General features: G+C 47.7%; 1 protein-coding gene and 1 long non-coding RNA gene across 4 annotated transcripts; one reads left to right on the top strand and one right to left on the bottom strand.

Annotated features, from left to right (window-relative positions):
• Window positions 1-223: 223 nt before the first annotated feature.
• Window positions 224-9,553, bottom strand: COMMD9 (COMM domain containing 9). Of its 3 annotated transcripts, XM_045825370.1 has the most exons (6): window positions 9,398-9,553; window positions 7,363-7,488; window positions 5,398-5,537; window positions 3,372-3,406; window positions 2,420-2,523; window positions 224-967 (listed from the first exon to the last, which is right to left on the bottom strand). In XM_045825370.1, the coding sequence occupies exons 1-6, from the start codon at window positions 9,446-9,448 to the stop codon at window positions 827-829; spliced, it is 597 nt and encodes a 198-aa protein (XP_045681326.1). In that variant the 5' UTR covers window positions 9,449-9,553; the 3' UTR covers window positions 224-826. The 3 variants fall into 3 exon arrangements, with proteins under 3 accessions (XP_045681326.1, XP_045681329.1, XP_045681328.1); XM_045825373.1 differs by lacking the exon at window positions 9,398-9,553 and having other exon boundaries at window positions 5,398-5,714; XM_045825372.1 differs by lacking the exon at window positions 9,398-9,553 and having other exon boundaries at window positions 5,398-5,719.
• Window positions 9,554-9,577: 24 nt separating this feature from the next.
• Window positions 9,578-12,121, top strand: LOC123810020. The gene is made up of 3 exons (XR_006784169.1): window positions 9,578-9,914; window positions 11,035-11,199; window positions 11,286-12,121. It is a non-coding gene; the product is annotated as an uncharacterized LOC123810020 (long non-coding RNA).
• The last annotated feature ends 47,148 nt before the right edge of the window (window positions 12,122-59,269 follow it).

Genomic DNA, 59,269 nt, shown 5'->3' on the forward strand with positions numbered 1-59,269 from the left:
TGTCCCAGCTCTTGTGACAAGCACAAACTGTCAACCTTGCTTTTGCTCTTCACAAGACGCACAGAAGGTGGCGAGGGCCGCGCGCCTGGTTTCAGGTCACACTGGGGTCACGAGCTCAGCTGGGAATTAGGAAGCAGGGATCACCCTTACCAAGGATGGGCAGCACTGGCCTGAGGCAACAGTCTCAGGCGGAGGGTGAAGCTGCAAGGAGCGTGACCAGACGTTTTCAGAACTGCTGTTTATTCCCAGTCCCTTCCACGTCTTCACCCAGGCGTGGCTACATTTATCAGTGGCCCCCCCTTCAGACTTCCTGTGCTGACAGGTCCAGCCGGGCCGAGGGAGCAGGGAAGGCTCTGGACTCAGGGCGGGGGGCCCACTGCGGTGACGCTGCTCCGTGGGGTATGCCCAGTTTCTTGGACAGAGAAGCACGAGCCGCTGGCGTCGCCCAGCTGCTCCCCCCACGAGCTCCAGTGCTGGAAAGGAACTTATTAGACCAGCTCTCTCAGCAGACGCGCTGAGGCAGCAGCCGCAGCAAAGGCTCCCTCACCCGCCACTGCGGTAATCACTGCACGCAGAGCAGGGGCATTCCACAGAAGGAGGCTCCTGAGCACCGGCGTCAGAAAGAGGACGGAGAAGAGGAGGACGGCGAAGAGGAGGACGGCGTGGGGGCGTGGCTGCTACTTCCCGGTGCAGGTGTGCCTTCCAGACGGCAGCCCCCCTGCACCCCCACCGTCCCGTAGCTGCGGCCACCACAGGCTGGGCCGCCCACCCTGGGTCTCGAGGTGCTCCACCGCAGACAGCAGCTGGGGCCGGCAGCTGGCCGGGGTCATTTGTTGGCCATGGCAGAAAGCTGGTCTCGGATGCGGCCCAGCCCGTCCAACATAGTGTCCAGCGTTTCCTTACTCAGCTCCACGGTGACGGCTGAGACGAAGGGTTTGTCCCCACACAGGCTTGGGTCTTCTTGGACCTGAAAAGAGAACATGGCCCCCAAGTCAAAGTCACCTCACTTCCAAATGCCCAGAGAGGCTCTTTGCTTAGAGCTACAGACAGTCCTGGCCCTGGTGTCACTCAGCAACCGGAGAAGGAGGGAGATGCCTCAGAGGCTGGGGGTCAGCTTCCACTTGCAACAAGCACTCAGGGCGGGTACCCAAGAAACCGGGCTCGCTCCCACCCCGAGCGGCGCAGCAGTCAATGAGGAAACACCACGTGTTCATATTGGCAGTTTACGCAGGGGCCCTCGGGGTGCAGAAGAAGCCAGTGGGATGCAGGCAGGACACAGGGGTGGGCTAAAGTAGGTTTATAAAGCACTCTGTGCCGCCTGTGCTGGAGTATAGCAAGTAGACTGTGAAATGCGTAAATAATGGGGGCCGGCAATTTGAGCACTGCTTACTAGATTCTGCCTGAGTGCACTGTGATGTCCTCTTGCGTTAATGAAGCTTTGCAATAATCATAACCACACGAGCCACTGTAAACCTACTTTTGCCCACCCCTGTCTTATAACTTCCACTTATATTTATATCTCTTCTAAAAGGTGAGCTTTACTAATATTTAATAACGTAGAGGCAACCTTACATTTTCATTTCCTTACAAGTTTTGAGTTTCTGAGTGTCTGGTTAGTCAACACGGCCAGCCTCCCATTATGGAGTGTTAACTAGACAAACCCTCCGAATGGAAAATGCAGCTTAAACTGATTTCTGGAGAGAACTGTAAAGTGAAGCCCTGGCCGCCGTGGCTCAGATGGTTGGGTGTCATCCCACAAAGCGAAAGGTCACTGGTTCGATTCCCGGTCAGGGCACACGAGAGGCAACCGATTGATGTTTTTCTCTCACATCAATGTTTCTTTCCTTCTCTTTCTCCCTCCCTTCTCTTCTCTCTAAAAATAAATAAAATCTTATTTGAAAAAAAAAAAAAGAAGAACTGTAAAGTGAAGGTGACACCCAAGAGGCAGGAGCCTGGGAACAAGAAAATGAAGAAGTGACAGGTCTCCATCTGCTAACGGGGACGAGCCACGTGACCCCCAGTGACAACCGCATTGCGCTGCAGGAGAAGCTGGCTGATGCACAGCAAACCGTCCAGAAGGCCATTCGGAATCTGAAAGCGCTCTTCTTATTAAAGCTCAACTTCCCCAAAGGCCATAAGGTAACCTCTAGGTATTGGCAAATGTCTTTAAAATTTATGTTTTGTGTTTGTCTTATTATTTTAAAATTTCTACTCTCAGCGTATGCTTTATCATATCTAGGTTAATACAGCAACACACACATACTTTGTAAATAAATACTGTACTTGGGGGGGCTTGCTTTTTTTATTTATGGGGTCAGAGATGCCCATGCTTCAGAGACCGGTATTTTCCATGGTGTGCAGGGGCACCGAGTCAGTGCGGCCCCTTCCCCCCTCCCAGCGCGGGTGGCAGTGCACGCACCTTCATCTGCAGCAGGCAGGTGGGGACGGCCATGCGGCTGATGCTGTCGGAGGCGGTTTTGATGTCCACCCTCCAGTCCAGATCGACCAGGCGCGGCAGAGAGACTGTGGAGGGGACAGCTCGGCTCAGAGCTCACGCCGCCCGTGTTCGCCGAGCCTCTGCTCTGTGACCGGCGGCTCTGAGGGCTGTCCGTGGGCGACGCATGCGAGCCACACAGTGAGTCCCTGAGGGGGACGGGCCGGCGGGGCCCACTGCTCCGTGCCACCTGCACGTAGCACTGATTCCTGGCAGCAGCGTCCCCAGGCCTGTGCCTGGACACCCGAGGCCCCCGATGTCAGGGCAGAAGGGGAAACGACACAGGGCAGAGAAGGTGAGGTTGTGGCTGGAGCCTTCGGAGATGTGCAGCTTCCACAGCAGTGGAAAGAGCTTTAGTTCGAGGGACAAATGGACTTGGCTTGCAGGTGGGTTCTACCACCTGTCTGACCTCTGGGCCGCCACTTCCTCGCCTGTAAAGTGGGGATGATCTCGGCCGAGCTCCCAGGGTTGCTGGGAGGACTCACTCAGTTAGTGCAGGGAGAATTCTTCAGCACAATGACTGCCTCTGCGTGAGCTGAGTGATCATGTATTAAATACCCACTTCCACTCAAACTTTCAAACTGATTTCAATTATGGTTTTTGCCTAATAGAAATGTCATTATTTTAAGTATTTCACTTACTGCTTTGGATATTTCTGTTTTTGTTTTTTTTTAACAACGTGCTTATGTTGTATTAAGTTTATAATCAGAAAAAAGCTAATTATTTAAAAAGTGGAATCAAAAGGCAAACAACACGCACTGTTCAGCGGGATCAGGCTCATTCTGATTTTCGGTTAAAAGCTCAGCCACCTGGCAGACTCGGAGCTGGGGCTGGCAAGGAGGGGTGAGGAGGAAAAGGCCGACTTCTTGATACTCACTCAGACTTGCTTGGGCTTCAGTCCTCCACGTGGATCTGTTTGAGAGAGAAAGAGGAGGTAAAAATGGTGGGAAGGGGACGCGGACGGCGTCTTCTGATGATGAGAGGGGCCGTGGGCCCCGGCCCTGCCCCCCGACCCTGGGAGCTGCTAGCCTCCGACAGGCCAGGACCACAGAGATAGCCACGTTCCAACAAACAGTTGTTCGTTGTCTGTTTTGTAAAGCTCAGCGACTTCAAGGACACAAGTGCTGCTCTCACAACATAAGAAAAAGAGGAAAAGGCTTAATGCACTGTGACCTTGTTGTGCCCGTCACTCTCAGAGACAAAACAAAGGGCAACCGCGTCTCTTGTTACTGAGCACCTACTACACAATGCACTGCATCTTATTTTACTTTTTAAACTGTCTTTATTTTTAGAGAGGGGGGGAGGGAGGGAGAAAGAGAGGGAGAGAAACATCAATCGGTCATCTCTTGTACGCGCCCCAACCAGGTCGGACCCTGCAACCCAGGCCTGTGCCCCAACCGGGAATCAAACAACCTGTAACCTTTCACTTGGCCGCACACGACGCCCAACCAACCGAGCCACACAGGGAGGGGCCAGTGCACTACAGCATATGCCAAACACACCCAAACAGGCCTGTCTAACGCTACAGCGAACAGTGCGGCCGTGAGACTGGTGCCAAGCAGAGTCAGACTACAATGTGGTCACGTAGGAGGAAGTTTCTCAACAGACAACAAAACCCTCTGTCAACAGGCATTCTCTGTTATTCCTATTCGGGAGGTCTGTCCAAACCTGCTGCTGGCCAGTTCATGGAATCTGATTAAATTGTGTGTGTGTAAAAGGATTTCCCCAGCCAAGAAAATATGCAGAAAATTCACACAAAAAAATGAAACTGACCAAAAAACATGGCCAAAAAAGATGTTCAACATCACCAGTAGCAAAGACAGACAACTTGACATGAGGTACTATTTGCCATGTGTGAAACAGAAAAAATGTAAGAAAAATAAAAATTCTACCCTGGCTGGTGTGGCTCAGTGGATTGAGCACTGGCCTATGAACCAAAACATCACAGGTTTGATCCCCAGTCAGGGCACCTGCCCAGGTGGCAGGCCAGGTCCCCAATGGGGGGCGTTTGAGAGGCAACCGGTCAATGTATCTCTAGCACATTGAAGTTTCTCTCCCCCCCGCCTTTCTCCCTTCTCTTCTCTCAAAAATAAATAAAGTCTTTAAAAAGAGAAAACATACTCCCTCAGCACTGGTGGAGGTCTGGGGAGAAAGGCATATTGTGTCTTACTGGTGTAACAGTAGTTGGGTGACCTCTCTGATGGCATAAAGCCGAAGCCTCCACCGCCCACCGCCTGCGACAAATGTTCACTGAAGTGAAAATGGCCAACAGCATAAATGCCTAGCACCTGGGAATTTCTTAATTACATTACACATTGTTTCTTTATATAATGGCATATAGTTAGCCATTAAAAATGTTGCTGAAGGTGAATATTTATTGACCTGAAGTACCATGAACATTAATACTGTTAACTGCAAACACGCATGTTATAAAATGGCATCGTCCCATTGTGTTAAAAACCATGCCAACCTCTCTCTACACATGTAAGTGAAAAAACCAAACAGGTCCAGAAAGGCTCTCCATTCAGGAGGCGATACTGCTCAGCCCCTGAGCAGGGCTGAGGCTCGGGTGGCAGGGCTCGGGTTTTTTCTTGCTTACTCGTGTTTGCTTTTTAAGGACGAACCTGCTGCCCTGACCGGTGTGGCTCAGGAGGTTCGACATCGTCCCACAAAGCAAAAAGTCCCCAGTTCGATTCCAGGTCAGGGCACATGCCCGGGTTGCAGGCTTGGTTCCTGGCTGGGGCATGTACAAGAGGCAACTGATTTCATGTTCCTCTCCCTCCCTTCCCTCTCCCTTAAAAAAAAAAAAAGTAAATAAAAAAAAAAAGAGTGAACCTTCTACTTCTAGAACAGGAACAAACAGCATAAGCCTTACAAGGAACTCCCACGGAACGAGCACTCACATGTGTTCCAGGATGATTCTCGTCAGGAGGTTTTTGAGGTTCTGGTGGAAGTTTTCCGGGAAGAGAGCCAGAACCGCCTCGGCGGAGCCCAGGTCACGGAACACCGCCAGCCTGGTGAGGCGGTGCAGAGCCTGGAGCAGCTGCAGGAGGGAGATGGGCGTCCTGGGCGCTGAGGGAAAGCAGGCAGGGGCCGGGGCCAGGCTCTCCCCCCACCAGCCACACACTGTGACAGCCATTCACCGTGGCCTCGTGAGTCCTGAGGCCTCTTTCGCAGGAGCCGATGGCCACGTGCCTCGGTCTGTCCCTGAGCTCACCTGCTGCTCTAGAAAACAGACGCGGCCACCTGGCATGAGAAGCTGTCACCCTGCCGGAAACCCTGCTTTCGAGCAAAGAGTTACTGAGTACCCTTTTCCACTGCACAGACTCTGACCTCCAGTTAACTTTCTAGCCCAGCAATTTTCAAACAGTGCACCACAAGAAGTTTCAAAATATGCAGTACCTATTTAGTCAGGGGGCTGACCTCTCTTTCCCTTAGACTGTCAAATAAAAAGAGTGACAACAGTGAACACAACCATAGCCATCTGGTGTGCATAAATCAAAATTATACCTTTTTTGGGGTCAAATCTGCAAAAAAACATATGTTTAGTGTGCTGCAGAATTCTAGTAATCAGTTTCCGCACGCACCTGGCCAGAGCCTGAGGCTGTGCTGACCGAACTGTCTGCTCCCAGAGGTACTGGCCCCTGCGGGTTTGGGCGTTGAATCCTGAGTGGTGGGAGTGTCGTGGCCCTGTCCCTGGGCTGTCACCTGGGAGGACAGAGAACCACCGGCTCCAGGCTGGCTGTGCGGCCCGCCCTGCGGAAGAGGAGTGCTAGGACACTGTGTCCCACCCTTCCACCTTCCAGGCGTGGCTGTGGTCGCTCTGTGGACATAATGACGCTTAGCTGAACCTGAGGGGATTCTCTGGAGGTCACCTGCTGCTTTAGGGCATTCCCTGATGCCTCGGGAGGCTGTTCAGCAACAGACGGGCACGACCAGAGGACAGGAGACAGTAACCCCGCACTGAGAAGGAGAGGGAGTTAGTAGAGACCTCCCTAGCCTCTCTGCCCCCCAGGGCACCAACGTTCTGGGGTGTGTTCCCCACGGCTTCTAACAGGCCCCTAAGGTTGGGCCCCAGCTGCCCACAGAAGTGACCGCTCACTAACACACACACTGTTACTGGTCTGCCTCTCTTCCCTGTTTGATTTTCCCCACCTTCTCCTTTGTGGTTCCCAGAACCACCTCTCAAGTGATACCTGCACCCAAGTCTTTGCTTCAGGGTTATAGCTGTAGAACCCAAAGGAAGTCTCCAACTCAGCTTGATAATCGTACTTCTGCCTTTTACCCTTCCACAGCTAACTTCAACGAACAAAGCTCCGGGTTTAGAAACAGCAGCAGCAGCAGCAGCAGCACAGGCCAGTCTGGATGCACTCCCGTGTCGGAGTGCAACATCCCGTGAGTCCCTCTACTCTTCCTCTTGGCCACCAGCTGAGATCGCCCTCCCAGCCCGCACATCCTCCCTCACAGCACTCAGGCCGTGGAGCTCCTGCCACTGACCCCTGAGGAGTCTGCTTGAGCTATCCAACCAACGATTAGTGAGCAGCAGTGAGTGACAGGCTAGGAAAGAAAAGCACGAAACGGCTGGCTTCAGCCACACTGGTGGGTAACACATCTGAAAAGGAAAAGGTTGGGAACCCTGATTCTGGGTCAGTTCTCCCACCCACACCTCATTGACAATAAGGAAATAAAGGTTCAAAACCAAGGCTTTTAAGTTCACTAACATTAAAAAAACTACTTTAAATTGCTTTAATATCAATAGACATTTAAGGGGAAAAAACTTCCGTGGACACAGCAATGGCTGGGAGGACAAGAAAGAGACTAAGGAGTCGAGAGCCCAGCGGCCGAAGGTCATTTCTGACCACACTGACCTGCTCCGCCTCCTCCTGGGTCACAGACAAGCTGGAACACGTGGTATCCAAGAGTGTTTTTGAGCCGAGGGCTGACCTGGAAAAGCTCTCTTGGCATAGCTGTCTGACAACGTCTTTTGAGGAGGCCTAGAAATTAATTCACAGATGGAAAAGCAAATAAACAGTTGATGAAAACAGATGTTTTAGAACAGTTTTGTCCCTATATGTATGTGATGGTATGACACCGTGTTGACACTCCAGATTTAACAGTGCGTAGGACACTCTCATGTCTGGGATGATGGATTCGGAGTACTTTTCCTTATTCTTCCTGTTAAGCACAACAAATGTCCCTGGGCATCAGGTGGAGAACAAACCCAAGGTGACTCTGAAAGGGGGAGAGGAGGAGACAGCCCTGCTGTGGACCTCACGGCCAGGGAATGGCATGGAGGTGAGTCCCCTGGGCTTTCTTTTTGTTCACTTATCTCAGACTCAGAGCTGAAGACGAGGGCAACGGAACACGCCAATGGGTGCAGAAAGAAGAAAGCTCCAACAAATACCTGCTCTCTAGCCAAGGGACCAAGAAAAGGGCAGCCCAGCAACACAGAAAACCTTAGACAGCAACAGCTCTCTACTCCCATCAGACACCACAGAGAGAACGGCGGCCCTGCCCTCACCCGGCGGCCTCACTTCCCTCATGAACACGTCCAACAGCTGTTTGTTAAGTACGTGCTGTATGTCAGGTGTTGGGGTAAACTTGTCGGCGATACATTTGTGAATAACATTAGATGCCTTTAGGGATGAAGATACAGAAGAACACGGGGGAAGTGGTTAAAACAACAGAGGGACCACGGCATGGACCAATGAGGAATGTTGTGCCGTGAATGATGAACTTGTGCCCCACATGACTGCTGAGTGTAATTAACTCTACCCTCTTCGTCTGGTGTGTTTGAAAAAAAAAAAAGTCTCTCATGGATCTCGCAGTCTTGTGAGAAAGACGGACAAATCGATGCATAATGTCCGCTAGTGACAAGAACTGTAAACTGCAGAGGAAGATAAAGCCGCCCCTTCCTACAGGAGGAGCCTGAAGTTAAGCAAATAATTCCAATCGATCATTTCATTCCATCCTTACAAAGACCTGTGAAGTACGTCCCTTCCGGCCTTACAATCTTTCAAATGATGATCAGGAGAACTTCCGGCCCTTATATAGGTCAAAGTGATGGGAGACTCAAATGTTGGGAAATTTTTAGTCTCAGGTAATAGTTAATAAGCTTAGTAAGCAACGTATGTAAAAAGCCATTGTTTCAGGAACTGAAGATACAGCCCACCCTGACTCCAGGAGACCTTAAGCAGTTCAAGATGGTATCTGAATCACTGTGCTCCAGGGAGAGCAGTCCACCACCCAGGGCACAGATGAAAGAATGCTGCAGCTTTTATCTGATTAACTTTTCCCTGAATTCCAAAGCCCTTACCTACGCTTGTCTTCCTTCCGCTTAAAAAAAGGGAAGGTTTAAAATAGAAGTTTAGACGGTCTGTTACGGTACAATCCCACTGTCTTCTCAGATCGCCCGCCATCTGAATAAAGAGCCCATAAAGATTCAATCACTGGTAGGTAACAGGCTGCATGAACACCGGCTTTTCCGGTTTCAAAAGCAAGTACAGAAAACCCAGGACTGTGGAGAACAAAGAATGTGCACTTTACTCAGGGCTGGGCGCATGCAGAAATAATTTCTCTACTGCCCAGCACTGCACAGGGACTGCTGGATGCAATCTGAACTGTCCACGTGGATCCAGCAATTACCACCCTAATGCACCGCTCAGGAAAACCAGCAGCGCTTTCACAATCATCTTATTTGTCCCCCCACCACTGTCAGGCCGGTATTAATTTTATTCTTTCTTGTAAACAGCTCAGAAAGGGGCAGCGACTTGCCCCGGGGCCACAGAGAGGCAGTGGCAGAGTCGTGGCTCCAAATCAAGGTCCGTTTATCCCCAGTTCCGATTCCATCTAAAATCCCGGGGACAAAGAGCCGCCTCACGCTGTCCCCACGCTCTAGTTTACCTTCAACAGGCTCTGGAGTGCTGCAAAATTTTCCGCAGTCAACGCAGCCATTTTCCCCAGGTCATGTGACCACTTCCACGGGGAAGCGCGGTCTCCGCGGCCGCGCGGGGCAGGCCGGGGGCTGTAGTCCTTTACGGTGGCGGAAGCCTCCCGGGGCTGGGGCCCCTGCGAAATGGGGCGGAGCCAGCCAAGCAGGGCGCGACGTCTGGAAGTTCTGTTGGGCGACTTGAAGGCTGTGGGATCGGAGGACGTGGGCACCGTTTGGTTTCCAGGGGAGGAAATGACTTAGCTTGTTTACTTACCAGATCAGGAAAAACCCTGATTTTTTCCCTGACCCGAGTGGATGGGCTAGCTGATTTGAGGAATGCGCCTTCATTGGCAGAAGCCTTGGGAACTCAGCTACCTAGCTGCTTGGAATTGAAATGTGGCTGTGCGTGTCGGAATTCTTGGAATTTATCCCTCCCCGCATTTCGGAGAATGTAAAATTGCTTTCACGTGTAGTTTCTTTATGTGTGCGGTAGGTAGGAGCTGGTACTATTTGCCTTACCCAGACGGGGAAACTGAATCAAAGTTTTTAGTAACTTTGCTATAGTCCTAGGGGAGATCCGTTCTGAAGAGCAGGTGAAGAAGCATTTAGAAGAGTCGGGGTAGGTCTGGAATCAAGTGAAAAAAGTGAAGGGATTAAGCAGTGCACATGGGTAGTTAGAGAATAGTCAGAGATGTAGGCTACAGCATAGGGAATGTAGTCAATAATATCGAGATAACTAAGTATGGACCAGGTGGGTACTTGAAACATCAGTGGACCATGTAAAGTAATAGGAGTTTTTAACCACTGTTTTGTATCTGAAACTAATACAGACTAATTTTGAATATAAACTGTAATTGAAAAGTAAAAAATAAATTAAAATAGAAATTACCTACTAGGTTCCTATCACACTTGTGGGGGAATTCACGGAAATGATTTTATTCCTTTGTTCAACGAGATAGTTACAGTGAATGTGGCAGGTGGTTTTTGGTAGGTAGTACAGGACTGATTTTTTAAGGAAACACCTGTCTCCTTTGCACCCCAAACCCAGTCTCTGTCATTTCCCTTATCCACCTTTAGTATCTGGTTGACTCACTGTTTTTTCCACCCCCATTTCCTTAGCAAAATTTGGCTCAAAATTTTAGCTTGATAAGTTCATGCTAAAAAAAAGAATTCCTAATTGTGAAATTCCAGACATTGGTAAACTAGGACATTTTTTCCAAGGCTTCCTACTTCTCTCCCTTTTCCTTCTCTCTCTCCTGTTCTCTGTCGGGGTGTTGTCCAGGCCCAGGAAAATAAACCCGGGTTGTGTCAGGATGAACCCATACCTGGACTAGAAGATTTTAGAGCCACATTGAAATGGAGTCCTGAGTCTACCTCTATTTCTTGGCCTCTCCCTCTTCTCTTCTCCGGGGGTCCACATGGCTTGATTCTTATTCTTCTCCCATGAGCCACTGTAAGCTGTAGGTTTAACACCTGCCTGTATCCATAGGGGCCAGCCTACGCCTTGAATGAATTGAATGTGTGTTCAATAAACAACATCCCAAAAGTGGTTAGACTAAGATTAATTCCTGTGATTTGTTTGTGGGGGGCATTGCCTTCCTATTTGCAGGATGTGCCTTCTTGTCTGATTTTGGAGAAGTGAGCAGTGTGGTCACCAGCCTTCAAGACGGCCCCCAAAGATCCTTGCCTGCTGGTATTCACACCCCTGCGTAGTTCCCTCCCACACTGTACGGGGATTGGTCCGTGTGACTGACAGCTGATGGCAGAAGTGATGGTATGTTGCTACTGAGATATGAAAGGCTGCACCTCCTGATGCTCTTTCATTTGGCCGCTCTCTTTTTCTTGAACCTCTTGCTCTAGGGAAAGCAAGCTGTCACGCTGCGAGCAGTCCTCTGGAGGGGTCCATGTGATGAAAAACTGAGGCCTCCAGCCAGTAGCCAGCCTGCCAACAGCCTCATTGCCGAGTTTAGAAGCTGGTTCTCCAGCCGCAGTACAGCTTTGAAATGACGGTAGCCTTGACCAACGTCCTCACTCTAACCTCGTGAGGGATTCTGAGCCGGAAACACCCAGCCAAGCCACTCCTGGATATCTGACCTTCAAAAACTGTATGCTTGTAAATGTTTGTTGTTTTAAACTACTAAGTGTTGAGGTACCTTGTTACGTGACAGTCAAAACACACACAAAAACGATAAGGCAGAGGGACTTTAGAATTCAATCTCAGTTTGAATCCCGACTCTGCGTGTTATTAACTGTACTTTGAACCAGTTCTTGAACTTCTCTGAGTCTGTTTCCAAATCTGTAAAATGACGTTGCTCATACCTTCTCAGAGAGCACCGCTGAGTAATAGGTGCTACCCCAGCTGGAGAATTCCAGCTCCCCTTGTCCTCGTGGGCAGGTCAGGTATGAAGGGATCCCCTGGGCTCCAGTTGGCCAGGCAGGGCCTCATGCCTGCCCCGTGGCATCCCGCTGGTGCAGGCTGCCCAGAATGCCCCTACCATGTTGCTTTGACAGGTTTGCCTGTGGGCTGGGGATCTCCCAGCAATTCCTCAACCATAAACATTTTCACAGGAAGAAACAGAACGGAATATTAGAGTTCAACATTTCCATGATTTGGTCTCACTGCCTGGTTTTTCTTAAGATTTCTTTCCAATTCTGGGTATAGCAAACTGTGCTTTCTTATATTTATTTAATAAACTTACCAGCCTCCATCTAAGTCTCTGACACACTTATTGATTTTTTACTTTCCATAACAATCCTATGCAATACACACATGCACAGAGTGCTATTAGTTTTCCCATTCTACATAGGGGGAAACTGAGTTACAGAGAAGTTTGGTAGCTTGTCCAAGGTCACACAGCACAGTAGTGGCAGAGCCCATATTCAGACTTGAGGAGTCTGACTCCACGGTCTGAGCTGTTACCCACCAAACTGGACCTGTCTCCTCGTCTTCCCATAGCTGAAAACTCATGCTGCTTTGGTCTGGATGTCGGACTACCTTCCCCGGGGGGCAAAAACGGTCTAAGGGTGTTCCTGGACAGGTGACCCAGTGATGTGGTGAGAGACAGTGTGAGGAGTAGAAGGGGGTACCTCGGGCTTTGGGAAAAGCCCCAGGTTCATTTCCTGGCTCCTGTGTACTTTTGGCAAGTTACTTCATCTCTCTGGACCTCAGTTTCCTCATCTGTAGAATGGGAACACCAGTCATTAAAATACCTTTCGACTATTAGGAGGAGCTTCAGGATGACTTATACCCCAAAGCGGGAAGGATCTGGGGACCGTGCCTGCCCCGGCAGCGCTTCCCTGTGCCGCGGGAAAGGGTTTGCCCTGGGGTGACCAGCCAACTCAGTTTTCCCAGGAATGAGGGATTTCTTGGAACACAGGACTTTTTGTACTAATGCTGGGACAGCCCTGGGGAAACCAGGCCAGTCGGTCACCCTCGTTTGAGCTCTGATCCCCTGAGGAAAGCCATCTTTGCAGAGCGCTTGTGCTCCCCCAGGGGGGCTGACGCTAAGAGAACGGTATGGATGCAGAAGTGTTTTAACTGAAGGGAGTCAAGGGTAGCAGTCTTAGTTGGGGGTTCTTTTTTTGTGGTGACAGTATTATTGTGATGTAACTCACATATGCAATTTACCCATTTAAAGGCTACAACTTAGTGGATTTTAGCGTATTTACAGAGCAGTAGAAGCATCACCACAGTCCGTTTTAGAGCATGATCACCACCCCTGAAGGTCACTGTGCCCTTCAGCTACCCAGCCCCAAACCCTCTCCATCACACCCCAGCCCTGGGCCACCTCTCACCTCCTTTCTGTCTCCGCAGATTTGTGTATTCTGGCCATTCCATAAAAATGGAATAATCTGCTACGTGATCTTTTTTATTGTTTTTTTTCCCCCTCCACTTATCCCAATATTTTGAAGTGCCTCACGGTGTAGCATGTATCCGTACTTCATTCCTTTCGATTACTAAATAATTTCCACTGTGTGGCTGCACCACATGCTGTTTATCCATTCACCCGCTCGCTGATAGATAGTTGGGTGGTTTCCTTCTTCTGGCTGTCATGAGTAATGCTGCTGTGAACACGCTTGAACAAGTTTCTTTGGATTCATGTGCTCATTCCTCTTGGGGTATATGTATCCAGGAGTGAAGTTACTGGGTCATGTGGTAACTCTGTGTTTCCCTTTTTGAGGAAGTGCCAGGCTGTCTCCCAAAGCGGTTGCACCATTTCCCATTCCCGTCAGCAGTGTGGGAGGGCCCCGAGTCCCCGCCTCCTGGCCGGCACTTATCCTTAGGCCTTTTTGTCCGCAGCCACCCCCGCGGCTGTGGCGTGGCACCTCATCGTGAGCAGTGTTGCTTTGAAATTGCATTAGCACAGCAAGCACGTTTCATCCCGTGGACTGCTTCGGTTCGTTTGGTGAAGATTTGGGGGCTTAAGTCCCCCAGTTTGCCCTCTGGTCCCACCACCAGGTTCCAACTGCCTTATCCAGGAACATCTGCGTGAGGTGGTCCTGCAGGGTGGGCTCCCTCGCTTCCCCGGTTTCCCTTTTCCTCACCCCCGTTTCATGGACTGAGGGGAGGGTAGTGTCTGGGCAGAAGGGGCTGCTCTGTCTTTCTGGTCTGAGGCTCCAAGCTAAGGGGTGGCTTTGAAGTGAGCTGGTCGCTCACCAGGAGACCACAGGCAGCCTGAGGCCAGAAGAACCGATAATGACAGGCACGCCCTGGCTTGGAAATGCCATCTGTGTCCGGATCACAGGCTGTGTGATTAGGGGCTGACTCTGCACAAACAATGTCTTAGTTGACACGGTGTTTAAAAATGGGGAGATGTGATACGAACATTCAAATTTCTGGCTCTTTAAAAACATTTGACAGGCCTAGCCATGCTGCTCCCACCTGTCTACACTGCAGTGGTTGGCTGGGCCTGCATCCTGGCTGCCCCCCCCCCCCCCGCCCCCGATGCCCAGGCGTGGGCTCTCAGAACCCCTACCATCCCTGCTGCTCTCTGTGGGCCACAGTTAACCCTCTCCATACATTTGTCACCTGCTTATCCCTGGGAGTATTGGTCAGTGCCAACTTCCCTCAGGGACCCAGTGGGGGAAACATAGAATTTGGGTATTTGGGATCCCAGGTTTCCATCCATCTCTGAACCGTCTCCTCACAAATCTAAGCCAGTGGCAGGTGTGATGTGATCATCTAAGTTGTCACTCATGCTTCTTGAGGGACGTCTATGGCCGAAGCACTGTTCTAGGAGTTTTGCATGGATTCGTACATTTAATCCTGACAGTGACTCCAAATAACTCCAGTTTTCAGGTGGGAAACCTAACAGTCAGAGAAGAAACGTGCTCACGGGCCACAGGTAATTAGCGACACAGCCAGGACTTGGAGGCAGGAGCAAACGAGGTCTTGTTGCGCCCTGGTCCACCACCGGGTTTCGGTGGAGGACACAGTGGAAGGGTCCCTCTGGCCTGACCCACTGCTGCTAATAGGCTTGTGGCTGGGCCACTGTCCCTGCCAGGTGCCCCTCACTGAAGTCAAGACTTGGAGGAGACGATATGTGTGCTTGCAGGGGTGATGCCTGTGATTCCTTTCGGCTCTAACTCGTGGGGAGCCTCTGAAAGCTGGTCAGGGAAGGGGAGAGGGTGAGGACCCTCCTGAACAGGTGTCCCCTCCCCCATTACAGAGCACCCCAGGCTGGAGGGCAAGGCTCCTCTCCCAGGTCCGAAGGGCCCGGTGGCTGTGATTTGTGGGTTCCAGACACAGCAGACCCAGGAGGGCATCGTGGCCTCGTTTCTCGCCCTCCTGTCCCCAGGAGTAACACAGAAGTGGCTGATAACACCCAGCATTGTCCTCACACACACAGGCCCTATTGTTTCCCCAATACACAGGGAGGAGGCTGTGACAATGGCCTTGAATGGCACTTCACTCTCCTTTCTCCAATGTTACACTTGTTTTTCAGTTCTGGAATCGGCTAAACAATTATTTCCTGCGGGGTGTATCAGCTTTTCATCTTGACTGCCCCTTTCCTCCATCAGTCCTCAGGCCCCGGGTCAGTGGGAATGCATGCAGAGCCAGGATCAGAGGGAGCTGGGCCTGTTGAAATGTCACCTTCTCAGGAGGCTGGAAGGCTGGGGGACCTCATGCCTCCCCTGCAAGAAGGGACCTGCCCTGGAGGAAGGAACCAGACCAGGTAACATAGGAGAGAGGCTGAGAGCTGCTGGCGGGCACCGGGGTGGGAGGCGGTGCTGAAGGCTCAGCCCCAGGGGAATGGGTTTCTGGGTTCAAGACATTCTGCCAACAAACAGGCAATAGCAGCTGAGGTCACTCTGCCTGTCTGACCCCCATTCAATGCCTCTGATGTTTTTTGGTGACCAGAAACTTCAGGACCCATGTGAGTTCATTGAGATGGTTGTTCCCTTAGTAATGGCTGCCATTACTGTGCTCTTACTATCTGTATTGTATCTGCATGCACGTTACTGTATGCATCTTTATTTATTGGCTTAGCTATTGATAAATAAATAAATGGGTATCTATTATAGCAAACACTTATACAATGTACTTCCCATTCTTGCTTGAGTCAAACCTAGGCAGTCTGGTCCTAGAATCGGTGCTTTTCATCACCATGCCTCTTGTATACTGTTCTTGACGATAAACCAAGGCCATCCCAAGGTTTCACTCTGACAGGCAGTGATAACTGTGTGCATTGAGTCTTCTGCCCTGTGCCAGGCACTGCTTTAAGTGTTGGCACTGATTTCCTTGTTTACCCCACATGGTGACCCTGTTGCATAGGTACTTCTATTATATCCACTTTGTGGATCAGGACATTGAAGTACAGAAAAGTAAAGTAACTCCCCCTGGGTGCTAAGTGGCAGAGCCAGGATTTGAACTCTGTTCTCCCTGGGGAGCTGTGTGAATCTAAAGCCTGCCCTGCCCCGTGGCTGGTTTGGAGTTAGTGTCCTCCTCTGGGTCAGCCAGTGTAGCGGGTGGCATTCTGTCTAGGCTTGGTAGAGCCTGAGTTGTCAGTTCGATGAACACAAATGCTCTTAAATGGTTTGTCAGTTGTCATTAGCTTTTGTCTTGCTTGGAAAAGATGGAATTGCTTCATGGTGACAGGGAAGGAATTTAGAATGCCATCTCTTACTTGGCCGGAGACTGGGCTGAGGCACCCCGTGTGTAGGAGGATGCATGTTGAATAAACGGGACTCACAGGGTGTTTCGGGAAGCCAACTCCCCTATCACTGCCCCTGACTTTTTTCAGTGGAGCCCCACTCTTGCCTTGCCTGGGGAGGAAAGTTAGGGCCGGTCCAGGACTGTCCAGTGGCCTTGCTGGTTCCCTCACTGTCTCAGTTCAGCCACTGACGTGTCTGAGTCTGTGGACTAACCCAGACCTAAAACTGTGCTCCAAGTGGGTGCCCCTGTTCCTCCTCCAGCTGATGCCTGGAGTTGGGGAAGGGGGTCTGTGGTCAGCCCCTCACCTTATGCTTCCGTCTGGCTCACTGAGGATTCTGAACCCAGGTGGGGAGAGGGTGTGGGGGACAGGGACAGGAGAGGAAGGCGAGGGGCCGGAAGTTCTTAAGTGGTTAATAATACTCAGATAGGCTGGCATCCCACTGGCTGGGCCTAGTGGGTGCTTAGACCTGATTTCTTCATCTCCTGCATGATTTTGTGAATATTTCAGAGAACACTCTCTGAACTGCTGGACCCTGGACACTGACTGCCCTGGACCCTCTCCTTGGTCCCCAGCCACTAAGTGGTGCTGTGTGAGTTTGCTGGAGCTGCCGCAGCAAATGCCACAGACTCGGGGTCGGAAGCAGCAGAACTGGCTTCCTCACAGTTGCAGAGGCTAGGCGTCTGAGATCAAGGGGAGGGCAGGGCTGCTTTCTTCTGAGGCTCCTCTCCTTGGCTTGCAGTTGGCCACTTCCTTCCCATGTCCACACACGGTTTTTGCTCTGCATGCGAATGGCTGGTGTATTTCTGTGGGTCCAAATCTCCTCCTCCTATAAGGACACCAGTCCGATGGCATTAGGGCCTTATTTTATTTTATTTATTTCTTTTTTCTTTTTTGTAATTTTAATTGTTGTTCAAGTACAGTTTTCTGTCTTTTACTCCCATCCCATCCTACCCCTCAGCCCTCCCCACCTCCCTCCCATTTCCACCCCCCCTAGTTTTTGTCCATGTGTCCTTTATACTTGTTCCTGTAAACCCTTCCCATTCTCCCCTGAAATTCCCTCCCCTCTCCCCTCTGGTCACTGTCAGCCTGTTCTCTATTTCAGGGTCTTTGGTTATATTTTGCTTGTTTGTTTGCTTTGTCATTTAGATTCCTGTTAAAGGTGAGATCATATGGTATTTGTCTTTCACTGCCTGGCTTATTTCACTTAGCATGATGCTTTCCAGTTCCATCCGTGCTGTTGCAAAGGGCAGGAGCTCCTTCTTTCTTTCTGCTGCATAGAATTCCATTGTGTAAATGTACCATAGTTTTTTGGTCCATTCATTTACTGATGGGCACCTAGGTTACTTCCAACACTTGGCTATTGTAAATTGTGCTGCTGTGAACATTGGGGTGTATAGGTTCTTTTGGATTGGTGTTTCAGGGTTCTTAGGATATAATCCTAGCAGTGGAAGTGCTGGGTGAAAAGTCAGATCCATTTTTAGTTTTCTGAGAAAATTCCATACTGCTTTCCATAGTGGTTGTAGCAGTCTGCAATCCCACCAACAGTGCACTAGGGTTCCCTTTTCTCCACAACCTCTCCAACACTTGTTGTTTGTTGCTTTGTTTATGATGGCCATTCTGACTGGTGTGAAATGGTATCTCATTGTGGTTTTAATTTGCATCTCTCCGATAGCTAGCAATATTGAGCATCTTTTCATGTGTCTCTGGATCCTCTGTATGTCTTCCCTGGAGAAGTGTCTGTTCAAGTCCTTTGCCCATTTTTCAATTGGGTTGCCTGTCTTCTTAGAGTGGAATCGTGTAAATTCTTTATATATTTTGGAGATTAAACCCTTGTCTGAGGTATCATTGGCAAATATGTTTTCCCATACAGTTGGTTCTCTTTTTATTTTAATATTGTTTTCTTTAGCCATGCAGAAGCTTTTTATTTTGATGTGATCCCATTTGTTTATTTTTTCCTTTATGTCCCTTGCTCTAGGGGACATATCAGTAAAAATGTTGCTGCAAGAAATATCTGAGATTTTCCTGCCTATGTTTCCCTCTAGGACTTTAATGGTGTCACGGCTTATATTTAAATCTTTTTTTCCACCTTGATTTTATTTTTGTGTATGGTGTCAGTTGGTGCTCAAGTTTAGGGCCTTATTTTAACAGATTGTCTTTAAAGCTGTCTCTGAATGCAGTCACATGTTGAGGTCCTGGGCACTAGGGCTTTAACACATGAATTTGGGGAGGACACAGGTCAGCCGTACCAAGTGCAGCTGGAAGTTTCCACTCCTCCTGGTGGCCCTCTTCAGAACGACCTGCACAGCCACAAGGTTGCCTGTTGTACCCCTCTGGCTTGGGGAAAACACCCAATGTGCCTTTACCCTGGCAAATCCAAAGCCACCGCTCCCCATCACTGCAGCTGGCTGCCCTGCATGTGAGGTTTCTTAGGCCTGATTCAGACACAACCCTCGGTGAGTCCCAGCTCCCAGGTCATAGGGCCTTTGAGATAGCTCTTGGGGAGTCAGGAGTGGGCAGTTGGAACGTGGCAAGCACCCCTCGCTCATTCTAGAGCTCCTTCTCTGCTCTCCCATTGACTTCGTCACCCAACCCACCCTGTGGGCTGGAGGTGGTCAGATAAAGGGAAGCCAGGAGCCCCGCATGATGCTGTCACAGCTTACTTTGGAATGTGTCATCATCTCATGGCTTCAGCACAACCTGAGATGAAAATCGCTTTTCCCTCCTGCTGTGCATGCAACCCCTCATTTAATTTTCATGAAGGACCCTGTGAGGGAGGGAGGAGCCTCACGCAGCCGAAGGGGTAGGTGCTCAGATCGGCCCAGGCCTCACTCAGGACAGACTGTTCAGCTCTCAGGGGGGATGGGCGTGGAGATTCTGGCTTTGACCCCCTTCGCCGTCACTTCCTGGGCCTTCACCACCAGGGTTCCCAGAGGTTTCGTGCCGGGTTTTGTTCTGTGCTGCTAAAAACATCCCTTTGAGCAGAATGTTATAAAGGTGAAAAGGTGAAATTCCTGCTTGTGCTTCAGGTGTGATGCAGGGGCTGGTACCAGCAGTGACAAGGATGTCAGGAACCTTCTCAGGCACAGTAGGAGGTGAGCTGCATGGACCAAGGGCCTCTCTGCTTGAAGCCCCTGCCCCTCCCCCTGCATAACCGAATCAATGGCATAACGATATGGATGTGGAATATCTTTTGTTGTAGGCGTTCATAAACTGTACTGTGTTCTGAAAATCCTCTTCCAGGCAAAAGGGGCCATCCCATGTCACTTTCTGTTTCCTAGGAAGTACTTCACTTTAAGATGGCTTCAGAAGTTTTCTAAGAAAACTTTTTTGCTTAGATTTTTGATTATTTTTAAAAAGATTTTACTTATTTATTTCTTTTTAGAGAGAGGGAGAGGGAGGGAGAAAGAGAGGCAGAGAAATAGTATGTGGTTGCCTCTCACACACCCCCAACCAAGCACCCAGTCTGCAACCCAGGAATGTGTCCTGACTGGGAATTGAACCAGTGACCCTTTGGTTCCCAGGCCAGGACTCCATCCACTGAGCCACACCAGCCAGGGCTAATTATTATTATTTTTTAAAAATAGAAACAGTCCAGGGTGCTGTTGCCCTCCTTCACAGTTTGCTAGGAAAGGGAGGACAACAAATGGGCCTGGCAGCCATGGGGAGGCAGTGTGCCCAGGCTGTGTCCTGTCCGTGTGGGAGCAGCACTGGGCTGGGCTGGGCTGGGCTGGGCTGGGCTGGCATCGGGGCCCAGGGAAGGGACTGAGATGGACTAGGGCTGCAGCTGACTCAGACCAGGGGGGAAGGAAAGGATGATATTTCTGTCCACCCACTTAGCAAGTACTTAATGAACACCTCAAGCACTCTGGGCACTCTTGCCAGGAGGCACGGATCGGTGAATGGGCCCTGGAGACAAGCGACATCTGGGTTTCTCTCTGGGCTCTCCAAGGCAGGTGAGGCACTGGAAGGTGGGCATACCAGGTGGAGAGACTGGAGGCAGGGAGAGGCATGGGGTAGATAGTTTTGAATGGCTAGAGGCCAAGGGAGTTGGGAAGGCACGGCCAGAACAGGGAGAAGGAAGGAGGTGGTAGCTGCCAGGTTAGTACTTGAGGCTGGGTGAGGAGGCTGGGCCCAGAGGGTCCACAGCAGGGCTTGAGGAAGGGAAGCAAATGGAGTGGGTTTGCCTTTAGAGAGCAAGCTCTGAGGCAGGACAGGGACATGATGCAGCATGGGAGGTGTTAAGACTCAGGGAACTGGGCCAGAGAGGATGAAGGGCTAGACCAAAGCCTGGCCTCCGGAATGGAGAGGGGAAGGGGTCAGGCCAGAGAAGGTAGGGGACCCACGTCAGCTCAACAGAGGGAGGTGTCTAGAATGCCCCATTGGTTTCTAACCTGGAACACTGGAGAGAGGCCAAGCATTACCAAAGGGTGTGTGTGTGCACGCACAGGGGGACAGCTGGGCTGGGATTGCAGGAGGCTGGAAGCTCTTCTCAGCAGGCGGAATTGGGGCACCAGGGTTGTTCTGCCAGGAGCTGAGTGCTTGGGAGAGGGAAGAAAGGGGACACATTCCATTCCTCTGAGAGCTTACAGCCCATTGGAAGAAAACAGGCCAGTGAAGGAGCAATTCAAATGCAGTGTAGCAGAAGGGCTGGGGAAGCTGGGTGTGGATCCAGTCTTTAGTGATGTTAGAGAAGGGTTCATTTTTTTGGGTGTGATCATGGTGTTGTGTTGTAGGTGAGAGAACACCCCTCGGCTTTTTTAGTTTTTGGAAATGAAAGTTAGAACATTTAGGGGTGAAAGGTCCTGCTGTCTGTCCTTTAGTTGGAAACAAACTAAATACAGAGAGAATGATAGAGAAAGAGAAAGCAAATGTGGCAAAACTTTACCAATTGTGGGACTATAGAAGAGCTAATTCTACTATAGTGGTATTCTCTTTTTAAAAAAAAATGTTTATTTATTTCCAGAGAGAGGCAAAGGGAGGGGGAAAGAGAGGGAGAGAAACGTCAGTGTGCGGTTGCCTCTTGTGTGCCCCTCAACTGGGGACCTGGCTCACAACCCAGGCATGTGCCCTAACTGGGGATTGAACTTGTGACCCTTTGGTTTGCAGGCTGACACTCAATCCACTGAGCCACACCAGCAAGGGCTATTGCGGTATTCTTTTCTGTCTGAAATCTTTCATAATAAAAAAATTAAAAATACAAGGTAGCAAGTGCATTGATGGGATATAAGTGTTCTGTGGGAACACAAAGGAAGGCTCCTAAGTGGATTTTGATGAGTGAGAGACACTTCACGAAGAAAACACCATCCCAGACCTGAGAGATGAGAGGCCAGTGGGATGGAAAGAACATCAGGGAGAATGTTCCAGGCAGAGGGAACAGCACGTGCGAAGGCCCACTAGCCTGTTTGGCTAGAGGATCAAAAAGGCGTTTCACGTGAGTGTGGAGTGTGAAGCAGGGAGCTACCAAGGGGTGAGAAAGGACAGGCGAGCAGGTCCTGCGGAGCTTGGAGCTGGGAGTTGTGTGGGAGAGTTTGTCCCGACCACGAGTGTAAGCAGGGTGGCTACACTCCAGAAGGTGTAGCTCACGGGCATGGAGCTGGCAGCCGCTATTCCAAACACTTCATCTGTGTTAATTCACTACCACTGTGCCTTTTCCAGGCACCTACAAATTAGCATGTTGATGACAGAGATGAGGCAAACTGAGGCACAGAAGAGTTAAGTTACCCACGCAAGTTCACAAATTTGGAGGAGCCAGGATGGAACCCAGGCTGCCAGGCCCCAGTGGCCAGCTCTTCCCTGCAAGCCACACTGCCCCTCAAGTCCAGTCTGGTCTCTGTGGAGAAGGAACTGGGGGAATGCAGAACTCAAGTCAGTGAGACTGCTTTGGAAGCAGTTGCAGAGTCCCAGGCAAGTGCGATGGGGACTTGAACTGAAATGGAAGCAGCAGAGGTGGACAAAAAGGACAGAAGAGTTCTTCTGGAGTGAAATCGACAGGACTCGGTGATTGGCCAGTTGCGTGCAGGCGGAGTCAAAGATGATGCCTGGGCCACACCCCACAGAGAGCTTACCCATCTCAGCGTGAGAAATGGACGTAGAGAATGTGGAGCTAACCTCTTCCCAAGCACGGGAAGGGTATGAGGAGAGTCCTAACATTCCCCCTATTTGAGAGAAGCAGACTACTGTACATTCCTCTCACGTTTCTCTTGTCCTGTCCTCTGCTAAACATCATTGTAGGTGCAGCTTGCTATTCTCATGGTTCAAGTTTTGTCACCTGTTGCTGTGGTAATCTATGTCATTCCTGCCCCCGAAGTGTACTGGTACAGTTAGGCCACAGCCAGCCCCTGGTCCCTTTTCTGATTGTCTCCCAACCCACCCAGCCTTTCCAGCTGAGATGTTTCAGCAGAAGCCCTTGATCCTTGGGGATGACAAATTAAACAAATATTGAAAAATGATAGAAAGAAAAATACTTGGCTGTGTCCTTCTATGCTTATCGATTTTTAAGATCGTCTCGGGCATGAAAACAAGATGTACTGCTGGCCCCTTGACACTAGATTCCTGTTACCTGGAAGAGCAGCTTATCAATTGGAGTAGGGGTGCCCTGTGGGAGTGGCCTGTCTCCCCACCTCCCCCCAGTAACCGTTGACAAGGACGTGAAGAAAGTGGACCCCTGTACACTCCTGGTGGAAATGTAAAATGGTGCTGCCACTTTATTTTTTTCTTTATTTTATTTTTATTTCTAAAATATATTTTATTGATTATGCTACTACAGTTGTTCCATTTCCCTCCCTTTATTCCTCTCCACCCTGCAACTCCTCCCACCTGCATTCCCCTCCCCACCTTAGTTCATGTCGATGGATCATACAAATAAGTTTTTTGGCTTCTCCATTTTCTATACTGTTCTTAATATCCTCTTGTCTGTTTTGTACCTACCATTTATGCTTATTCCCTGTACCTTTTCCCCCATTCTCCCCCGCCCCCACCCCACTGCCAGAAACCATCCATGTGATCTCCATTTCTGTGATTGATTCTGTTCCTGTTCTAGTTGTTTGCTTAGTTCGTTTTTGGGGGGTTTTTTAGGTTCAGCTGTTGATAGTTGTGAGTTTGTTGACATTTTATTGGTCATATTTTTGATCATCTCCTTTTTCTTAGATAAGTCCCTTAAACATTTCATAAATAAGGGCTTAGTGATGATGAACTCCTTGAACTTGACCTTATCTGGAAAGCACTTTATCTGCCCTTCCATTCTAAATGATAGCTTTGCTGGATAGAGCAATCTTGGATGTAGGTCCTTGCCCTTCATGACTTGGAATACTTCTTTCCAGCCCTTCTTGCCTGCAAGGTTTCTTTTGAGAAATTGGCTGACAGTCTTATGGGCACTCCTTTGTAGGTAACTATCTCCTTTTGTCATGTTGCTTTAAGATTCTCTGCTTATCTTTAATCTTAGGTAATGTAATTATGATGTGCCTTGGTGTGTGCTTCCTTGGGTGCAACTTCTTTGGGGTTCTCTGAGCTTCCTGGACTTCCTGGAAGTCTATTTCCTTTGCCAGGTTGGGGAAGTTCTCCTTTATTATTTTTTCAAATAAGTTTTCAATTTCTTGCTCTTCCTCTTCTCTTTTTGGCACCCCTATGATCCAGATATTAGACTGTTTAAAGTTGTCCTGGAGGTTCTTAAGCCTCTCCTCATTTTTTTGAATTCTTGTTTCTTCACTTTGTTTTGGTTGAATATTTATTTCTTTCCTCTGGTCCAAACCATTGATTTGAGTACCGGTTTTCTTCCCATCACTGTTGATTCCCTGCACATTTTCCTTTATTTCACTTTTCATAGCCTTCACTTTTTCCTATTTTGTGACCATACTCAACCAATTCTGTGAGCATCCTGATTAGCAGTGTTTTGAACTGTGCATTCGATAGGTTGGCTATATCTTCATTGCTTAGTTGTATTTCTTCTGGTGCTTTGATCTGTTCTTTCATCTGGGCCATATTTTTTTTGTCTCAGCTTGCCTGTTATGTAGTAAGGGGTGGAACCTAAGGTATTTGCCAGGGTGGGACAACCCACATCACTGCATTGTTGTGCTGTGTGTGGGGGAGGGGTCTGAGAGGAAACAATACCACTTGCTCAGCTCTCTCTTGGCTTTGAGTCACTTCCCCTGCTACCCACAAGCAAATTGGGCCCTTCTGGTGCTGATTCCCCAGTGGGTGGACTTGTGTACATTCTAGGACCCCGTGGTTTCTCCAATGAAGTCTCTTGTTAGGCTGGGAGTTTCTCCTGCTGCCAGCTCAACTCCCACAGGTGTTTTCAGTGAGAGGTTTTGAGGCTTTATTTCCCCGCACTGAAACCCTAGGTTGCATGGTCTGTCTTGCTCCCCAGTTGTTCCTCCTGGTTTATCCACACGCAAATATGGGACAGCCTGCTCTGCCAGCCTCAGCTTCGCCTGCCCTAGTCCTCCAGCCACCGCCATGCCGTGAGTCCTCTCCACCCCAGCTGCCTGTCTCTGCCCTCCCTACTGGTCTGAGTGAATATTTCTTCTTTAACTCCTTGGTGTGAGACTTCCACACAGTCAATTTTCTGTCAGTTGTAGTTGTTTTTTGTTTCTAAATTTGTTGTCTTTCTTTTGGCTGTGCAAGGAGGCACAGGATATCTACCTATGCTTCCATCTTGGCCAGAAGTTCAGTGCTACCACTTTAAAAGAAAGTTTGATAGCTCCTGAAAAGGTTACATGTAAAATTACCATATGACCCAATGATTCTACGTCCATATACATATATACCCATGATAAATGAAAACATGTTTACACAAAACTTGTATACAGATAATCATTACAGGATTAATCATAATAGCCCAAAGTAGGAAAACACAAATGTCCATCAACTGATGAACATGTCAACAAAATGGTGTATCTATACAATGCAGTATTATTCAGCTTTAAAAACACATGAAGTGCTGATATAAGCTACAACATAAATTAATTGAAAGCATTATGCTAACCAAAAGAAGCCAGTCACAAAAGACCACATCTTGTATGATTTCATTTACATGAAATGTCAGAATAAGCAAATCCATAGAAACAAACAGTAGATTGGTGGTTCCCAAGGGGCTGAGGTAATGGCAAATGACTGCTAATGGGTATAGGGTTTCATTTTGGGGTGATGAAAACCTCCTAAACTTGTGGTGATGGTCACACAACTCTGAATGTACTAAAAACCACTGAATTGTACACTGTTAATGGGCAAATTGTATGGTATATGAATTGTAATGAAATAGAACTGCCATAGAAAAATTAATAGTACTTCTCTCATGCATTTGGGGGATTAACTGAGTTGACATAAAAAATCATAGAACAGTACCTGGCATTCTGTAAGCTTTAGCTAAGAATCCACCACTCTTGTTATTAGAGGAAGGATTCCTAGAAGTGGAATTTTTGAGCCAAAGGGTTGGTGCATTTTTTAAAAGTTTTTAGTTTAAAAGACTCCAAAAAAGTCTTCACTAGTTTATCCTCAGAAGTAGTGTACAAGGATGTCTGTTCTTCTTTTCTTCTTCTTTTCAAAGAAGCCACACACACACACACACACACACACACACAAACCATCTGGAAGAACACACACGTGTCCAGTGATGTGGGAATTTTCTTTTCCCATATTGCTTGTCTGCTTTTTTTCATAAATAGAACATGTAATAATGGTATGTTTTTAAAGGTTTTATTTATTTATTTTTTAGAGAGAGGAAGGGAGAGACAGAGAGAAACGTCAATGTGTGGTTGCCTCTCGCCCACCCTCTACTGAGGGTCTGGCCCGCAGCTCAGGCTTGTGCCCTAGTCTGGGAATTAAACTGGCAACACTTTGATTTGCAGGCTGGCATGCAACCACTGAGTCACACCAGCCAGGGCTAATGATATGTTTTAAAGAAAAAAGTAAATGTATTCCCCATCTACTCTTTGCCATGGGACTTTTACCCTTCTCCAGCTTTAGTGGTTAGGGTGGGAGGCCTTCTAGGTTTACCCTAAAAAGACACAGGGCCTTCCCACTATGGAGGGTTCATTTTCTAGAAGAAACAGCCAGAGGGCAACAACTGCGAACAGAGGGAAGCACAGAATTTCTGTTATTGGCCAGGACTGCTTTTCTTTGCTGGATGGTACCAAAAGTCCCATAACAAAAGTCATACTCATGAGTCATCTGTGCCTGTCCCAGGAGCAAACACTACAAGGTTTCAAGTGTTTCATATGCACGGTCATTTAATCCCCTACAACAACTCTGTGACATGCATATTGATGCCAAAATGGAGTTCAAGATATTAAGTGATGTGCCCAAAGGCATACTGCTAGTAAGTAGCTGAGGTAGATACTGTGAGTCAAGAGTCTTGATCCAGTGTATTTTATTATCTCATTTACAAGTAAAGATGTTGCTAGGCAAGCACAAGGGGAGGTTCATTCAGCAGTTCAGCGATGTCCTTGGCACTCTGGTTCTTTTCCCATTTCTCTGATCTGCCTGCCATCTTCCTGTTGTTGTCGTCATCTTTGGGAAGAAATAGGACCCTGGCAGTGACTTCTAGACATGGCAAGGATTGGCAAAAGAAGAGAGTGTCAATGTCTTTCTAGAGCGTTCTCCTTAGAGTGAATAAACTTTTCCCAGGAGCCCCTCCACATTCCTCCCAGCAGTCTTTCCCTGTGGGGGCACTCTTTGTCTCATTGGACTGTTCTAGGTCACTTACCCATTCCTGAACCAATACCTGGCAAAGAGAATGGAATTACCTTGGGCCAATTAGGCCTACTCCTGGGATTTGTGTGGGAGGTGGGTCATTTTTCTGTGAGCAAAATTAGGATTCTGGTGGTGTAGGCAGACATGGCTTGCCTCTTCACAGAACAACATCAAAATTACAACTAAAACATAGAACTACCATTGCTCAGAAACACAAGAAATTGAGTTGACTGGAAGTCTGACAACTATGGAATAACCCACATCCATCCAGACTGGTAGGAGGGGCACAGATGTGGAACAGGCTAGTCCTTTACTCATGTGATGGATAGCAATGCAGGAAGGATATCTCAGGAGCAATGAACCCCAGTCCAACACCAGGCTCCCTAGCTCAAGGTTCCAGTAACAAGAAGATAAGTCCCTACAACTTCTGGCTGCAAAAACCAAAGGGGATAGAGTCAGTGAAAGAAACTTCTGGAGCCCCAAGCAGTTCCTCTTAAAGAACCCACATGCAGACTCACCTACTCAGACTCACTCCCGCTGAGCTCCAGCATCAGAATAGCAGCTTGAAAAGCACCATTGGCAAATGGAGAGAAACTGGGGTATCTGGCATCAAGATGAGCAGAGGCCATTGTCCCTTTTCTAAACCCAACTCCCACAGAGCTGGCAAGCTGGTACCATATCTGAGGCTCCATCAACCTGGCTAACACTGTGTGACCTGCCTTGGAGATCCCCAGAGACTGCCCCACCCACTTACAGGCCCACATAAGCTGCTTTTCCATATAAATGGCAGTTCTTGGCTCATGCTTCACAACTCCCTAAATCCTAGCAAACAAGTAACAGCTGGACTCAGTGAGCCCCAGGCCCAGAACTAGCAGCACTCAGCTTAGATTCACAGCTTGCTTTTGCCTAGGAATCTCCAAGCTTCGCACACATAGCAGCCATCTCAGATTGCTTTATAACTCAGACAGGGTGGTTCTGGACAAACCACAGACCGGGGCTGACCTCAGTCTGCACCACCTGAGAAACTCCAGAGTCAGTGCACCCAGTGGACAGCTACAGACCACATTGGAATACCACCACCCTGCCTCTGCACAGCTGACCTCCATGGAGGGTGGAGGTTGATGGTCAATGGTCACAGCCAGTTCTCACAACTGACTAGCCTGGGTTAATCCCTCCCATTGATTTGTCAACAGCAACTAAGTCTCAACTACAAGAGGACAGTATACTCAGCCTACATGAAGGCCACATGTCGAGCACCCAACTTGGGTAATAGGGAAGGTTGTGCCACTGGACCCTACAGGACTCCTACTACGTTAGGCCACACTACCAAGACATGGAGTCAAAGAAGCTCTACCTAATTCATAGAAACAACCACAGGGAGGCTGCCAAAATGAGGACACAAAGAAACATGGCCCAAATGAAAAAACAAATCAAAACCCCAGAAAAAGAGCTTAAAAAATGGAGGTAAACAATCTATCAGACTCAGAGTTCAAAATACTGGTTGTAAGGATTCTCAAGGAACTTAATGGGAACCTCAATGGCATAAAAAAGATCCAGTCAGAAACAAAGGATATAATAATTGAAATAAAGAACAATTTACAAAGAATCAACAGTAGAGTAAGTGATGTTAAGAATTAAATCAATTCTATAGAACATAAGCAAAAAACCCAACCAGAACAAGAAGAAGAAAAAGGAATCCAAGAAAATGAGGATAGCATATGCAGACTCTAGGATAACTTCAAGAGGTCCAACATTCACATCATAGGGGTGCCAGAAGGAGAAGAGAAATAGCAAGAAATTGGAAATCTATCTGGAAAAAAATAGTGAAAGAAAACTTCCCTAATTTGGGGAAGGAAAATAGACATGCAAGTCCAGGAAGAACAGAGGGTCCCAAACAAGATGCATGGAAAGAGGCCCACTCCAAGACATATCATAATTAAAATGCCAAAGGTTAAAGATAAAGAGAGAACCTTAAAAGCAGCAAGAGAAAAAACAGTTAGTTACTTACAGGTGAGTTCCCATAAGACTGTTGGATAATTTCTCAAAAGAAATTTTGCAAGCTAAAAGGAATTGGCAAGAAATATTCAAAGTCATGAAAAGCAGAGACCTATAGCCAAGATTGCTCTACCCAGCAGAGCTATCATTTAGAACTGAAGGGCAGGTAAAGAACTTCCCAGAGAAGAAAAAAACTAAAGGAGTTCATCATCACCAAACCATTATTTTATGAAGGGACTTATTTAAGCAAAAGAAAATCAAAACTATGAACAATAAAATGACAATAAATACATATCTATCAACAACTGAATCTAAAAAAAACACAAACTAAACAAACAAGAAAAACAGAGACAGAATTCTCTGTATCGATATACAGAGAATGTTTTTATTGTTGCAGATGAGAGGGGGGTGTGGGGAATGGATGAAGAGGTGAAGGGACTAAGAAGTACAAATAGGTAGTTACAGAGTGGTCATGAGGATGTAAAATACAGTGCATGAATTGGAGTAGCCAAAAAACATATATGCATGACCCATGGACATGAACATGGTGGTGGGGGGTGCGGGTGGAGAGGGGCAAAGGGGGAAAAATCAGGACAACTGTAATAGCATAATCAATAAAATATAATAAAAAAGAAATAAAAGGAAACAGGTGAAAAAAGGTAGGCTTCTATTTGAAAGGGAGAAGGAGAAATAAATGTTGAGGAGATGGTGGAGAAAGTGATAGCATTCAGCATATGGAGAGACTCAAACTCAGGCATCTCTATTTCTAGTTACTCCATTGTTCTGCATCTTGACCAGGACTTCCCTTCCATTGCTAGAAATTAGTGGTTTAGGATGGAGCTTATGAGTCACTCACATCTGTCCCTTGTCTGTATCTGCAGGCCAATCCTTTATGAGGAGGACATGAACGCTTGATATAGGGGAGATAGGAAGAGTGAAGGCATCGATATTTTAAATAGCCCAGTCTCCACTAGCCAATTTCCACCTTGGGGATCTCTGGTCTGGGTGACTGCCACTTCACTTTCCCCTGGGGCCCTTTGGGCAGCTTACAGGGCTACCTTGATGAATGGAACAGCATTTGTTTTTAGCTTTAGAGGACTTTGAAAAGATGTGCTTGACTTCCCTTCCTGGGAATTATGTTTTTAGCTGACATGATGGATGTGGAGTAACATTCAGCAAATCGTTGCTTACCACTCCCGCACCTCGGGACACAGTACCCTGCTTGCCCCACTGGCTCTGGGCCTGGTCATTGACTTGCTTTGGCCCCTGGTGTGGGAGTGGGTGTGACTCTAGCAGAGACTTTCCGTAGTGCTTGCACCACGTGGCTTCTCTTGTGCTCCAGAAACCATCATGAGAAGAGCACACCTTGGGGAGTGACTGCCCCTTCTCTCTGGGCCCCAGAGTTGTCTGTCACCTGGAACAGACCCGAACCCAAACTGAATCAGAGTTGTCCTACCTCACTGCAGACCTGTGAGCGAGAAAAAGGCATGCTTGTGGCCCCGGCTGGTGCGGCTTCAGTTGGCTGGGCCTTGTCCCACAGGCCGAAAGATCTCGGGTTTGATTTCCAGTCAGGGCATGTGCCTCGGCTGCAGGTTCAGTCCCTGTCAGGGCAGGTACTGGAGGAAACCGATTGATGTTTCTCTCTCACATCGATATTTCTCTCCCTCTCCTAATCCCTCCTTTCCCCCCTCTCTAATAATATAAACAAACAAATAAATGAAATACGCTTGTTTTTGTAAGTCACAAGTGTTTATTTTGCAGCAATAGCTTACTGCTACAGGTGGTATTTCTGAGAGTGGCCCAGTGGGTATAGATGGCGTGGCAGAATGTGTAGGACAAGATGTGAGAACGTGTCCCATCCGAGCCACCTCTGGAACAGCGAGTGTTGAGTATAGCTCAGGGCGGGGGGGAACTGGAGGTGCTCTGCTGAGTTTCTTAGAACAGCCCCAATTCTAAGAACGTTCTATAGTCTCTCCTCTGACCCATTTTCACCAACATCAGCTTCATAGCCAAGACATTTCTAAACACCGTGTTTCCTCATCACCGTTCAGACACAGTCGGATGTAGAGGAAAGGGCACTGGATGTGGTGTGCTTGTGTACCGCAGTTCAGCTCTCGTCTGTGACTTTGGGAAAGTCACCCAAAGGTGAGCCTCGCTTTCCTCGCCTGCAAGTTGGGGGTGGTTCTAAGAATAAAACAATCATGTACATCTATGGTTTTCAAATTGTCCTGTTGGAAGAAGCAACATGGGCAAGAGAAGGCCAGTACATGGTACATTTTCAAGCAAGTGACCGCAATGGGCTTGACCCTACGGGGGAACACTGGACACACGGGAACAGAGGATGCATCCTTAGGGTTTTCCCACCTGAGTGGCTAGGGAGTTGGGCTATGTACTGATTTATAGATTTACTTATTTACTTTGGTCAGTCATCAGTTGAAGGTTGCTGGGGTGGTGATGGTGGTTTTAATGGCCACGCCCTTCGAGCCTGCCTTGTGTGTGGACGTGAGTACCGGCAGCCAGAAAAAACATAAGGCAAAGAGCAGCAGATGCCAGACATTGAAAGCCAGACCCATGTGCCCTGACATGGTGCCATCTGAGAGAATGTGAGCCGGGCATCAACAGCATCAGTGACAGGGAGGGAGAAGATGGCTTGAGAAAGCAGAGACTGAGTTTAGGGAAGGCAAGAATGTCGAGACAAATCGAAAGGAATCCAAATGGTCCTCACTCGCATTTTTCTGTGCTTGTCTTACTCAGAGGGGGTGGCTGCCTGGCACAGCTATTTTCAGTCAGAAACGTTAAAGGTGTGGTAAGAGAAGAAACACATATTATCTCCCGGTGACAAATCTAACACCGAGGTGACATGGTCACACCTGCAGGGCTGCATCTCTGGCTTGGAGGGGGGAGGCTGGGGACGTAATGTCTTAGTGGAGGTGAGTGTTGCTCGGCCCCTGATGGCCCAGCCAGAGAGGAGAGGCCTGCCTGCTTGGCCTCCCTTGAGCTGGTAGGCTGGCTGGTTTACGTATAGTTTATCTCAATGAGCCCATGAAATTAGAATTTAAAACATACTCTATGTATAGACTGCCTAACTCAAGGTGCCACTTTTTTTTCCTAGGATGAGGAGAAATGGAAACTTTAGAAAAAGGCAAATATGGCCATCTCTCCTGGCATGGCAAGATCTTCGTACACTGGGGCTTCTGCTAAGTATGCGTAGCTTCTTTACGCTGATAGGCTGCAGTGGAGGGTAGTGTTGAACTGTCGGGGTGCCCAGCAAACTCCCTCCTAACCAACCGAGATGTAGACACGAGGGGTAAAAGTTTCAGCTTATGAGCAGATAAAGGTTGAAGAACACCTGAATGTTTGTTAAGTAAATGTAGTACTTCCAAAACATGGAATACTATGCAGCTATAAAAAAGAATAAAGCTGCTCTCTTCAAGTGCATCACATGGAAAGAGCTCCAAGAAAATGGGCAGGAATGATGGGAGGGTACTGCAGGTTTGTAGAGTCTTACATACACACAAAGAACGTTTGGAAGGAATCTCAAGAAAATACTAACAGGTGGGGCCTGGGGATGGGAACAGGGTGGGCGGGAGACTTTGCACTGAATACTGTTTTTGATAAAAGTGTAACTATAGTGCCTGTGTGTATCTAGAGATCTAGAGAATGACTCAGAGGTGATGGATTAATATAGTTGCTTTGTCCTTCATTGTGAGTCACCCAGCTGCCTGTTTTCATGACTTTGGGAACTGGAGAGGGAAAAGGGTAGGTAAGAAAATGCAAGAGGAAATGTACAGTAGGAGTAAAGACTAGAGGGTGGGGGGTGCACTCTGCATGAAGGTGGGAAGGACCACCGCCATCTGCTGCTCATGCCATTGCTGTGCTCCCCACATCTCAGATCACCGGGTGGCACTGAGCAGGTGCCTGGAAATACGGCTGCTGAGGTCTGAGGCAGCCAGTGTGCTGTGCAATCTGTGGGCACAGCTCTGCATTGCCGCCCACTTGGGAACCAGTTAGGGTGATGGTTAAAAGCATGGAATCCAGCATCTGAAAAAAATCTACATTCAAGCCCTGGCTTTGCCACTAACTGGATACATGGGCTTGAGTGTCTAACTCCCCCGCTCTGAGCCTCCATTTCTTTACTTGTGAAACAGGAATAATATGAGCGCCCACCTCACTATTATAAAATGTCAATAGAGTGCCTCGGATATCACCTGGCCTATTATAGATGCTCAGTAGCTTTTGGTGTTTATTTTCACGGGTTTAGTCGTTAATTTTTGTGGCCAAGAACATAGACCTCGACTCTTTGTACTGAAGACAGTGGGATCTACAGTTTCTCGCTTGGGCAGGGCACCCTGCACCTTCCTGACTTTGCCGGCTGACGCAGTGGCCGCCTTTTCGTTCCAGCTGCGAAGCCCGGTGTGGGGCTCTCTGGAGCAGTGGCTCTACGGCCAGATGTGTTGTGTCCTCTAGGATTCCAGAGGTGACGCCAGATGGTGGCATGCAGCTGTGCGCGCAGAGCATCTGTGTGGATTCCCTGCATAATTGCAAAGTCAATCAATGTCTTAATGTTATTGTGAAGATGACTCTAAAAGTTAATGGTTCCTCTAGTAGGAGAGTCCTCCTCCCACCTCCCAGCCATACCAGGTTGTTCATTCTCCGTCTTCTTTCCGTCTCAGGGAAGGAAGCAATGGCCCGGACTATGCCCTGGGTGAGAAATTTACCTGGAGTTCCATTTGTGATGCACTCATTTCGATGGGGGTGAGAAAAAATAAAGCAGGTGTTAGCCTTGTTGTTGGGGATTTCCAGCTCTAAATATTGTTATGTTTTTAACCTGCCCCCACCCTGCCCTCTTGTGAAAGAAGGTTTAAGCCACACCAATGTCCAAGCTTCAAAGAATTAAGCATGTTTCAGGTTTTAAAAAACGTTGAATACATCAAAGATAGTTTTGTCCTGGTCGCCATGTTTTCTGGTCAGAGGCAAGCTTTGCTTTGTAGTGTTGCCAAGCGTTGTCTTCTTTTGAAGGAGCAGGTGAGCCAAGGACAGGCAGGCCTTGCCTTCAGATGTAATCGGACAGAGAAGGCTGTGCTCGGAGTGGGGAGCAGTCTGGGGACCAGACGTCTGGCTCGAGTCCCATCCCATCCCCAGTGTCTTTTTCTATATGAAAAAGCCAAGCACTTCAAAATAGGGGCCCAGTAGCTTCCAAGCATCACTGCCCTTTCCTGCATTGCCAATTAAATCTGGCCTTGAAGGGGACTACGAGATGGAGAATGGACACTGGGAATGCAGGGGCTGCAGGTCGGAGGTTAGAGGGTCCTGCCATGACTACCATCACTGAATTCTCCTAGGGCGCTGTTCTCCAGGCTGCCTGCACCGGGCGGCGTAGGGTACAAGCACACCTCGGAGATGGTGCGGGCTCCGGTCCAGGTGGGCCACTGGGATAACCTGTGTTGTCTGTCATGTTTGTGCTGGTGGAGGGTCTTACCTTCAGTTTGTAGAGGAAACCTGTGGAGCTCAGTAAAAGGAGGTGTACCTGCAGAGGTTCTGGTCACAGTCCCTGAGGCAGCCTGTCTGCGCTGAAGGCCCAGCCGTGCCTCTCACCAGCGCTGGGTGGTTTTCACCCAGTCACCTAACCTCTCTGTGCCTCAGTTTCTCGTCCGCAAAATGATCATAATAGCACCTACTTCATAGGCTTGCTGTGAGGGGTACATGCATCAATGTGGGTACAGTGACTGTTTCATAGTGCGTGATAGTGACGTTTAGTCTCAAATACACTGTAGTGAGTCTTTAGTTTTTCTTGTTTGGTACCTGGTACTAAGGAATACTTGATTCTGTTGGGCCATGTGGTTGGCAGGAAGGAACTGAAATAAGCTCCCTGTCGATGATTTATGGAACTTGGGTGGGTGTCAGTGGCCCCTTGGGTCGGGCTCTGTGTCCACACAAATAGGCTCTGTTTTTGCCTTGTAACAATCCTGATCTTGGTGCCTCACTGAGTTACCCTCAAAGAATCCCCTCGCACGTCAGTGAGCGTGGTGGGCTGTACTGACAATCTCCTGGTGAGGTCTGAGGAAGGAATGCAGGTGCATACTGCAGTGTGTACACACGCACACACGTGCATGCCCAGCACTGCCAACTTCAACACCTCTTTCAGGATTTCTCCCCTCCCAAGTCCCTGCGGGGCTATGCTTTTTGAGGGCTTCCCTTGGTGCCCTTTCCCCCACACCAGCCTCCACTGTTGTTCTCTTCTCTCTGTCCCTTGGGAACTTTAAATTCCATACTCCCATGGAGCACAGCCACCTGGCCCTGCCCCAGCTCCAGCGCACAACCTTGCCCAATCAAACGCATCATCCATCGCCCAGTGTCTCTGGCTTGAGGCACTTGATGTACCAAGGTGGTGCTCTCCTGAGGTCATCCGAGCACGTTGCGGTGCCCCTGCCTCTACTGCGTCCCTACTGCTCTGTTGTTTACTCTGTGACGGTGAGCAAGTTACTCAATGTCTCCCACTCCCAGGTTACTCATCTGAAAAATGCAAAGAATGATGGGATGAGCGGGGCTGTGGGGAAGTGAGCTTGTGCCTGCAGAACACAGAACAGCGCCCGGTGTCCAACAGGAATGCCGCCTATGCTTTTCAAGTGAATGATAGCTGGATCTCTCACAAACATACCTGGGATTTCTCCTAGCTGGTAATGTCTGATGAGATGTGCATAAGGCGCCACGTGGGGCAAAGGCACGAACAGCCAGGTCTGTCTCGATGGCAATGGGCACTTATGCAGGTTAACTCATCATTCTTCACCTTAGGGTCCTCCATGGTAGAATGGGGATAACAATAGTGCTCACTTAGATGGGTGTTGGGGAGATTAAATGAGATGATGCTTGGGAAAACAGATGATTTATGGAGCCTTGTCCAGTTTGAAAGTTTAGAAAACTGTAGCTATTATTGTTAAAATCTTATGCCTTGAATTGCACTATCAGGATAGGAAAGCGTGTTTGCCTCCTTTCCTGGTATAAAATTCAAATCTGCGAAGTTCAGATGAAGTTAGGAAACTTCGATGCTGCTTTGCTGAAGATGTTAGTCGGGACAGAAGTTATTTAACTTAAACTGATAGCTTTGGCTTTAGAAATTTTAAATCACTACACAATTCATAAGCATACTAATGGTTCTCTCTGGCTGTTCACTTTAGGGAATCTTAACCTCCTTGGGGGCTGTTCACTTTGCAGAGGTTCCCTTCCATCAGCGATGCAGTGAGAACTGATTTGGGGTGTGAGCTACTAGGCCGGCACTCCTGACCGGTGTTCCCCTGATGTTATGTAAATTGTGAGCAATTGACCGCATTCCATGGGCAACTAGTTATGAAGACAGAATAGGCACGAGCAGAGTTTAGTGCTGGGACCACATAAGGCTTGTGAGCCATTTAATATGACATTATAAAGGACATGCAAAATCACTACAGTGCTGTGAGGTGATTCAACGTAAATGCAGTTCACACAGAGGACCGTAGGCACGTCGGCGGAACAAGTCCCTCCAGGCTTAGCTGTGAGAGGAAGGGCGGGTCCACTAGGGACAGAAAGCCTCCAGATGTCTCCTTTGGGGATGGAGCCCAAGTGACCAGGAAACTTGTTTTAGGACGAGGACCTGATGAAATCCACTGCATCCTGGTCCTTTTAGGGGTCTGACTGCAGGGCAAGTTTATTAGTCTGGGCAGGGGGTTGAAAGAGCCAAATAGTAACTATTTTAGGCACCGAGGGCCAGAGTTGCAGCTCCTCAACCCTGCCACGATAGGGCCGGAGCAGCAGCCATAGACTATATGTAGACTAGTGGGTCTGGCTATGTTCTAATAAAACTTTATTTCAAAAACAGGCGGTGCGTGGGGTTTGGCCTGTGGGCTGTAATGTACAGACTTCTGATCTAGGCTGAGGCTCTGAATGGGAAACTGGAGAAGAGGAGAACCCGAAGCAAGGCTTTCCTGAGGCAGGCTAGCAGCCAGGTTGGTGGGTGAAATAGGGGCGAGGGAAGTTGGGACACAGGGAAGCTTCAGACGCCTTTTCTCTTCCCCTCCGTTACGGGGTAGCCTCGCTTCATGAAGGCAACCAGCCGGGAAGGTGGTCCAAAATGGGTAAGAGTGAGGGGACTGACTGGGATCAAGTTTAAGCCCTAGGGCTCTCTGGATTTAGCTGTGTAAAAGCCTTGGGCAAGCTTTTCTACCCTCTGACACTATCTGTGCCATTGGGATGATAGAACCTGTCTCAGAGGTGTGAGGACTGAAGGAACTTTGTTATTTAAACTGTGTAGCACACATTAAATGGTAGACACGGTGTGTTATGGGCAATTGAAGGAACGTTCAAGAGTAATTTTGCCTTTTGGGGATTTTTTATTTTTTACCTCTTCTACTTTAGAATGCAACTCCCAGTCAATTGGGTCTATGTTATTTGACTTGTTCCACGATGTACCGGGAGTGGAATGGTTGAGTCACAGGTTTTACATGTTCAGCTTTAGTAGATACTAAACTGCTTAGTAACAGTAACTGGTTTTCAAAAAAACAGTTTTACCGTATGCATTCACCTGAGTTGTGTTACAAGTGTTCCGTTCCATGCTGATTCTGGTTTCTGGTGCTTTTCACTTGCATCTTGCAAGGGAGTAATGACCTTGAGCACATCTTCATGTGCTTCATAGCCATGGGAATACCCTCTTCTGGGAAGTGCCTATTGGAGCAACAGGCTTTGTTATTGATTTGTAGCAGTTACAGGCATTTTCTGATAAACACAAGTCCCTGATTTTAATCCAGTTCTAGTTATCAATCTTAGTCCTACTTTTTTAAGTTCAATGATTTCATAAATTATTTGATGCTATTTACACCACCCCGCTTGTAACACGGCTGGTCAATACACACCAGTTAGATCATTGCATAAGCTAGCTAGTTTCCTTCTAGTCCTGAGACTTGGTGAATCCACAAAACCTGGCCAGCTGGAGTTCTTCTGGGTTCATTTTCAGCACACCTCAAGAGGATGGATACAGCTGTGTGGAGCTACCGACACCTACGACTCTTTATGTAGCACCGAAGGTGGAAGTTTGGAGTGCATAGCCTGCACTAGGACAACATTTCAGGGTCAAGGCTAAGTGGTGTAGCGACACAGAGGTGTGAGAAACCGTGCAGTATCTCCAGGGAAGGGTCCTGGATGGCTGGAGTAGTGAACATGAATGAAGACGGGGTCACAGGTTCGGTAGGAGGGCAAGGGAGATGGGTGGAAAGCAGAAAAGAAGGTTTAATTTTGCCAGCAAACGTCAAAGATTCAAATGTAACCAAAGAAGGTGTTTGTGGGACTTGAACCTGATGACAACTAGTTTCCTTGACTTTCCCCCATTTTTTTCTACTCACAGGCCAAATCACGTACCATTTTTCTTTATAATAGAGGCACATAATACCCACCACATTTTTTCTCCTGATGGGAAATAAAATGGACTATTAACTTTTGAATAAGTATTAGATGAAATAAAGAGAATAAAGAAAATTTAGAACTGGAAGCAAGCACTGTGAAGAGTATATATCCCATGTCAAGATTGTGGAATTAGTCCAGCCTAAATTTCTCCTTTTCTCTCAGGGTTCTCTGTAGGTCATATTGGAAGGCTCATTTTATCAGGTAGAAACCTCATTTCTAAATGACTGAAAACCCAACTTGGAGGCCTCAATGATAAAAGGAAATTTTTGACTCATAATTGAAAAATCTAGAAAGAACATTGGCCTCGGGTTAGGCTTTTTCCAGCAGCTCAGATGATGTCACCAAGGACTGGGATTTTTTTCCATCTCTTCCCTCTGCCTTCATTACTGTGTACTTCATCCTTGGTTTACATGCATGGTACACCTCTGTCTTGCAGCTGTTTCTCATTCCCTCATCGTGGGAATGAAACAGCTAAAGCAGTTGTTGTCCTCAGCCACACTGGACACAGGACTATAGGGAATCTCTGCTCTGTCTCCCGCTGAAAACCTGGGATTCACAACCTCCCCTTGGCCCATACTGAGTCATGTGCTTGTGCTTCACTCAGTCACGTGGCCCAGGGAGAGTCAGGGTCCAGCAGGGACCTGGGTGTGGGATTGGTCTTGCCCAATCCGCACGGCTGAGAATGGGGGAGGGGTGAATTCTCCAACTCAAGGAATGGTGCTGGTGCCGGAGGGGCATCAAATGCCAGGAGACCTTGGAAGCTGGGGCATCAGGGCAGCTTCCACAAACAAAGAACAGCCTGTGATTTCGGAGCCAAAAGGGTAGCACAGGGCAGTTCCAGAGGCAACTGCCGGCGTCAGAAAGCCTGGCTGGGCTGTGGCTCCAAAGCTTTATCAAGTTAGCCAAACTTTCTGAGTCTCAGACTCCTTCCATCCAGTGCAGAAACGATTCCAGTCCTCTTGTTACTGGAGGAGTAAATGAGGGAATATGTTCAGAAGGGCTTTGGGCAATATAAAAAATATGGACATGCATGTATATTGTTTTTACTAGTAAAGACCACAGCAGGACTAAACAAATCCCAAATACATCACTTCCCTTTAAAGTTTGACTTCTAAAGCTAGCATTCGTGCAAAGTAACATCCTGGTGGGGCCGTCAGTAATAATGGTCAGGATCATAGTGTTGAGTATAATAAAAGTACTAACCACTGCCGTCTACCAAGGGCTTATTACACGCCAGGCGCTGTTCTAAGCATTTTTCACATGTAATTTCATTTAATCTTCAAATAACTTCTTGAGGTAAGCACCATAATTATATACCAATTTTATAGACGAGGGAACTAAGTGACAGAGAGGTTAAGCAACTTGCCCAACATCCCTCAGGGAGCAGCAGGAGAGCTGGGGTTCGAATCCAGGCAGCCCATTTCTGGAACCCGGGCTCCGAACCACTCTGTGGTCCACAGCTGAGAGGGTGGAAATCTGCCGCTTTGCAAGTCCAGTGACGGAGCCAAGTTCACCTCCACCTTTTTGTGCACTAACGTATCAGTTCATGCAAAATATGTTAATAAACTCATTAGCCTGTGCAAATAAATACATAAATAAAAGCTTTTATTCGTGTTGGCATTTTTCTCTTGTGGTGACTGGGTTCTTCAGCTTTGGTCCGTGGGTGTGTGGACACAGCCCAAGCCAAAAGCATCCCTGTGGGATCACAGCTTGTAGAAGAGAAAGAGTTTGGAATCAAAAGATGAGAACTAGAGACCCAGCCCAATTAGCAGCTGTAACCGTTTCATGTTTCTGTTGTCCGGTCTGTGAGGTAGAGATGGTGTCAACTCCAGGGTGAGCGTGGGGCCAAAATCAGATGGCAGGCAGGGCTGTCCTTGGAGAGCTGTCAAGCATTATATCGGTCCAAGACCCTTATTTTCTTATTAATAATGTCCGCAGAAACCATTTGTGTTATCAGTGAATTATGATCCACAAGGAAGAACTGTTAATATGATCTGTGTCCAAGGAATCGTGCTTTTAAATTTCCTGGTAGTCTGGCCCTCCTTAGTGGCCTGATTTCCGTCCATGGAGATGTCTGGTCCAGCTGTCAGCATGAGGTAAGAGGTCCCCTCCCCTGCTTGAGGGTCCACCTGAAGTGAGCATAAACCGCTGTTTCCTGGAGGTCCTTGAGGGTGAGGGCAGCCTGTCTGAGCCCACACACCTCTAGGTTCTCACCCACAGGTATAAGTATTTTACTCCTTTAAAACCACCTGGCGTATCAGTTAGTGTTCCACGGTGGGTGTTTGTCTGGGGGCGGGGGTTGTCTGCTTCCTTTGCTTCACTGCCACCTAATATCTACTTATTTTTGTCACAGTAAAAGAAGGCTCTGTAATGGTTTGGGTGAGTTTAACCCATTTCTCTGCCAGAGGTGGTGAATGAGATTTGACTCATAAGTGTAAGGCTATTGTCAAATACGGCCACTATTAAAAATTACATAAATGTGCAATTCGGTAACAGACTAAGAGAAAAATAAATGCTCAAAGTTCATCACGTCCTAATCATTTTGCTACATTTCGTTATTGTCTATGCCCTTGAGAATACGTACGTCTATTTTCTCTGGCGGAAACACTACAGAAGGGGTGCTACTGGGTAACTTCGTGTTCAGTGACGGGTGCGTGGCTGGGACTCAGCCATGGCAAGGGTATTGACACTGGAGAACTGAGGAAATGTAGCAGGTCAGGGCTTTGTCTCCCGGAATCCTGGTGTAGACCTCTCCCAGCTCAGAGGGTAAGGCCTGAGGTACTGAAACCAATCCGTACGTTCCACCTAAGCCAGGAATCGGCAAACTCTTCCTGAAGAGGGCCAGACAGGAGTAGAGGTTTCAGGCTTTGTAGGTCATACTGTCTGCCACGGGCACTCACCTCTACTATTGCAGCACAAAGCTGGGGGGGGGGGATACATAAACCAGTGGGCTGTGCTCCAGTACTACTCACAAAGGCAGACATTTGGCAGAAGAGGAACAGTTTATGGATTCCCCCATCTAAGGCACTAAATCCTAAATGCCCCCCACCCTTTTTTTTCTTAAGTATATTAAGCTTGGGTTTTCTAACACTTGTAACTGAAGAAGCCTTGACTCATCCAGGTTCTTGGTCTGTGAACAGCTGACTCTGAATTCGTTAAAGAAAAATGGATCTATTACCAAAATAAAGGGTAACCCAAATTTAGAATCCCAGGACAGGGATTCTCAGTTCACGTGCAGAGGGAGGGCCATTTACCAGTCCTTCCAAGGCCATGCACCGGGGAAGGGGTTGTTTCTATAGGGAAAACTAGGGGACCCTGGGGCCTGGATCTACTCTATCAGGACAGGGAAGCATTCCCAAATCAGGCATATGCAGCAGGCGCCCTGTACAGGAAGCTCATCAAAGCCTGTTTTGTGTGTTAGAGAAAAGCTATCTTTGACAGAAGACCTGCATCCTAGTTGTACCCCTGCCTCTAACATGCTGTGTTGCCCTGGGCAAGAGAAGACACTTCTCTGGGCCCTAGTTCTTCCAGTTCAGAAAGACAGTGATGAATGAGGGATCTTTAAGGCACCGTAGATTGCCTAGTGTTGAAGGTTCTTTCCATGTGTAATTACCTTGCCTATTAATATCTAAGATGTAATGCTTTGTGCCCTGTGTGAGGTTCGCCTTTTTGTGTCATCACTAGCTGCGGGAGCTCCCTGCCGTTACTTAATTTCTGTGGGTATGAATTTCCACATCTGCTGTGGGTCCTACCCTGGAAAGTGGTGTGAGAGTTAGAAATGTGTACCCTGTGTACTTAGAAAGGTGGTTGTGTACCGGTTCAGACAGGGGGTTTCCGAGTTAGATTAGTAGGACTCGATCCTTGTTTAGCCTGTTTCTCACTGGACCATTGAGCAGATTATTTAAACTCTTGGAAACTCTGTTTCTTCATATACAAAATGGGGATATTTATGGAACTCTCTCCATGGGATTGTTGTGTAGATTAATTGAGATACCACATACAATGGGCTTGGCACAGGGTAGATAATCGGTAAGGGTTGTTTATTATAATTGCTTGCAATGATTTTATTTGGCTTTTAGAAATAGGTTTCTGGTAGAAAGATCCTCCTGGGTTTTTTTACTATTTTCATTATGGAATTTTTCAAAAGAAATTCTTTGGATTTTGATGCTATTGTTCCCTTTTAGTTATTTCTCTAACTGTTAAACTAATAAATGCCTATAGTTAAAATATTTTATTTTCCAACCATTATAGTCAGATACTTTCAGTTACAGTAGCAGATTTATAGTAGAAAGGGCATTTATTGGCCCATGGATCACAAAGTCGTCTAAAATTTAACACAGCACTCAAGAGTGTCACGGAAGATTGTTTTCTTCCTCTCCCTATACTCCGCCTTTTGTGGGGACCAGTTCGTGGTAAAACCATCCCCAGTCATGGACACAGATGGTTGCCGACTGATTCAGGGCTAACTGTTTCTCTTCCACATTCTGCAGAAAGGGAAGAGGTCTTTCCCACAGCTCTCTCAGAAAAGCAAGAAAGTTTCTTCCCCATAGGCCTCTCACAGATGTCTTTCCAAGACGAATTGGCCCAGATTAGGCCATGAACTCACTCCTGAAAGAAGTTGTGCCCACAGAGGTTGGGCATCGCCAGTGTGATGGACTTTCCGAGTGGCCCACGTGGTCTCAGAGAGCCACGGAAAGAACCGTGATGGACACTCCCCGGTACGAGCTTCTGGTGACATCACCTAAGTAATTGTAAGCTCATTCCACTGGACTGAGTAAGGACTTCCAGAACTAATGGAGAAGCTAACAGAGCGGCTGCAGCTGAAGCTGGAGTCCTTGCCAGTTGTCTCTCGTGTGACTTGGCCAGCTAGGGGCAAAGAGCAGAGTGGCTGGGAATATGCTCTGGCATTAACCGAGCCTGAGCCTGAGACCCAGCCTTTCAGCTGTGGAATCTGAGTGATTTTCTTAACCTTCAATACTTAATTCATTACTGACACTAAATCCATTACCTCCTGAGCATCTTGCCAATCCATCTGTTTCTCTCCATCTCCCCGGCCCTCCCTTACTTTGATCCACCAACTCTTATCTAAACCATGGGAGTCTTCTGATTGGTCTTCCTCCTTCCATTCTTGTTCTCTGTTTTCAATAGTATTAGCTTTGCCTGAGAGTTACAGAAAATTCAAAATAACGTGGCCTAAACACAACTAAAATGGTAATTTTTTTCTCCTATAAAAACCCAAGTAACCCACTGCATACCCAGTAGAATACTTAAAAGTTTAAAGACTAAGCACTGGCAAGGATGCGGAACAACTGGCACGCGCATTCACTGCTCGTGGGAGTGTAAAACACTGAAACCACTCTGAAAACTCAGCTGTTTCTTATGTTGTTAAACAGACACCTGCCATATGACTCAGCCATTCCATTCCTAGGTATCTACCCGGAGAAATGAATCATATGTCTGCAAAAATACGTGTACATAAATTTCCATAGCATCTTTGTTCCTAATAGCCCAAACAATAAACAACCCAAACATCCATAGACTGGTGAATGCATTAAATAACTGATGGTGTATCCACAGGATAGAACACTACTCAGCAATAAAAAGGAAAGAACTATTGGTACAACAACATGGATGAATCTCCATATAGTTATGCTGAATGAAAGAAACTAGACAAAAAGAGTATATACTGTATGTTCCATTTACATAAAGTCCTAGAAGATTAAAACTAGTCTGTAGGGACAGAAAGCAGGTGAGGGGATGTTTCGTGTTGGGAGTACAGGGAGGGATGAATTGCAAAGGGGCAGGGAAATCTTTGGGGAGGTACAGAAACGATCTGAATCTTCACTGTGTTGGTAGTTCCATGGATGTATACAACTGTCTGAACACACCAAATTGTGTACTTTAAATGAATGTCGGGGGGAAGGGGGGCTTGTATAGAAAAACTGTGTATAAATTATACTTCAGTTAATTAACAAGTTGAAGGACAGTCCAGGGCTGGATCCGTTTTTCTCATTACTCCATCATACTGCATCCTCCTGGTCTAAGATGGCAGCATCTGGCTTGTAGGCTGTAGGACGGAGGAAGGGACAAAGAAAGAGCTGAGGACACAGGTAGTTTGCCTCTTAAAAGCCCCTCCCACCTGACAATTCTGCTTGTATGCCATTGGCCATAATTTAGTCACATGGATAGACCTAGATGCAAAGAAGTCTGGGAAATGCAGTCTTTGTCCCAGATGGTCAGTGTCCATAGACAGAGGGGAAAATAGATATTGAGGGACAGCTAGTTGACTTTAAGCTCTTCAGTGGCTTTCATTGCTCTGAGAATAAAGGCCAAACTAACTCCCTGACATAGCCTCCAAATTCCTGCCTAATCTGGACCCAGCTTGTGTTTATACCTTATTTTCTTCTGTTTTGGAGCTGCAGCCTTTATTCCCTGTGGTCCATTAGCAGGGTGCATTCATTGTTTCCCTCTGCATAGAATACTTTTCCTTCCCTCTTTATCCAGTTAATCACTCTTTACCCTTCAGCTGTCCATTAATCCTGACTCCTCAGCTTAGGTCAGATCCCTTGTGTGTTTTACATTTACCTTCCCCACATAACACTTCTTACGGTTTGGAATTTTGTTTTAGTATGACTTTGTGATCATTAACTTTCTCACACAGTAGACTGTAAACTCCTCATTGTTCATCTTTGTATCCCAGTGTCTGACCCACTACGCAATGAGCAGAAGGAGCTAAATACACCTTTACGGGGTGAGTGAATGAATGAATGCATGTGCTTTACCTAGTACTGCTGATTGAAGAGAGGTGCTAAGGAGCAGTTTTGTAGTTCTACTGCGAAACAGCTCACTCACTAATTACCTTTGTTAGGTGTGTGTTTGGAAAGACTCTATAGCATTTCATTAGATCATTTGCTCTGTCTCTCCACCTAAATTTTTATTTTATTTTCATTTATACCTTAAGATCGTTTTATAAATATTGTCTGCTCGGATGGCAGGGTTGAGGGGGGGTGGTATACAATGAGTAAAGTTTGTGGAAATAAAACTTACTATACAGTCCATTAACACCTATTTCCCTCTGGGGGAAGTCTGAGTTAGTTAGGGTGGGAACAGGCATGGTGGGCACAAGGCTCAGAGGAGAGGAGGGCAGCAACGTGCTGGCGTGTGCTTGGGTTGCTCATTTACCTTGGAGGCGAGGCTCTGCTGATCTACTCGAGGGACAGGTTATTCTCAACTCCGTGGCATTTCTTCAGAGGCAGGTGCAGCATGGTCTGCCTAAGGGAGAGCTTTAACAGGACCATTACAGGATATTAGCAGATTCAGAAAAACAAGCTCTCTATGGTGCAACTCGTGGTTAGCCAAATACATAATACGCAAAAGGGAAAACCACTTTTCTTTATAAATATTTTCTCATTCAAAGTCTTCTTGATTTATAAAGCTTTACCAGAGTTAAGGTAAATCCAATCGGTGGATTTTCCTGTAATTTCAGAGTGCAAATACTCTGCCTCTAGCTTACGAACATCTCACGACATAGTCCAAGAAACGAACAGCAGCCATGAGATAGAAGCAGAGGAGGAGGCTGAGGTTGGGGTTGGGGGTGCATGTGAGCAGTCCTTGGTGAGAGCACCGGTCTGGAAGCGCCTTGCTGAGGGCTCTAACTGAGGGGCCTCCGGCCCAGGGCATCCCAGACGTGGCTCATTTTGTCCCATCGTTGCCGTTTTGGCAGTATCGGTCAACCAACCAGGCATTGCCTACTTAATAAGATGGATTCTAAAATTTACTTCGAAAGGCAAACTAACTTAACTGTAAAATAAAACATATAATGTCAGCTCCAGTGCATCAGGGATTTCTCTGTTCTGCTCTCTGCTGTATTTCCTTAGTGCCTAATACAGTGCCTCGTAGGGACTCAAAGAATGCATGTTGAATGAAGAAATGCCATTGTCCTCAAGAGAGAAGCAACTGTTTCTCTAAGACACGTTGTGAATATACAGCTATTCAAAATACTTAAAAATGGTCATCTGCTTCCCACAAAGTCCCCTTGCACGCCACCAGCCTCATGTACCATGCACCACACATTTCCAGGCCATGGAGCAATTGTCACTGCAGAAATGATCTATAGCGACAGATCCACCATTTACTTATGGTCTTCCTCACTCGCCAGATAGGCATCATTGAAAACAGCCATCCGAAATGTGAACGTCCCTGCAGCCTGTCCCAGCAGGAAGCTTTCCTAGGCGGGGCTGCCCTTTTCCTGAGGAGTACCCGACCTGAGGCTGGGCACTGCCAACCTGCGGCTCCCCACCTGAGTCTCAGCTGCCCCCCTGTGTCCCTCTCTTCCCTTTTTAATGATCAAATTGTACTTCACAGACCTTAAAAACATCTCACCCACCACTGTATCTCGCGGCTGCCTGGCTCTGAGCTCACCACGCTGCAGGGACAGGAGTGGGTAACGAGCAGATCAGAACCCCCCACTTACGTTGTTTTGCCCGGTGTTTAATAATTTTTTTTCTTAATTTGTGTGTCAGCACTTACAAATTAGCAGATGTCATGTAAAAATCTGGATTTTGGGCTTCTTAGGGAAAACTGGAAGATTTTGGAAACACGGGGTCTGTGTGTCCATAGGCTTGGGCTGCCAAGTTCAGAGGGAAAATGTTCTGGTTGCACTGACACAGGGCTCTCCTGGCTGTTACCCGGCCACCCACAGCCACCTTCGGCAAAAAATGATAATGACAATACACGATGCGTATGAACACAGCACTGTGTAGCAGACACCACCCTAAGTGCTTCCATTGCCTTTCATTGCCACAGTCAGCCTTTGGAAGAGGTGCTGTTGCTACCCACTTTATGGGTGAGAAAATTAAGGCCAGCGCTAATAGTAGTGGAAGGGCTGGGACTCAGTCTCAGGAGCTGTGGCTCCTCAATCTTTGCTTTTTAAATACTATTCTGCTACCTCTCAGTATAGCATTGGAATTTGTATTCGTGCTCAAAAGGGAGAAGGAAGCAGGGAGGGGACCCGTCCCTGTCCCTTGTGCTGCCTAAAGCGGACTCACTGGAAGCACAAACCCTCAGAGCTGATTTCCTACACAAATGGCACGCAAGCAGGGAACAGCTGATTTTTCTCTGTGCTCTGATCACAGTTGAACCTGCACCAGAGGAAATCAGGGCAGTGAAAGGAACCTGGGTAACTACCTAGGGGTGACTTTGGAGCCATCTCACAGCTGTGTTGGGGCATTTCCCCTTATCTCTCTTCCCTCTGGGAACAGAGGGAATTAGTTCTACTGAGTCTGCGTCCGACTCTCCCTTGAAACACTAGCCCATAAACAAGTGTGATCCATCTCAACCCCAGTTCTCTCCCAGGGCGGTGGGTGGGGATGAACCATGACACCAGGCTGAGCAAGCATCTCAGCCTTCACCCGGGTGCCCAAGGTGGTCAGTCGCCCAGCCTGCCTGACCACCTCCCTGGGCTGTGGCGTGAGTCCATGGGGAGATGAGTGAAGCCTGACACACAGAGAGATTCACTGGGTGGGGCGACCTGCCTGTGCCTCAGGGAGCTGAGCCCTTTCACAGGCCCCAAGGAAGAGGCAGGGGCAGTAAAGCCAGTTCAGGTAGGTGACGCCTGTCCCAAGACCCAGTGGGGAGAAGTAAGGGTCTCTGAAGCTGTTCACTGAGCACTTCCGTGTGCCCGGTGCTGTGGATGCGAAGATGAACAAGCCTATGACATAGTCAGGGTGGTCATAAGATTCCAGACCAGGGCGCTTTGGAGAATGAGGAACACAGGCTTAAACTGGGACTGTCTGGGCCTAACAGGGACATTTGGTCACCATAAGACCACTCACAACTCTGGAATGCCTGATTCAGAATCGGGCGGAGTGACCATAAGAAAATTCATCTGTGAGCCTGTATCTTGCTTGTCAAATGGAGATGCTAACAGTCCAGAGTTCTTACCTCTCAGAAATGGTATGAGAATTGCCCTGGCTGGTGTGGCTCAATGGATTGAGTGCCAGACTACAAACCAAAGGGTTGCTAGTTTGATTCCCAGTCAGGGTACATGCCTGGGTTGCAGGCCAGGTCCCCAGTAGGGGGCACATGAGAGGCAACCACACACTGATGTTTCTCTCCCTCTCTTTCTCCTTCTCTTCCCCTTTCTCTAAAAATAAACAAATAAAATCTCTTTTTAAAAAATGTGAGAATTGTGTCAGATAATGTAGTGGCAGGAAGGAGCTGAGAACCCCCTGCCCACAGGGACTAACCTGCTTTATAAGCTGAGATGCCTGGTGGGCTTTGCAAGGTGAGAGGTGGTGCCAATGGCTCTGGGAAGTCCAGGGAATTGTACAGGCTTAGGGTTGGAAAGGAGAAATGAAAAGACAACTGGAGGAGGAAAGAAATTTTGGAGTAGTGATGGAAGGAGACAATGAACAGAAAATTTTAAGATACCCCTGAGCAGTGTACACTGGGACTCAAGTCTACACACCCATGTCTGCACAGGCCTTCAGTGGAAGAGCCTTCAGTGGAAGAGCCACTGCTCACGGAAGCCTTCTAGAGGTCCTGGAGGGTGCAACACACTCAGGGTGGGTGGGCGGTGAGAGCCGAGCGCCCCTGGTGAGGAGGGCTCACTCTGTGGAGTTCCTGAGTGCCAAGTGCTTAGCTTCCTGCCCGTCCGCAGGGAAGGCTCCACCAATGTTAGTTCCTGCTCTTACGTCCCATTGTTCTAATGTAGGCCGGGCTCTCTCTATCAGCATCGACCTGGAAATACAAAGCTGCAAACCAGCGGGGCAGACAGGACAGGAAAAATGCCCCGTGAGGACAAGGGGGAGTGTTGGAATGCTCCATTCCTAGAGCAGCCCAGGATTCGGCAGAACCGACCTCAGGAAATCCCAGGCCAGCCTCGGGCAGCTCTGGAACTGGCGGGGCCAATCTCAGTAAGACAAGGGTGGCGCTCCCCCACAGAAGGGTTGTTTGCAGAATGAGAGGAATGTTAATGAATCCTTTTACCTGAGCTGAACGCTTTCTGGTTAAATTTCTCTGATAAAACCACCCTGAAGGGAGAGTTCTCAGAATACCAAAGGAGCCTTTTCTTTTGAATTCCTGAGGTGCAATGAGACTTAGAAAGGGTTGGGGGGGGCGGGGGGGGCGGGTAACCTCTCTGGCCCAGGAAACCTTGGATTCAACACTAACTCTTCTCAGTATTCTGACTGCAGACCCTTTACCAACCAGTCTTCTTGCCCCATTAAACATGGCTATATTTCAGAAAGGAATGGGAAGTTATAAATTCGAAAGAAGAAAAAAAAGGAAGGAAGGAAGGAAGAAAGGAAGGAAGGAAGGAAGGAAGGAAGGAACCCAAATCTGTAGGGTGGTACATGTAAAACATTCAAAATGCAAAATATGGAGTTAACTAGAATTTTTGCACCAGATTTAATAATCATGTAATTGTTGTGTGCCTGCATGCACCAGGTGCTATCTTTATTGCCTTATAGGTACTGTATCTGTGATTTACTCTGGAGCACTTGCGCATAGACTGTGATATTTAGGTACATTATTGGAAGTGATAGTCCATCGGGTGACTCTCTGTTCTCAGGGGTGGTCGGTGGGACTCACAGCAGGAAAGCCTCAGTCCAGAAGGCAGTGCTTCGGCTCCCTTAGCCTCCAAGAAACACCACGTGTTTAGCCAGTTGGCAAACTCAGTGTGAGGAATGGGTTTGCATCCGTGACATTAGTAGCATGTTGATAGGTATAGTGGATATTAGAAAAGGGTTCTCAGTTACTATTGGTATTCAGGATCTATAGATGGGCTAAAATGTTTTAGTATTGCTCTCCCCACCCTCGTGTAAAAAGTATGTAAAAATTCAAGTCTGGATCGTAAGTGCCCCTTCATCTCACTATGTGGGGAATGCCTTGGTTGTCTGAGCCCGAAGATAAGGGTTCCACAGCCCTACCGCTGCACTGCTGGGGGCCCTCTCACATGTTAAAAAGAAGACAACAGGCCCCAGGTTGAATTGTCATCAAACCACATCACCAAACCAAACCAAACCTTAATTACAGTTCCTGCTCTCCCAGAAATGGAACCTTAAATCAATCAGTCGATCAGGAGTCGCTTGATCAGCACTAGTGAGGAGCCGTGGTGACAGACCCCTTTCAGCCCCTGAGGGACAGTGACCTTGAAATAACCAAACAACTTTTTTGCCTGGCGTAACTTCCTTGTTCCTGCACCTTTCCTTCTGCCTGTACAAGTTTTTCATTTCCTACAAATTCTCACAGCTCCTTTCTGTCTGCCAAATGGGATTCTCTGTGATCTGAGTCGAGTTTTTGCTCCAATAAACTCTTAAAATTTTTAATATCAGTTTATCTTTTAACGCATGCAAGTTGGACAGTCTGAGCAGCTAAAAAGACAATGAGAAGGGACTTCAACCCAGCGTATAGCACAGGTAGTCGAAGTGATACTTTCCTGTTCACTCACGAGGGTGTAGCAGACGCTGACAGTGCAGGGGAGGGAAAACCCCCTCTTCTATTACATTAGCTTCGGTAGCTGGGGTGTGTGCATTAAAGTGAGCAAAGACAAATTAACTGGAAAAAGAGGGTTATTTTGTGTGTACATAGGGGGTTCCAGAGAAAAGAAGTGAAAACTCCCCCAGAGTGCTTGGGCATGGGAGCTTACGCACCATTTGAACAAAGGCTGATAGGCTGTGGGGACATGACAAGGCAAAGGGAAGTGGGTTCGGGCTTCTCCGGGTTGTGAACTGTTGGAAGGTGAACATACGGGGGAACTAATGCGAGAGCAGGGGTGTTAAGCAGACGAAAGCCTTAGTGTAATTCTGTGATGCAGGCACTATTTTACCTCCACTTGCTGCCGAGGAAACAGGTCTGGAGAGGTTGAGACTGTTGTCCGAGGGGACAGGGTCCGAAAATAAATCTTGGTCATTTGATTATAAAGCCTGTGCTTTTTCACTACGTGGAAACAAGTTTTATGATTTTTTCCTTATTTTAAAAAATATCATATGGTCATAGGAAAATTGGAAAACATGAATATATAAAATAGCTTATTTCTACCACTTAGAGAAAACCATATTAAACTTTGGTGTATTAGCTTCCAGATTTTTTAAAATAGGCTATTTTATAGTTGAGATTGTACAGTGCTTATGGTTTTGTCTTGCTTATAATGTTAATTATAAATATTTCTTTATATCTTTAACAATTCTTCATTAACATCTTTTTTTTTAGTTTTAAGAATTTTTATTTTAAATGTATTGATTTTTTAGAGAGAGGGAGAGAGGGAAAGAGAGACAGAGAGAGACATTGATTTGTTGTTCCACTTATTGATACACTCATTGGTTGATTCTTGTACGTGCCCTGACCGGGGATCGAACCGGCATACTGGGACAATGCCCTAACAACTGAGCCACCCGGCCAGAGCATTCCTCAACACCATTTGAAAGTGAACATAATATTCCGTCCTACGGCTGTGTCATACCAGTCGTTGTGAGACACTTACCTTTGTCCCGATTTTTCACTACCATCAATAACGAGATGGCCACCTCTGAAGGTAGTCTCTTGTTTCCACTTCTTACCATTTCTTCAGGACAGATTCCTGGAAAGGAAATTTCTGGGTTAAAAGGCCGGAATGTTTAATGGACATAATGAAACATTAAACTAGACCACAGTGTACTCTGCCTTTGTAAATAACAAAGACCAACATTACTTTCTAAGACATTTAAAATCAAGATATATTAAAACGGAGCATTTTGACTAAGAATGGGCTGACCACCTGTTTACTTAGTGGTTTATTTAGTGCTACTTTTCTAACCAGTAGGGGGCAGCACAAACAAATACCATCAGAGATCCTCCTTGGCCATGGAACTTGGCATTTTTGTAGCTTTTTTTTTCTTGTTGTTTTTGGCCAAACTTCCTTTGTTAAAATTTAGTAACAACTAAGTCATCAAATTTACAGACAAGGGCCAAAGAGGAAAATCTAGTTGATCTGAAAGATTTACACTTTTCAGGAATGTTCTGGAAAACAGATCCAGAGGACAAAGGGCTAAAGAGAAAAGGGTCTTTCCAATGCAGGCTCACACCAGGGGCTAGGAAGGCAGGTCCGGGTGTGAGCAGCTGGGGGGAAAGAACGCGGCTGGTCAGTGTGATAGAAGGTGGCGTTCTGTGCCCAGCGAGGGGTGTCTGAGGGCTGGGAAGTGAGTCTATCATCCCAAACAGGACAGCCAGAGGAAGGAGTCACATGACAGCAAGCCTGAGGGAGACCTTTGGAATGGCAGGCACAAGGTCAATGATGCAAGGAAGGGAAGCATTAATGAATCACCGAGAAGCATGCTGTGTCTAAACTAATGACCAAGAGCTGGCAAACCTCAGTGAGAAACATGACTGCGAAGTGCCTGGAGCCGGGCCACGGACCTGAGAACTGTGTGCCACTGGCCGCATCTGCAGGAAGGCTGTGCATACCCTGACGTCACGCCGGATTCACACAGAAAGACAGACCTGGCTTTCTGGGGGAGAGATCTACTCCTTTCAGGAGTCCATGGCCCCCAAAAGATTAGGACGAGTGATCGGTGTATATTCCCTTCGCCTCCAGGATCAAAAGCACTCTCTGCCCTGCCCTGACTGGTGTGGCTCAGTGGGTTGGGCATCGTCCTGCAAACCCAAAGGTTGCCGGTTTGACTTCTGGTCAGGGCCCATGCCTGGGTTATGGGCCAGGTCCTCAGCTGGGACGTGTGAGAGGCAACCAATTGATGTTTCTCTGGCACATCAATGTTTCTTCCCCTCTCTCTCCCTCCCTTCCCCTCTCTCTAAAAATAAATATGTAAAATTATTTTAAAAAGCCAAATCCCTTCTGCCCTCTTTCTCTACAAGTGGCAGAAAACCCTGCCTCGCCAGAGTGGTGGGTGCACCAGCCTAATGCCTGGGGCGTGGGGGGCTTAGCGAGAGGAGCGGGTGGGCCGGGGGACAGAGACTGGCTGCTCAGGCAAACACTCGGGGGGCCCAGCGGAAAGCTGGGAAGCACCCAGGTGCATCTTTCAGGGCAAGATTTCCACCTGGAGACACATTCTCTTTCCTAAAAGTTTAATTCCTCCCCCAGGGGTGTGGCAGCAGCCAGGCTGGCTACAACTGCAGCTTGATGAGGCCTATAGGCAAAGTGGGGGCTTCACATTTGAGCCCTGAGGATCTCGTCATTATTTCTAGTTTTTTTTTCTGAAGGATTTAAAAAGTAGGCATTTATTACTGCGTTGAGCATAGCGGCACAAACCCGAAAAGGATCTGAGGGTTGTTGTTTTACCCGCACTCCACTTCTGACAGCAACCACACCAAGCAAGCTATTCTCCAGTTCTCTGCAGACAACACCTGGGCGGCCTACAAATCAATGCAATTCTGACACTAATTGCCTGGAGCTAATTACCTGCAGTTACCCAGACCTCAGGTTAAGGGTTCAGTTCCACCAGACTCCCCCTGGCCTCAGTCACAGGTACCTGCCGGGTTCCTGGGTTACCCACACTTCTGTCTGAGCTGGCTACAAATTGGGTGTCCTCACAACCCCCTCCTGAGGTGCCATACTTTGCTACAAAGGATCACAGAACCCAAGGAAGCACATCTGTACTTGCTACGGCCAGCTTATTGCTGAGGAGCAGCCAGATGAAGAGGTACGTGGGGTCTGGGAGGATCCTGTCCCTGTGGAGTTTGGGGTGTGCCACCCTCCCAGAATGTGGGTACACTTACCAACCCAATACTCTCCAAACCCTTTCATTTTGGGTTTTTATGAAGGTTCCATTACGTAGGCATGACTGATCAAAGCACTGGCCATTGGTGATTAACTCAGTTCCCAGCCCCCTCGCCCCTTCCCTGGAGGTCAGGGGTGGGGGTGAATGTTCCGACCCTCTAATCACATAGTCGGTTCCCTGGGGAGCCAACCCCCACCCTGAAGCTGCCTGGGGGCCCACCTGTGGTGGCTCAGGGCCTGAGCTTTGGGGTGGACGGATTCGGGTTTGCAGCTGGCCCTGCCAACCTTGGGGAAAGTTTCTGAACCAGTCCAAGCCCCTACTTTCCCCTGTAAAGGAAAATGTAATAATAATAATATCTATTTCATAAGGTAATTATGAGAACCAATACACATTTACCACTTTCCATGATGCCTGGCACAATAAATAAGTGCTTAGTAATGTTAATAGTCTGTCATCATGGTTATTATTTTTTTAAGATTTTATTTATTTATTTTTAGGGAGAGGGGAAGGGAGGGAGAAAGAGAGGGAGAGAAACATCAATGTGTGGCTGCCTCTCACATGGTCCTCCACTGGGGACCTGGCCCACAACCCAGGTGTGGGCCCTGACTGGGAATCAAACTGGCGACCCTTTGGTTCACAGGCTGGTGCTCAATCCACTGAGCTACACCAGCCAGGGCAATCATGGTTATTATTATAGTGATTGTTAGTACAATAACTGCCAGGTTCCTCTTTTGGATGTTCCTGAAGCTGTGTTTGATAGGCCTGCCCCCTTAACCTTACAACTTTTCACCCCATGGCCTTTTTTGATGAAATCATGGGTCTCAGTTTTTACATCTAGAAGACAGACTTCATCTTACCTGTTGTCCCTATCTTACCAGGCAGATGATCCATGACAGACCCCAGGATGGGCACTAAGAGAGTTCTGTGCAGGACACCCCTAGGGGGTGGCATGGTCCACAAAGCCTGGAGCTCCCCACCTCACCTTTCTTTGTGCCCACACCCTGTTCCTCCCTCAAGCCACTCAAGTCCTGTCCCTGCTGACCTCTCGGATCTCTCCCTTCTCGGGACTTCCGGGCATGTCTGTCATTGGTGCCCACTTGGGCCGGTGGTGCTATGCCAGACGGCCTTGCATCGTAAAGGAATCATTTCACATGTGTATGTTATGGCCACAGCAGAAAGTGAGAGAGATCTCAGAGAATTGGGACTTTGTTTTCTGTATTTTCAAGTGAATAATCGCTAATGAGAAATTCATTGAAAACTAATAATAGATGCCAAATTCAAAGAGATTGCTGGGTGTCAGATATGGTGCTAGATGCCTTCACATGATATTATAATTTAATAATATCACAATATCCTTATACAGTAGGTATCAGTGTTCCCAGTTCACTGGTGAAAAATGGGGTTCAGGAAGGTAATTCAGTAGCTCTAGTAATTAAATAATTCAGTACCACCCGAATATATTAAAGGGCTGATTCTTGTTTTAGTCAGTGCCAAAGACACAGTAAGTTCAGAGTAAATATGAAGTAAAGTACCTTGGCGTTCCTGTCTGATGAATTTGAGGTTTTAAAAATTCTTATATCTAAAAGCTACTAAGTTAAAATTGAAAACAAAACAAAACAAAAGCCTCCCCCCAACAAACCGTATGAACTTGCACTTGGCCCTTTTTGGCATCTGGTTACCAAACAGGCAGAAAACCCACCTGGAACTGAACCTAGGGCAGTGAGGGAGGGGAAGCGGGAGGCCCTGGTTGGCTCGGGTTTCCTTCAGGGGAATCCAGGGCCTGAGCATCCGCTTCCTTCTGTCTATTGTTCCTAGGAAGGAAGGAAAGGGGCCTTCTGCTCTTTCTCCAGAACCCTGTGATGCCCACTCAAGCAAGCAAGAATACTGATTCCAGCCCCACCCCCCACGAAGCTCTCCACGTCTTCCGCCTCCCCGGGGGCTCCTGAAGGGGTGTGTGGGGTGGTGGTGGGGTGCAGTTTCCTTCATTTCCTCCTTGATGACAAGTATATGCAGTTTTAGTTTATCACTTAAAAAAACAACAACTCATCATTTCCCCCGGCTGGTGTGGCTCTGTGAACTAAGCACCAGCCTGTGAACCAAAGGGTCACCAGTTCAATTCTCAGTCAGAGCACATGCCTGGGTTGCGGGCCAGGTCCCCAGCAGGGGGCGCACAAGAGATAACTGCACATTGATGTTTCTCTCCCTCCCTTTCTCCTTCCCCTCTGCTCTGTCTAAAAATAAATAAATAAACTCTTTTTAAAAAACTCATCATTTTTGAACCCTCCTCTACACAAGGCATCTTGGGGTAGTCCAGATGAAATGGGCTCACTCTTTCATTTAATAACAAGGATAAAATACAGTAAGACCCGCCCATCCCCACAGAGGGTCCAGCAAGAGAGAGAAAGACAAAACTCTTTCTGGCTCTGACCTCCTGCCATCTGCTTTCTCACCCTCACCACTAGCCCATCCTGACTGATGGTGGGGGCTACCTTCGGCTCTGCACCATGTAGCCCCCAGGGTGATGAGGTTATCTGTAGCTCTCTCAATGTTATTTCCCATATTTGGCGGGGGGGGGGGCGGCTAACAGAATTAATTTCATCACAGAGCAAGCACACTCACTCACCTGCAATATAGTAAAGTGGTTAAAAACATACATTTTCGAGTCAGACTGCTGAGGTACAAATCCTGGGTGTGCCTCCTACCAGCTTGTGTGGTGTTCAGTCAGTCCCTTAACTTCTCTGTGCCTCAGCGTGCTCATCTGTGAAATGGAAATAATAAATAACAGCAATGGGATTGTTGTAGGGATGAACTGACCTAGGTGGAAAGCACTTGGAACCGTGCCTGGCACACAGTGAGCACTAGATGATCAGCTATTAAGTAACTACCACAGACTCTAGGACATCTCTGCCTTTGACCGGGTCAGCTTCTGTGCTGCGGGAGCTTGGGCCCGGCCTTCCCTTGAAGGGCAACCGCTTTCACTTCCCTCCCTTGTGTGATTACCGGGCTTCTCCAAAATGCATATGGCTCAGGATGCAAAGGAACAATGAATTCTTGTTCCTTACGTAATTATGGAAAACACTTGAAGCTTCTTTTATTTCTGCTTCCTCATTCCCCTGTGAGGCAGACAACATTTTACACCTAAAGGCTTATCGCCGTGTTTTCCTAAACAAAAGATCCTACCGCTCCTCCCTGCTCTCCATCACTGGAACAATGGACAATGCCCCTAACTGTGCTCAGAATGCAGACAGAGCTGTGGTCAGTCGTATTTTAATAATACTTTCGCCTCTGTTGGGTAGGAAAAACTTCTCTACCCTCTTAGGTCTTGACACTCAAAACTGATTGTAAATTCAGCGGACAAATGACAGACTCACAAGAGAAAAGTGTACAAGTTTTATTTGATGTTTGTATTTTTACACAGCAGGGGCTTTATAGAAAAGAAGTGATAATCTCAAAGAAACAGATTCAGGGGTTGATACACCGTTTTAACAAAGAAATTGTGGCGAAGAGGCTAGACAAAGGGAAGGGGTGCAGGTTTCTAGGCTGTACACAGTGAGAAAGTGACTAGGAACTGTAGGAGGCAGGGGCTGAAGGGAAGGCAAGGGCGAGTTCATTAAGGGCTATTTGCGCAGGCTCATGTCCTTGTCAACTCTCTGTTGGGTAATAAGGATGCTCATCTCTTCCTGGTACCAGGAGGGCACCTAGCTCACGGGAAACTTATGCCCTGTTTTTAGGCAGAAAGGGGGAGTTGAGTGTGAGCAAGAAAGAGGCAGTTCTGCTGCCTGTGAGGGAACCACCATGAAGGAGGATTCTGAAGCACCAGCTGGTCCACGGGGAAGGTGGGGAGAGCATGGAGAGGAGAGAAACGTGCTTTGGGTCATGTGTTAGAGGCTGCTGGGAATCCAGGTCACGCTCTGGAATCTCAAGGATTTAGCCCTGGAGAAAAGGAGGTGGGACTTCGTCTTTAATTCAGGTGGTGATAAAGAGGGCCTAGGTGGAGAAAGTGTGTGTGTGTGGTGTGAGGTGAAAGAGACTGCAGAGTAAAAGTAGAAAGAGGCAATTGCAAGAGCTTTTTGTAAGTAAACATAAAGCTTGACTTGGGATTGGACGTGAACCAGAAGGATAAGAAAGGCAGGGAGGGAGGGAGGGAGTGAGGGAGGGAGAGGGAGTTGAACTTTCAGACTTCGTTAAAACTAGAGAATTGTAGAGCCACAAGAGCAGCTTGCCCCACCCCCTGCCGAACACACCCCTTTTACAGATGAAAAGTTGAGCCCAGTCACTTGCCTACAGCAGTAAAGCACATGGGTTCCAGGTCTCGGCATCAGAAGTTAGATCTCTGGATCCCCCAGCTGCATCCCCAGTTTTTCCCTCTTCCTTCCATGTGAACCACAGGGCAGTGCTCACAGTAAAGCGGATCATCGCTGGCCCGTTTCAGCCACTAAGACACCAGTTTTAGGGAGAACAAACCCTTATATCAGGTTTCTCAACCTCAGTGCTGTGGATGTGTTGGGCCAGGTAGTTCTTTGTTGTGGGTCACTGTCCTGCATGTTGTAGGATGTTTAGCGGCATTTTGCTACTAGATGTATAGTGCCATTTGCATCCCCCTGCCCCTGGTTATAAGCATTAAAAATGTTCCTAAATAGTGCTAAACATCCCCGATGGGGTGGAGGTGGGTGTACCAAATCACCCCTGGATGAGAACCAATATCTTATATCAATGTGCTTATTAAGAGTTCCACCATTGCATGGGCCCAAAGCCCATAGTCTTAGAGGTTAAAGGCTTTAGATCATCCATCAAGAGTTAAATAACTAGTATTTCCCAAATAATCTTTAGAAAGGTGATTTGTTCATTCCTTCAACAAACA

This window comes from Phyllostomus hastatus, unplaced genomic scaffold (genome assembly GCF_019186645.2).
Source record: "Phyllostomus hastatus isolate PE091 unplaced genomic scaffold, TTU_PhHast_1.1 phas_scaffold_585, whole genome shotgun sequence".
Lineage (NCBI taxonomy): Eukaryota > Metazoa > Chordata > Mammalia > Chiroptera > Phyllostomidae > Phyllostomus > Phyllostomus hastatus.

Excerpts from the sequence above, each read along its gene's own strand:
- COMMD9 (XM_045825370.1), bottom strand. The coding sequence starts at position 9,448 with ATGGCTGCGTTGACTGCGGAAAATTTTGCAGCACTCCAGAGCCTGTTG. Across the intron at positions 7,489-9,397 it reads CACTCCAGAGCCTGTTGAAG|GCCTCCTCAAAAGACGTTGT; the intron begins GTAAACTAGAGC and ends ATTAATTTCTAG. Across the intron at positions 2,524-3,371 it reads TGAAGCCCAAGCAAGTCTGA|TCTCTCTGCCGCGCCTGGTC; the intron begins GTGAGTATCAAG and ends TCCCCTCCACAG.